General features: G+C 50.0%; 4 pseudogenes; 3 read left to right on the top strand and 1 right to left on the bottom strand.

The window, feature by feature from the left end:
- Positions 1 to 18,929: 18,929 nt before the first annotated feature.
- Positions 18,930 to 20,822, top strand: LOC149362484 (uncharacterized; annotated as a pseudogene).
- A 13,948-nt stretch (positions 20,823 to 34,770) lies between these two features.
- LOC149362483 (uncharacterized) lies at positions 34,771 to 58,298 on the top strand (annotated as a pseudogene).
- Positions 58,299 to 65,229: 6,931 nt separating this feature from the next.
- On the top strand, positions 65,230 to 66,700 carry LOC149362482 (uncharacterized; annotated as a pseudogene).
- Positions 66,701 to 66,770: 70 nt separating this feature from the next.
- LOC149362481 (uncharacterized) lies at positions 66,771 to 69,027 on the bottom strand (annotated as a pseudogene).
- Positions 69,028 to 72,089: the final 3,062 nt, after the last annotated feature.

Genomic DNA, 72,089 nt, shown 5'->3' with positions numbered 1-72,089 from the left:
AGGGCCGCTGCCCCCATAGCTTATATTGCAGAGCGCCATCCGCGATATGTGCGGGTCTTGGGTTCTGATCATACCGGCGGCATGTGCGGTCGTTTCTGCCATTTTACAACAAATTAATTTTAATGTCGAAAGTGATCACACAAGAAAGTTTTCTGCGATCAACATGACATAAGAAAAAAATAATTCCCTATGTTTTCCTTTGTTCCAGTTTCTACTGATTTCTTTCGTATGCGCAATTGTGCATTGCATGGTTAACCAACTTAAGCGGGTTTGTTTTTTGGTAGCCGCCACAGAACTTTCCGTGGTAGGTACCAGTAAGAAAGAAGAGGCACGAATACTGAGAAGTAGTCTTTGACAAAAGTAAACAGCCCAAGGGGTCTGCTTCTGAATCCTACAAAGCGGCTTCTCTTGCATACTCAATGACCCTGATCTCACGAAAGCAAGAGCAACTTCAGTCCTCAACCCTAACAACTTACGACATGTAACATGTGTTAAAGATCCTCGCTCCACAGCTTGGAAGCCAACCCTTTGGGCTGCATATTTCTGGCAAAGACTGTGCATAAATGGGCGGCAGTTAATACACTTGTAGAGCTGCGCTCTGCCGCTATTGTTGTGACGTGTACATATCTAAATGCCAGCCTCACCAAGAAGCAACAGCCAGGGATCGCTACCACGAAGTAAGACCATCTGCGGCACGTGAAATGAAAGAGCAATAATCGTGCAATTTCAGAAAGTTTACTTCTAAGGCACTCTCAAAGTATGGACACGGGACCTCATCGTATATGTCTTCCTTAGCAGCGATATCGCTTATATTGAGCGAAAGATTAGGCTTAGAGGTGCTTGCATGACCGTTTAAACACTGGCTGCGAAGATTGGCAGGGTGCTCAAATGTTCATCCTACAAATAAAATTATTGAATTTCAAATAACCTTCAAAAGGTTAAGTTTCCTCAGGAAATGGCAAAAGCACTGTAGTTTATAGCAGACATATTAGCTTTAAATGTTCAAAAAATCCGCTTACCTTGTAGAACACCTGACAGGTTCTTGTTTGGTTAACCTGGTATGTAATTTTACCCCGAAGTTTTCAGTTCGACTGGTTAAATTTCGAGACATGTACGCAGTCCTCAACAGCTCGCAACTATTTGACGTAGCGCCATGAGAAGCAATAGAGCAGGAAATCGAACTTTTGACAAATAACTCATTCATTCACTCAAAATATTCAAATGCTGAGATGCTGGGTTGTTCTTGTGAAGCGTTTAGGAGCAACGCGAATCTCAGTCTGCCGCCGCGACGGCTAAGTGGTTATGGTGCTCGGCTGCTGACCCGAAAGACGCGGGTTCGATCCCGGCTGCGGCGGTCTTTGGAGGAGAAATTCTAAAGGTCCGTGTACTGTGCGATCTCAGTGCACGTTAAAGAAACCCAGGTGGCCGAATTTCCCGGAGCCCTTCACTACGGCGTCTCTCATAGCCTGAGTCGCTTTGCGACATTAAACCCGATAATCCGAATCATAAACCAAACCGAATCTGGGTCAACTTCACCATCCTTATTGATTTGCCCACTGAAACGAGGTTCCATCCTCTTCAGTGAAACAGGTGGATTGTTACAAGCGGCTGTATTGCCCTTTAGACATTGCTTCAACTCTGGATGTTACGCATTTGAGCTCGCTGTGGAATATTAAAGGGGTGGAGACACCAAATTTGTGGTTCGCGCGTTCTTAGTTTCAAACGTTTCTTATGGCTCCAGGAAGCATGATACACACTCAAAGATTCATATATTCACAGTGAATAATTTATTATAGCATTTTTAGGTGAACGATTTTCGGTTTCGGTTTCGGAACGCCGAGTTGTACAGTGACGTCACAGAGGGGGAACATCAACTGCATGGAGGAAGAAAAACTAGGAGGGATCATGACGTCACAATCTTGAAGCCTAGTCATAAAAAATATAATGGAAAGCATCATGGGAAATAGGCCCTCACGTGACAAGGCAGTGGTAGCTCTTAGCTGCATTTCGGTTTCGGTTTCGCTCTCTCGCTGTACGAGCAACTACGCGACCATCTGCTTGCGTTCACTGACGGCTCCGTGGTGAGCGCAAACTGCTCGCTCGCCGCAGCGGCCACCATCCCCGAGCGACGCGTGCGCTGACTGCGGCGCAGTGGAGACACTTGGAGCACATGCTCCTTCGCTGTGCCGCGTCGAGAGATTCTCGCGGCCTGCAGGGCGCTGGGAATCATCCCGGACAGTCTCGAAGCGCTCTAGGCCTGTGGCCGCGCGGCACTGCGCGCACCCGTGATATTCTAGCCTCTATACCCGTGACAGAACAGTGGTGAGCCTCTGTGCGTTCATCGAACAGGCGGGCTTGACTTCCCGCTCGCTCTTCGCCAGGTAGTGCACGCGTGACACGAACGCTCCGTGGGTGCTACCTCCGACGGTATACGCGGCCGGGCGCCCCACCCCGGCCGCTAGTGCAGTATGCCGCGCGCGTGATTAGTCCGAGACAGGACGCTACGAGCGCGCGGCTATGTATACATACAGTTTACTTCTTTTTGTAAGTGATTGTGCGCAGTGGCCGGGAGACCCCGCGCAGGGGCAGACGTAAAGCCGCCGGCACTCTCTCTCGACAGCGAGAGAGAGAGAAATACTTCACTGCTGAATTTCACGTCGGAACCGCCTATGTGCGCGCGCGTATTCGGCACGACTTGTGCCTTGAGAATAGCGGAGAACGGAGGGCCCATGGGCGGGCCGAAGTCCGCCTGCCCGAGAAATAGAATCTTGCGCAGCGCGCCGGAGCGCTCGTTCAACACGTCCGTCCGCCGTGAGCGCTCTGGAAGCCGCTGCGCCCTTTTTTAGAGGCTCATTTCTTCGCCTACTCTCGAGTTCTCCGCTCATAGCATGCGCTGAAATAAACGCTCCGTATGTGTGTATAACGACGAAAGCAATTCCTCTCCATTCTCTTTATGAACCACAGTTGAACAGTGACGAGGTCGCGGCCGCACCCTTTGATGAAAAGTTTACCCGCAGTTTTCTACAGTGCACCCAAAAACTCAAGAGTGTAATCAACAGAGACGCGGAGCCTTCAGACAACCTCGAGCTCGCTACGCATTCCGCCAAAGCGCTGCGCTGCGCTACTTCGGAGCACGGACGTTCACTAAAAAGCACCGCTGGCTGGCAGTCTGGTAACTGTGGAGGAGGGCCTATTTCCCATGAGTCAGTGCGCAAAAGGGCCCTCGGCAGCGGCGTCAGAGGAGGATGGCTTGCAGAGGCTGAGCGCACTCCCTCCTAGTTTTTTTACCTCCATGATCAACTGCTTCGCTTGGTCACGTGGGCCCACAAAAGTTGTGACGCACCTACTGCTGCATCGTCTGCTTTCCCACACACGTGCTGACCAGCGCATGAAAACAAACAACTGCACGTATAGTCCCAGCAGCTCGGATTCTGACAGATCTGATTCCAATGAGTGAGGACATCGACTTTTTTTTTTGTTCGCACGCTAATATCGCCTTCGCGGGTTCGCGTGAGGATGCGAAACACTTTGCAAAATGCCAGTAAGCATCGCTGCGCCGCTCTACCCAAGCTGCGCCCACAACCGGTGTCACACTTCGCTGCCGTGCAGCAGTACCTGAACGCTGCTTGGGATGGTGTACAAATATCACAAGAAAAGACAAGATCGCCTTGTTATCAGAACTGCCAGCTATACTCGAGCAGCGACAAAGCATGCCTGCTTATGTTGGAGCTTTCGGCAACGGCACCGCTCGCGGGCGCTCCGGGCGACGAGCTCTGCTGCTGCCTGGCTGCCGTGGTCGTCGCTAGGCCTATAGCCTGTTTAGCTAGCGGCCGGCGCTTCGGAAGTCGCCTGCGCTATAATAAAAGGCCTACTTTTCACAAATAGCTGTAGTGTTAACAGAATCATCTCACAATAAAATAATAGTATGGTCAATCTCCTCGACGCCTTCGGCAGCGGAGCTAGCGGGCGCGAGGCGAGCCGGACCCCAACGTCGCGCCAGCGGCAGCTGCTAGGCGCGGTTGTGAGAAATTTGCTCATATCACAGTTGTTACCTCTACTAGCAGCTCAGTATTGGTCAGCGATCCTCAAAAATGACACTTTTTTCACATTTCTTGTCCCATGGTTTATTATTTACGTCAAGAACACTCTTTAGCTCGCTTTTATGACGTCGGCAGACGGTATCCAGGCTGACCTACCGGCCGGCAGACTCGGCGTACTACACGTCCGCACAAGAAAATACAAAACAGCCATGCTACCAGAAAGGATGCTTTCTAGATTCGAGATACGACAGCATGACTGTGCTAAAAGTGGATCTTTCGGCAGCGACACTGCCTGCGGCAACGCCGGCCGACGACCTGCGCGCTGGTCCCAGACTGCCCTAGTCGTCGCTAGGCCTAGCTGCTTTCGCACATCGACTCCGCAGCTGAGGGCGCTTCGGGACTGGCCAGCGCTCAGAAACGTGCCCCGCTCGGCACCCCTTTACTGTGAACTCGTCCCACAATAAAAGATATGTTCGATTTCCACGACGTCTTCAGCAACAGAGCTAGCAGACGGCAGGCGAACCGCACCAGGTAGCAGCAACACAAAACCGGCTGATGAAATTTGCTTGCATCGCAGTCATCACTTCTACCAGGAACTCGGTATTTGCCAACGGTCGTCAGAAACGATGCATTTTTGGTATTCATGTATCTCAGGGTTTGCTATGAACGTGAACAAACAATACTATCGCGTTCTTCAGATGCCGGCGTTCGGCACGAAGACTGGCGCGGACCGCCCGCCCAACAAACACAAAACCTCCTCAAAATCTCCCAAAAATGACCCATCGGGACATTTGGAATCTCCCCAGGAGGTGCTCATTTTTCCCGAACACATCTAAAAAACGTCCCCACAACTAGCAATGTCCAAAAAGTTGTGCGTCCCATGGAAGGCCCCAAAAGGTTAATGCTCGATTTCTCGGCTCTGGTTCAATAAAATTATTCCTCATTTTTCGTGCAGCCTGCAGGCATCCAAGCGCACATATGTGCCAAATTTCAGGTGCATACTTACGTTACAGGTGGTGTAATCCACCTTTCCACTCGTCTGAATGCGTGCTGGCTCGGCCGTTCTGTACTTATCCGTTTACGTGAAATGTCCTAGCATTTTGCACACAAAGGAAATATGAACTCAAAAAGTCACCCGATTTGGCTCATATAAGAGCAAATAGCAGCGCCATACAGAAGTAATTTCAGTTTACTAGGTGGGCTCTTAGCACGAATTGCATCCTGTCGTCCATGCCGGCGACCGCACCATACACCACCACAATCAAAATGCATTCATGTTTCAGTCAAATAAAAACAATACAGACCGAATTGAAAGTCCGTGCCGAAAAACTTACGTTCAACGGCGCAAATCTGAATGAATACAAACAGCAGACGCAAACGTATGCACCATTTAATACACAGTGTACATAACACTACGGCGCCATGCATATGATGGCCACTTTTTTCTCCAGCCCTGAGAAATCTGGAATATGAAGCGAGTAAAACAGAATACAGGCTGAAAGTTGATGCACCTTAAACGAGCATTCTAAGGGCTTCAAAAGCAGATATGCACATGCAAAAGCAAACGTATGTAAAGAGCAACTTCCGTGACAAAAGAAAAGACGAGATGGGCGTACGCTGCAGACACGCAGTTTCAGGTCACGGATTTTCTTCAAGTTGAAACCCCCCTCACGCTTAGAGACTCGGAGCAAGCTTCAGCGACGTGTTATCAAAACAGAAAAAAAAATATTAGTTCTACTAGGCGAAAATAAAAAAAATGCGAAAAGGGCCTGCAGTATGCTTAAATAAATAAATTAAATAAATAATTAAAATAAACCAACATACCTTGACGACGTTGCCTACGGAAACCCAGGGATGAAATACAAGGCTGCAACAGCTGAAACCATAAATTAAACGCAGGCTTCTGTCCTGCGCCTTCTCACAGCACAGCGAGCGCTCAAACTACACGTTACACCCTCGTAACGATCCTGGGAGTTTTATTTTTTTGTGACTAAGTGTGGGGATAAGACTGCTTGGAGCCAGGCGGGAAGGTGAACGTGCTCAGGTACGTGCGGTGGCGCGCTGCATCCATGGTGCGGCAGACCGCGCATGCGGCACAGTCCAGCGTGGGAGTCGAGATCAAGGCACGATTAATCCAGTGGGAGAGAGTCAATATAACCACGCGAACACTGCACAAACTATACCGCTGCGGCAGGATGGCTGCGCGGTGGCGAAGTTGGTAGAGCAGGCTAACCCATGGGCACTCGCAGAAAGAGAGTGGTGGGTCTCGGAAGGTCCTTCCCGCCTCAGACCGTAGTAGACGGCCACGCTGCCACCACCAACGTGCTGCAGTCGTCGGAGGCGCTGAGGAATGCAGGGTGCGTGCGAGGAGTCACTTATTACCACGAACTCCGCTGCCACGAACGCCGCCTCGAACAGCGGCATCAGTAGGGCCGTGGAGCTGCGCAAAGGACTTGCGATGCGCAGCCGCGGCATCAGTTCCAAAAGGAATGGTGTGGGCACGCCGAGGTGCGCGGGAAAACTTCCGTGAATCCGTAGCTACGAAGTCCACGACAGCCCAGTTGGCGCAGTGACGAGAGCAAGAACTGCCGCGCGCTGGGGCTTGTGCTCGAACGTCTGGGGCAGCGCGAATAAGCGTGCGCAAAATGGCGTCCGTCCAGCGAGGAAGCCGGGCGAGCGACGGGAGGCCATTACCGCACTTCTGCTAGACAGCGGCGCAGCGAGGAGTGCCGATAGTCGGAGACGCCTGGAGGGACCACCACACAATTTTGAAGTTGGGCGCAAGCTGGGAAAACGCTAGAAGACGGGAAAGATGTTGACTGCCGCTGCCGGCGGCGCGATGAAAATGCAGACCGCCGCCGCCTGCCTGCAGCACGGAGCCGACGGCCCACGTGCTAGAAACGCATGCACCGAGAGAGATGCGGGGTTAACCGCTTCCTTCGGCTGTTCTAATGAAACTGCCGTTTCATCTCTCAAAACGACGAGTGCAAGAGCAAAACCTTCTTTCCCCGCAGCTTGTGGCGCGAAGGAGAGGGAAAAGAGAGCGCGAGCAGTCGATTTTTATTTCTTGTTGAAAATCATTGGTCCCAAAACGTTATGCCCAGTTACATTTCTGGGACGAAAATGCATTAACTCGCTTTTGTTGCTGCTTAACACTCCAGAAAAAACGTTTCTAGACCTTTAGTGGGAGCACTGCCTTTTTGCTTGTGTTTCTATGTCGTGCCTCTATGGTCTGGAAACGTTTGATAAACGTTGTACTGGGACTGGGACATTCCATCCTTTTTTGGAGTTTCTGAGGAGGTTTTGTGTTTGTTGGGCGGCTCCAAGGAGTGCGCCCCATGACGCTGCCGCTCTCCGCGGTCGCATTGGCTGCCGCTTCCCGTCGTTGTTGCCGCGAGCGGCCCGCCGTTGACATCTAGCAGGCCGGACGCAGGCAACGAGCTGCAATCGGACGTTGCGACGCTGTTCGCAACGGCGCGCCGCAAACCGAGCGAGTGGCGGTTAGCAGCAAACGCGGCTCGCTGGTGCGTCGACTGCGCTCACGCGGCAGTGCCCCGCTCATCGTACGTCACTGTATTTTGGTATGACGTCACTAAAACTAATTTTTCTACACCCCTTGTGACGTCATGATTGATGGCGCTAGCGATGGCTCTAGATCGTGAGAGTGAGCATTTAGGTGATCTTTGGAACCGAATTAAAGTATTTTTTAAACGTTTGTTGCGTCCAACACCTGGCTGTGAGTGCCCTTGCATACATAGGAATCCCATAGCAGGCTTTTTATAGCTTCAAAATTTGGTGTCTCCACCCCTTTAAGGAAGGACTTCAGTTACGAAAATATGTCACTTTGTAATTAAATCCGTTGGTACGGGCAGGTGTCTGTCTAGCGGCGGATTACTAGAAATAGTCGATCCTATGCAATACATTACCCATAAGGTAACCTCCAAGCGCAAAACAACCGAAGCATTTACTCTGCGCTGGGGCCACTTTTTCAACATCAGCCTTAGCCGCTATAAATTAGTTTGCAACACAAAGAGCAGAGCTCTCATGGCGTCTTCGCTAGCAGTCATGATATCTAACCTTTCTTGAAGAAAACAAAGGCCTTAAAATCTGTGCACCGTAAAGAGGTGGTCCCAGAGTCGTTCAAATTCTCAGCCAGAAAAACCGCCTGCGAAAGTTATGGTTAGACAGATTGAACAAAGCACCAGCCTAGACGTTCAAACTACATAACATAAGGAAGTGACGATTCCCATTAATTACCATCTATGAGAAGTAGCAACCCTCTCTAAAGACGGAAAAGGTGGCCGCCGGTTTAAAAGAGCAAACACAAAATATTAGTTTGTGGTTCATGATGGTTTAACGTCCCAAAGCGACTCAGGTTATGAGGGACGCTGTAGTGAGGTCTCCAGAAATTACGACCACCTGAGCTTCTTTAACGTGTACGATGATGATGTGTAGAAGCTTTAGCCTCATTTCAAACAAAATCGTTCCTGTTGTTGTTGTTGTTGTTGTTGTTGTGACTGAGAGAAGGATGAAAAAAAAATTGCACGGGCCTGCTACTGGCTCGAGCCAAGCCACCACCGCTGCCACGTGCAGATAGAGGAGAGTTAAAAGAGCAGAGGAAAGAGAAAAATGAAAGAAAAGACGTGCGTCGCAGCAACAACTGCGTCCGCCGGAGCGGACGCTGCTCAAAAAACAGATAAGCGGCCGAAGCCGCGCTAGCCGAAGCGAGGATCCCGAAGCGATAACCACGTTGTTATATCAACTTGACGCGGAGTTCTTTCCCAACATAGGCTTCAAGTGATGTCACTTGCTCGATGCGACACCACTGTCTCGCGACGAAAGATAATAAACTTAATGGTGAGCATATTTCGGTTATTGTTTTATAGACATCAGAGGAAATGATGGAATAAATGCGATTCGGTGCTTATCATTACGGTGATTGAAATAAAGAAGAGAAAAGGCGTGCATACAAAAGCCTCATGTTGTGGCAACGCGAAACTCCGCATTACAAGCGCACAAACAGTTAAATTCGCGCAATCGCACCCGATCACCGCGGCAATGAACGCGTTTTGTCCGAAGCCAGATATCTTGAAACTACAATGGCCTTGCGGTCGCGCCAAATTAAATGTTTGTTGCTTTAACTTAAAATTAGCAGGAACTGATTCCCTAGTACCCTGCCCTCCTGGTGTCCATCAATGTATATTTACGAAATGTCAGAAAACTTCGCGCAAGAGAAAAGGCTTTCTGATATCAAGTTAAAAACAAGTTTTGCTAACCTCTTCCTTCAGCTGTCTGACCTTAAAAAGTTGTTGTCTGCAATAGCTTTTGTTGATTTCTTTCTGGCAGGCAGTTCATTGGGCAGGCCGAACATAATGAATGTCGCCTGAGTACAATTTTTGCTAAAGGTCTTAGATTGACACTAGGATGGAAAAATAGTTCCCTCATCACATGACGCTTTAAACAATTGTTTCTTACTTCTCCGTACATCTTCGTGAACTTATCAAACGTCTGTTCTGCCAGATTCCTCAGGGGATAAGAACCCCTGTCCGTACATACGAAGGAGTAGCATGAAGCTACACCTGTCACGGTTTCGCAGACCCCCGTTGACTCGCTTGAGTACGATCATCGGTGAGTAAAGATAACCGTCTGAACGCAAATTCTGCGTTAAGAAACATCAATGTTCACCCGCTGCTGTAACTGAGTGTCAGAGAAGGCCTAACAATGGAATCCCAGCCACTGCAACCATATTTTCACGAAAAGACGCATGAAAGCGCCCGCGTGCTCAGCGTTGTCCGCGGAGGTTAAGAAACCCGAGGTGATCTAAATAATTTCGGAGTCCTCCACAAGAGCTCCCACACAGCCCATGTTCTGCTTCGGGGATCCCAACCCTGCAATTTACAATTTTTGCATGGATTTTTTTTCTGCAAAGCATACTTGTAAAACGTATAGATGACAGTAATGTACTTTTTAGCTCAAATAGCTACTAAATTGCATGCTACCTTGCAGAGCTGCGAATCACCTGCAGCATGGTACACCGTACTCTCACTCATTAAAAATGCGCTTCCGATTGACCTCTGGCTGCCTTTTGCCAAGAACTTTCAATTTTGAAAATTTTTCATTGCATTCTTCCAGCTTACTCACCGCAGCCCGGCCACGGGTATCGTTCCATCGAGCGTACAAAAAGAAAACATAAGGTTTATGTGCTTCGCTCAAGATGTCGTTGAAAAGTTCGATTTCGGCTCCTGACTTTAGTCGACGGACGAATACTCGGCCTTGTTGTTTTGAATCAATCATGCTGCTTCGGTTTCTGGCCAAGTAAGTGCCGTTACCAGCTACATCTGATTGCATCGCTACGGAGTCCTTATTGAAATTTCATGCATGTTCGTTAGGCGAATTTCTCGGAATCTGCAGGGCAGTGCTGGCGAGATACATTGGCTGTGTACATTTTTTAAAGTCCAGCGAGCTTTTGTTTTTACCTTAAAAGTTTTAGTCTCTATGCTCATTTTTATATTTTCAATGAGTAAGAATAGTAAAGTGGTCGACATCGCATTGACAGCGTATGGTCGCAAGGTCATTGACGCAGGAACAGAATTTCTTAAAATGTTTTGTAAGCTTTTGGATGCTTATTAGTCTTGTTGTATCCTCCTGTGTCGCACAGTGCAATTTGTGCCAGTAAATGCTTATAAACGCACAGGATACAGAAACTGGTATTCCAAAACATGATTAAAATATCATATGGTACATTTAGAGGCCTCGGTTTGAGGCTGTTAATTGTCCAGCATAGGTAACGTACGAATTCTTTGCAGCACACAGAAAATCTGGAGACCGTTTTCCGCTCGCATGTGAGCTTAACTATGCCGAAGACCTACGACTGCTGTTATGTGCTTGATTGCCTGTGGAAGTATCCGCGAATCTATTTGCTGTTTTAACCGCCACCGTAGAACTTATCGCTAGTACCTCCACCGTACTGACATCTGCCGAAGAGGATATTAAAGATAAGACTTTTAGCCCACACAGTGGTAAAAGCAGAACTTGTAAGCGTACAGGAAGTATCTCCTGAAATTCTACGGTCAATTATATTGAACAGAGTTTCCTTTAACAAGAATAAGGATGATGTAAAATGTCTAATTGTAAATACGAGGGTCAACCATTGTGTAATTTAAAAGTTTTTCTTTAAAACAGAAACGTTTCATGCAGCGTTTAAATGCATAAGATTGTTTCCTAATTGAGTCCCTACGTTCCGACCTCATCCCTGTTCTTTTATGGCTCACACCACCAAACTGGGAGACCATGTATGCGTTCGTTGCACCGCTGTATTCATCTGTCCTCAGCCAGCGTCTTAGTCTCTCAATAACATTCTCATCGTAGCTGTAACGCTTTTCATAGTGTCCAATGTTAGTAAGCCAAAGAGACAGAAGTCAGAAGCTGCGAGATCTGCGTTGCATGACGAATAAGCAAAACGGCAGACCAATCTGCTTTACCTGTTCAAGTGTCGGCCACAATTCCCGCCACTGCCGCAGCCATTGCTTGGCACCATCTCAACTTAGCTCTACTTACGATAGTCGTGCCGACTACGGAGCACGCCAGATGGCTCCCCGTGCGGAGTTGCCGCACACCTTTGACACTCCAACTCTGCGAAGGTCCAACCGCTTGTCTTCACCTCACGTCCACCGTTCCCGTCGCCGCAACTTCAACGCCCGTCCACTCCACCTCTACCTGGCTCTCACTCGGAAAACTAATCAATACAGCTCCCGAAGGTGACACTGCATTGATGACCCTGTCCGAAATTCCTCTGCTGTCTCTCGCTCCTCGTCGCAGCCTTCTCAATATCTGCGTGCAGGGTGCAACCGTTGCCGCTCTAACTGACATTGGCGCCCAAATTTCTGTATTGTGCTCCTCCTTTCGCCTTCATATGTGACACCTGCCGTTTCCCCAGCCGTTCGTCTCGCCGAAAGAAGTGCTGCTGCCGTTGTTGGAATGTGCACTGCGCGTGATTGCATTGCCGGTTGTACTACTCCTCACTATCCTAGACCACTACCCTCCCCCTGCCCCTTGATGTGATCCTCGACACCGAATTTTTTATGACAAACGCGGCTCCAGTTGATTGCTTCACTGGCCTTCGTTCTTCGTTCGGGCTTGCCGCTCTGCTCAGAAAGCGTCGATACCAAGCCGCCCCGCTTACGTGCCACTGAATTTACTCCACTGCCAAGCGACGCTGCAGTCTATGTTCCAATGTCCCCGTCCCCCCCCCCCCCCCCCCCCTACCTGATGGTGCCTACGTCACTTACCCGATAAGCACATTGCGCTTCAGCGTAACGTCATCCTTCCCCATACAGTCCTGACCGTCACTACCATCCGCTTTTACCTTCCGATTCTGATTTTCAGTCTCTCTCCCAAGTTTTACCCTGTGGCATCGCATTCGCTCAACTGGCTCATTTGGTGAAATGCCCAGTTTCTGCTCTCACAGCTGAATCTCCCTGTGGTTTCAATGCCCTTCCCCGCTCGGCCGCTTCACGCCCGGACCCTACTTCTGCAATGATCGTGGCGGATTTGCCACCTGACCATGCCAGAGCCCTCTGCGTCCTTCAGGTTCTTACAGAGACTTCTTCGATTACCTGAATCGTCCTCTAGTCCAAATACTGTTGTGATCCATCGAATTAATACGGATGATGCCCGCCCCATACACAGAAGGTCCTATCGTGTCTCCCTTCATGAGCTTCATGTCATCCAGACGGAAATGGACAAGGTGCTGGCGAACAAAATTATCAAGCCTTCTAGCAGCCCTTGGACTTTCGCTGTGGTGTCGGTCAAAAAGGTGGCAGTTGGCTCTTCTGTGTCGACTGTCCCCATCTTAATCAGGTAACCAAGAAAGGCGTCTATCCTCTTCCGACAATTGATGACACTCTTGACTGTCTACACCGTGCCAGCTATTTGTCTTCTGGTGATCTCCGTTCAGACTGCTGGCAAATTGCTGTTGAACGGCATCGTGAGAAGACTGTCTCTGTCACCCTTGATGGCCTTTCGGCGTCTGCAACCCTCCTGCCACCTTCCAGCGCATAATGTACTCGCTCCTGCGTGGCTTCGGAGAGGCGACGCCCATGTGCTACATATGATGTTGTCGCTATCTTCACCACGTTCGAAAGCCAGCTATACAGTCTTTCTACCATCCTTGCCGTCTTCCGTCGCGCTGGTCTCCAAATGAACTACCAGAATAACAGCTTCGGCCAGCACCAAATTAATTCCCGCTCCCACTACCTCCTCCAAACCATGAAGGGCAAGAAATTTCGGTATGCAATCGAAAGAAAATTTTGCGATATTTTGCCCCTCTGCGCTGTGCAATCTGCAAATAGCTGATATAAAAGAAGATGCCGAACTGTTCGAAAGTTTCTGTTGACGCCAAGGCGGAGACAGTATTGAGACAACAGAGTGATTTCAAGTGCGTATTTACGTTTTAGCGCCAGAACGTCGCCCCGCAAAATCCTTCTTCCCAATCATAGCCTTCGCCGCTTAAATATCAGTAAATGTTCTTTTCTCACCCCTCACGTCGTCCTTAGCGAAGTGCATCATCACTGAGACGAGACAATAGGGTTTCACCATCCCTGCACTCGACGTACATGTAGGATGGCGTTGTCATCTTTTATCGTGGATTGATTAAGGAAACACAGGGAAATGCGCAAAACATTGTATGACACAAAGTGAACGAGGACGAGCGAGTGTCAGCGCGTGTCTTCGCGGCTGCCTTCTTTGCCTGACACTCAACGGAACCGCAGAAGAGAAGAAAAAACCTGTCCCAGAGCAACGCGGGAGACACGGAGGAGTAATTCTGGATAACGTCAACCCGCAGTGATCGGACACAGTGAACAAGTAGTAGAATCAAAGACTCCTGTCCACTTCAGGGAAGAATCTTGTGGAAGGGTGGTAGGGAGGGCGGCTTTAAATGTTCTGTAGTGGGTTGCAGACTCTGCATCTCCTGGCTATTTCGGGGAATGCGGCAGGGAGGGACAGGACAGACACACGAATGTGCTCTCGGGGAATGAACAAAGGCGGACAGAAAATTGGGGATAAATAGAAGATCTCAGTTTGGTAGATTTAAGCCTTTTAGCAATGCAATGGCTTTATCTGTCCTCCCAACTTCATTAAGTGCTATAACATCTCGTTTATTATCCCCTGTTACTCAAAGAGCACTGCTTGGCTAACTTCAGAACTTGAGAATACCTGTAGACATCTACACAGTCAGTGCATAATCATTATGAATACATTAATTAGGAGCTGGCAGCGACTGTAGAGAACAGGTATGCCCGTTCTGCAAAGTACGGTATGCAACTGTCTTTAGTCTACCTATTTCCGATTACACGTTTTTGTAGAAGCTTTCGGCTATTTTGCGATTATGTAAGAAATCAGGTTCATAAACCAGCACCACTCTTGCTTTCTGCCTCTTATAACGCCTAATTGAGATAACGGTCACCTTGTTGTTATTCGTGTAGAATTTCTACATATTGCCAGCTCACTAATAGAAATCCGAGGCCCACTTATCGTTTGCCCGCTAAATCGCAATAACATAGTAGACGTAAACCGTTTACCAATGCTTTGGCTTCATCTGTACTCCCAACTTCAGTAAGTGTTTTAACATCTCGTTTATACCCTCGTTACTCAAGAGAACTGCTTAGCTAACTTCAGAGACAGAGAAGATATATATACACAGCCAGTGCATTAAAATTATGATTACATTATTTGTCAGCAGGGTACGAACTGAGGAGAGCGGTTATGCTCGTTGTCTAGAGTGCGTGTGCTACAATTTTTTGTCTACTTATTTCTGGTTTCAAGTCTTCGTAGAAGGTTTGGGCTATTTTTCATTATTACAGAATTTACAATCAGGGAGTAATTACTCATTGACGTCCACCCGAGAGCAGCCATACGGCTACAAAGGAAAGCTATACAGCTTTCACAGAAACTTCGTAGTTAAAGAAAAATTCGTCCTGGTCCGGGGTTCGAACCCGGGACCACCGCTTCACCGGAGCAGTCGCTCTACCAATTGAGCTAACCGGGACGGCAAGCTTATGGTAGGGCGAGAGCGAATTGATCAATAACTCGAAGTGGGAATGAGTAATTATTCCCTGATTACAAATGTGCTCCAGCTTGGGGGATTCCCCTAAACATTTGACCAACAGAATTTACATGCATAGGACTGCACCACCTTTACTTTGTACCTCACAGAAGGCCTAATTAAAATAACTGCCACCTTCTTGTCATTGCTGTTGTTCATGTTGCTACCTATATCGTCACTGATCAGAAATCTAAGAACTACTTCTCTGCCCGCTAAATCACATTAGCAATGTAATTCTAAGCCCTTTAGCAATGCATTGGCGGTATCTGTCTCCCCAACTTCATTAAGCGCTATAACATCTCATTTAATGCCTCCTGTTACTCAAATAGCCCTGCTTGCCTAACCTCAGAAGTTGAGAACGGATATCTCAAAATCCAGAGCATAATACTTATGATTGCATTAATTTGTAGAAGGGAACAGACTACGGATAAAAAATTCAGAGGGGCACTTAGTTGACTTAAAGTGCGGTGAGGCGAAAGCCTTAAGCGCGGTGTTGCTGCTTGAGTCACTGATTTGTGGTTAAGATGTTGAGCTTCGCCTGCAAGAGTGAAACGCGACAGCGTCTTGCAACGCTGCCACGGAGTCCATAGAACGCTATCGGCCGTTCGGTTGTACGCCTTGTTCGACAGTAAATTGGTTTTTGAGGAAAGGAAATGTATTTGTTTCGGATATCTCGGTGGACACCTGAACCTCGCCGTAACGGGAAGGGAGGAAGATGGGAGTGAACGGAGGGTAAGGGCCTCTTTGCAGACACTATGTTCGGGTTCCGCCCGCACATGTCTGCACAGGATGTCCTACTCCAACTACACAGGGACATAATACGACCCACAGCCATGCAACAAAACGACAAGGCCATTCTCGCCCTCGATCTTAAGGGGGCGTTTGACAATGTTAAACATGCCACCATACTCTCTAACTTGAACACCACTAACTGCGGGGCGAAGGCCTTCGCCTATGTCAGAGACTTCCTCTCTGCGCGTCAGGCACTCCTCCGGATCGAGGGCGAGGAATACGGCCCGTACTCTATGGGTACACGAGATACACCACAGGGGGCGGTGTTATCACCGCTCCTTTTCAACATCACCGAGATGCACCTGCCCGGCCGACTGGCTCAGGTGGAGGACATAAAACACGCACTCTACGCAGACGATATTACAATCTGGACCACCGAGGGGAGCCTTGGGGATATGGAGGACCGCCTTCAGCAGGCCGCCTCCTTAGTCGATGCGTATGCTGCCGACTGTGGTCTCCAATGTGCTCCCGCCAAATCAGAGCTTCTACACGTCAGGACAAACCACAAGGACAACACGTCTCTACACATATCTCTGTCGGGCGGTCCCATCAGAGAAGTGAGAGAGCTCCGGATCCTGGGTCTTTTCATCAATAACAAACTTAAGCCGGACTCTACTATAGCAAAACACAAGAGCATAGGTGAACAGGTAGGGCGCATGATCCACCGTGTTTCCAACAAGCGGGGTGGTCTGCGGGGCAGGGACGCGCTACGGCTCACCCATGCCTTCGTGACCAGCCGGATCCTCTACGCCGTGCCGTACCTACGCACCACCAAACAACAAGACGAGCGCATTGACGCCATCATCAGGAAGGCAACAAAGCGAGCATTGGACCTCCCGGTGGCTACCTCCAACGCCAAACTGAAGGCGTTGGGAGTGGTAAACTCCTATCAGGAGTTGCGGGAGGCCCACCTCGTGAACCAATATACGCGGCTATCGCAGACGGTTCCTGGGCGCCGCCTGCTAAACCGCTTACACATCCAACACACATGCATACCAGAGGGGACGGAGAACATCCCGGTGCTGTGGCGCCACATGCTCTTGGTCGCTCCGCTCCCTCGTAACATGGACATGGCTTCACATGAAGGCAGACGACAAGCGCGGGTTCGCACGCTTGAGAGGCAGTATGGATATAAAGAGGGCGTTTACTACGTGGACATCACAGGGCCGTCGCCCACGGGATTCTTCACGGCTGCCGTAGTCCACCGGGGAATGAATGTCGATTGCCTATCTTTTCGGGCCCCAAATTCAACGCGAGCGGAGGAAGCCGCAATAGCTCTCGCTGCCGCCGATCCAAAATCGAGAACAGTTGTCACGGACTCTCGCCGGGCCTGTGAACATTATCTTGCAGGCGAAATATCCCCTCTTGCCTCCCAAATTCTAAGACGCGCTCCCGCCGATCCAACTCGCACAAAAGTGATCTGGGCTCCTGGCCACCAGGGTCTACGAGGCAATGAGGCCGCTGATGCGGCCGCCCGAGCGCTCACACACCGGGCTCCTCATCCTAGCTCTCCTGGCTCAGAAGCTCATAAACCGCTTCTGCGGTTCCGCGAAATCCTAATTCATTATTGCGACAGCCACCGTCTCTACCCAGTACCTGCCAAGGGGCTGAGTAAGGCGGAGGAGCGAACTCTGCGGCGCCTGCAGACAGGAACTCTTCTCTGTCCTGCCATAGCAAAACACTTCGATCCGAACACAGATGGGCGCTGCCCGCACTGTGGAGAAATCTGCGATATCTTTCACATGGTGTGGGCATGTACTCGGAATCCTCACCTTCCCCCTTCCCCCACCCTCACCCGAGAGGCATGGGAGACTGCCCTCCTCAACTGCTCCACACTGGAGTCTCAAAGGGCTCTAGTAAAGCGGGCGCGAGACGGGGCCTCGTCATGCGGTGTCCCGGACTAAGGATACCGACCATGTAGCAGAGTTTCTTGACCCTCAAACTCTCTTTGTAAATTAAAGTTTTTCACCACCACCACCACGAAGACACCGTATCCGCTAGACGCGCCTTTGTTCATTCCAAACCACCGAGCTGGCATGGTGGAGTGGTTAGCATGCTCGTCTCGCACTCCGGAGACCGAGGTTCGATTCCCGAACTCGACCAATTTACTACTCGGTTTTATTTCTTTATCTGGCCTGACTAGAAAGGTTAATTAGGCTATTTGGGTAGTTAAGCAGATAACTAAACTCATTCCCACTTACTTGGAGCGTCACCGTACGATCCCTTTCTGAAATTCGCGCACTCTGACGTCACGACCCTTCCGACCAATTTAAAAGCGTGACATTTCTGTCCACAACTCCTGCTTACAACGGTGAGGAGGCTTTCGCCCTAATAGCTATGCCATTCTCTATGGCTATGCCGTCAAGCTTGTTTTTCAAAATATGTGCGAAAAATCTATTCAGGAAGCGAGCAGTCTCAGCTGCCCTTGAAAACATTCCAGAAGCAACGAATTAATATGATATTTGCTTTAGGTCATTATCCTCAGCGCATCCTCCGTTTTGGTTGCAACAGTTGAAATTATTCGGAGTCTTTCTTGACGTGAGCTTTTTTTTTAACGGTATTAGACAATATATCATCACGGGACGGCGGGCCCGAGCCGAGAAAGCGACACAGGAACGCAGGAGAGCCAGGAAAACACAGCCGACCGCGGCAATTCTCTTTTATTCCCTACCTATCGCGCTGGCGCCACGTGCTCTCCCCACGCGCACGCCCCGCGCCTCTTGTTTTCTTCGTCTAGCGTAGAGCGTTCTTGGTCAGCGTAAGTCTAGCGCAGCTCGCTCTTGGTCGGAGTAGGTCGTATGCCGACACACGAAGCCCAGGGCACCGCTGGTACACGTCGGTCCTGCTTCTCCGGGAACACTCGGTCTTCCACCAGCAGCTGCTGCTCCGTTGGAACTGCGAAGGCGAGGGCTTGGACGCCAGCTGACGGCAGCGGCCGTTCGGTGCACCGAGACGCTGGGGCCCGCACGTCTGCCTCATCGGCGACAGTCGAGATGGCATCGACGGCAGGCAAGTCGGACACTCCCTACATACTCTACGGCTTCGACAACGACCTTGAGTGGCGGAAAACTTGCTTTTGGAGCCGCTTCCTTCCAGTCTCTATTGCAGTTACTGCGGACGTGTTTGCGCGATCGTGATGATGCTGCCCTGCTGCTACATTGTGTGTGCAGGCTGCTACTCCCAATGGGCCAGGAGGAGCTACGCATGCGAGATGGACGCCCTCAGCTTCCGCCAACAAAATATGGCCATCATGCCTTGTGCCGTCACAGACTTGGCTGCCCGGCACATATGGTGCTGGAACGCCGCAAGGTGCTGCAATGTCTCTGGACCGTCCTTCTTGATTCTGGAACACTTCCACAAGGACTGCTTGTACCACACCGTTAGCTGCTCCAGGTGCGGCGAAGCGATCGCTCACGGCGACGTCATCGCACATCTGTCTGTAGGCTGTAACCCCGAGAAGTCTAAGCCGCCCTCGCTGCTGCCAAACAACCCAAGTGCGCTGTTTAGGAGCGAAGACACTATCAAGCAACTCGACCCGGAAGCCCCGGCCGCTTCCCGACATCTCAGTGCAGCCTGCCAAGATCTACTGCTCAATAATGACCAACATCCAAAGATCGCGCGTGAAGACGTCGCCCCAAGTCTAACGGCATTTGCCTTGACTGGGCAATACCATCCGACGAACATCTCGCCGATCGTTCATCAGAGCGGGGACCCAGCAAGGGGACCTAAGCCACACAGTGTCTTCAGCGGGAAGCAAGCGCTTGCTGTGGACAGCTATACTCCGACGCCTGTAGCGCGTTATCTGTACGAGCACTTCCCTAGTGAAGCTCATACCAGGTTACCAGCAAGACCACGGTTTGTAGACCGGAAAATCGACCTGCTGCCGGAGAGCAAAGCACCTGGTGTTTCCTGGCATGCTGAAGTAGCAGAAAACCTGTTGTGCCTAACACCTACATTTGTGCCGAACCCGGGTCCCCCACAGGAAGGCAGCGTTAAAGGGCGAGGAGTACCACCTTGCAGTAACGGCGCATCAACCGAAACAGGGCCGCCAGGACACCAACAGTACCCGCATGTCGCTGCTATACTAACGAGTGACACTTTAAATATGTGTGAGCCGAACCGCGATCGAGGGGCAACGCGTAAAGCTGAGACATTTAGCACAGCCGAAGGAGGAACAGCTCCCATCGAAGACACTGGCAAGATAGAAGAGAGCGATTCTTCCGAAGACCAACCAACTCTGACGGAGGGCTCTGCGCTGCCACATGACAAAGGCGAGAGTCAGTTGAGCCCAGAGGGCCCTACGGGAGGCAGCGGAAAGGCTGCTGGAGCTCTTGTCACGGTGAGTGGAACAGAAATACCTTCTTCATCTAACAGCGCTAAAGGTGAAGTCCTGTCTTCCCTGTAGCACGGATACCTGAATGAGATCGGCCTACCTTGTGCGCAGGCTTGTCTCCGAGATCGACGTTGTAGGAGATGCGCTTGGTAAACTGATGCCAGAAGAGCTTATCTTCGTCCTGAAGGCCAGCGAGGAGGTTACTTCACAACTGAAAGGGGAGAAAACATCAGGTGCCTTGGCCGACCAAATGAAAAGTGGAACTACGCAAGTTCTCCAGGTGGTTCCAAAACAAGGGGCACCGATGATGCACTCTGTCAAGAATACGTCGCCGAAAAGATCGACCTCCTGATAAGCCTCGGAAAGCACGTTTTGCGACAGCGCGTACATGTCTCTACCCGTGCAGTGGTACCTCGAGGGCTGGTCGGAACTGAAGTCCAGGGGACTTGCTGTGGGCGAGGCAGCGGATCTCTTCCATGACATCAGCGCACCATTCTTTGGCTATGTGATCGTCCCAGGTCTCAGGGCCGCAGCTACGCCTCCATCGCTGTAATCATATGCAAGGTAGCTCTATATAACTGCGGTTCACATAATGTTTTATGCTCTATTTGCCCTCTGGCTCAGGAGCAAATTTTGGTATCTCCTAGATAACCTCCTAGCTCGAAGGTAACCAACCGCCCGCCCCTGGCGAGCGTGTGGAAGCATAACGAGAGTATCTTTAGCGATAGCTGCTCCTTTTGTATGCTAAAAAATCAAATTTGAGACACTTTTATTAGTCTTATTTCGGGATTGTTATTAGCTTATAGAAAAAAGAATTCGTGGTTTGCGAAGTAGATTCGAATAAGAAATGACTTCTTGAAAGCCTTCTTTTCTGAGCCCGCGCGATGAATTCCACATCGGTTCTTTGAGAATGGAAAATGTCAGTGCACAATATGCGCCAAAGTTGCAGAAGTCAAGAAATGTTAGGCAATCTGGGAATAAAAAGACAGCAGAATTGTAAGGTACCGCATGCAGTAAATAAATACATTTATCACGACGAAATGCTCGAACCTTCACGTTTGTTGCATGACAACTGTCTCAGAGTTGCGTATGCGCCCAGAGGAGATATCAACAGGATACGAGTTATTGTACATCATTTTACATCGCTTACACACCTCCCCCTCCTAAAAAAGGGAAAAAAATTTCCAACTCGGTCCTTTTGGTTATTTTGTAAAAGGTTCTTTTGCAAAAAGTGTAGTGTGAATTTCCAGTGGGTTAAAAAAAAATCGAGTGGTTTGAGAAATATCACGTCTCTTAAAATTTCATGCCATTTCTCCTCCTAGTCCTTGCTCCAACGTTTATGGCGCGATAAAATTTGTAATGAAATGCAAAGGTATAAATTCTTGGATCTTCCTATAGGCAATAACACTCTAGAAATGTCAATTTTGGCGTTATTAATCATTGGCGACGGCTGTGACATATAAAGAATTAACCCCTATAAACCAATCAACCAAAGATACAGTATATTCGATCACTTGTGCGTTAATTTTTGCAAGAAATCGTGGTGTTACTTCTGATCGTTCCTAGATAAAATCCTATCACTGACGCAAGGGCATTGAATATTCGGGCAGCCTTGATGAAAATTTAGTGAAACAGTTTACCATGCATACTATGCCACAGCTGCGTTGCAGTAAGTGGTGCAGCATGGCTGTGCAGCTGCAGCTAAGATCACAGCGACAGTGTATTCAATGCAATAGCTTTAAGTGTGGCATTTAGCGTAGAAATCGGCGTCACCATTATGTCGAGAAAATCCGCGTTGGTAGAGAGGGCCGTTACGTCACTACCACGTCATCTCGTAAAGGTATTTCAAGCACTCCTGAATAATGACACACTCCCTGATTGCTTACGTTTCTACACAAATCCTAAGGGTCCTACAGGGTTGTTACTTCACCGTACCATCCTTAGGTAGTGTTTCTGAGGCACAAAGGCAGATACATTGAAAATAGAAGCGCCGGGACCAGGACCACCGCACTTTGGGTGGTCCTGGTCTGAGAAACACTGAGAAACGCGCGTTTGACTCTGTAACTAAAATTGGAGGAGACACTTCAGCTCCGGGACAAGTGTATGATGCGGTCGCATAATGAGTTATTTTGCATAACTAAAGATGATCATCCGCTACTTTACCTTTGTACAACACTGGAAGTCCTCATACCGCTATGGTGGGCAGTTTTCCCATTTCGCATTGTTCGTTAGACAAGGTGGGATGACACAGCAAGGTCACGTGATCTAGTTGGCCGACCTGCCAATTAGTTTGGTCTCTGCGGACCACCTGACAGAGCCATGCCCGTGATTTTTCGCTCATAACGGCGACACCGAAGCGACAACGTTGACTCGGGATTTTCTGGATAACGGTGCCTTCAGCGCGTTAGCATTGCAACAGTGTCCGTGTCTGTGAAGTGATATGCAAACGAGAACCCAGGCTGCTAAAGGGACCACGAACATTATCGCGTCAGTCTCTTAAGGAAGAGCTTAAGTTTCACCCGAATTTTTGGGTGATGTTGGCGCCTAACTGCTGCACTCCTGGAGATTCTTTTTGAAATGTCATGATACGAAAAGGACCGAGAGACCCGAAAGCGATCCCGCGAGCTCAATATCGGAAGCAGGAACGCTTAAGACGGAAAAGGAATGCTGCCGCATGAGCCATTCATGTTGACAAGCGAATTCATTCGTTCGGGCCACCGATTCGGCGCTGCGATTGAGTGACTGCTGCGTCAGGCTACTGATTCCAAGGTCGCGAGTGGATCCCGGCCGCAGCGGCCGTATTTCGGCGGAGGCGGAAGACAAAACATCCTGTTCCCTGAACTATGTCGCATAACACTAGGTGTCTAAATTCATCAGGCGCTCTCCACCACGGCATCTCTTGCAGTTCTCACCAGCAGAACGTAAACGATCAAGACGTAAGAGTACTGGAGTTGCATCCGCTATGCTTCATTCAGGGAGTTATCGCAGGGAAGCATCATGCCAACAGAGAGGGTCTTCGGCGGCCCGTGCACTTTGGTTAGTCACGCATGCCTCCACTTCGAGAGCGCATGGCCGTGCGCCTGCAGTGGTTCCCAATTCGCTTCGCGGTTATTTTTCAACCGCCGCACCAAGGCGTGCCAGCGATAAATCCTTGCATGAATCTCTAAAAGGGCCCCTGATAAACAGCGATGGAAGGAGCGCGGCCTGCGCCAGTGTAGAACGCAAAGTGAGCATCAAAACTGCCAGGCGGCTCCGACGGGTTCCCGCTGCCTCCATGCGCTTCTGCCAAAAGAGCGCGCTGGAAAACAGGTTTGCCTGGTTTGCCACCTCTCGCCTCTTCGTTTTAACTTATGCTGCAGGTGTACGGATATGCCACCACTGAACTGCGTGAGCGAACGCTTGTTCGCCTAAAATGTCCTTTATGTAAGTGCCTGCCGTATGGTTCATGGTGGCGCTTAGCATGGGTTCGTGGACCGGTAGCGAACGCTACACTTCAGCGAGAGGCGACGGTCGCCAAGTGCGAATGTAACCATAGTCAAGCGAGCAGGTCAGCGTTTGTTGAAACTAGGCCAAAGAAACACAACATTTGTTCCTAACCAGCGATGGAAATCACGCCAGGAGGAGCTGTCTACAAACGTGGGCTCAGCATGGGCACAGCGCTTACATTTACTGGCGGTATCTGTTCCTGAAGCAGCCGCGTCCTTGTGGCTTCGGCGAACACGCTTGCTGCGATGCGAGCCATTACTTTCGAGCTTTTGTCATCTTCTTTGAACTCCCCTATCTCTGGTCGCAGCGCTTTTAGTACCGGAGCGCAGCGAGAAGAGTGTCTGATTTGCCGCGCACTGAAGTATTCATACTTTTCTTACCGCTTTTTCCTACTGGTACTTACGAATGCCGAAGTGAGCGTTGAATGTGGTACATTTCAAAAGAATGGTGAATCCATCCCGCAAAACAATTTTCCGCTGGATTTATTAGCCCTGTTAATTGGTTAGCATAACCGTTTGCGAATTTTTATTGGTAGTTGCGGCTCGAGGGTTATGCCTGACAGTTTAGCGAAATATCAGTCGTCGGATCAGACGATCATGATGGATACCTTTTATATGGGAAGAGGTGGCTAGGCCAAAGATCGCCATTGCACGAAGTATTTTTCCTTACACAAGTTAGCATCATGACCGCTTGCGCTTTAACATGACATTCTAAGTCCACTGGAACCGGCGAGGGTAGCGCTTGTGAACGTTCGGACGATCGACATAAATAGCGCGGAAAGTAGAAGGCAGGGCCGCTGCCGCCATAGCTTATATTACAGAGCGCCATCCGCGATATGTGCGGGTCTTGGATTCTGATGCTACCGGCGGCATGTGCTGTCGTTTCTGCCATTTTACAACAAATTAACTTTGAGGTCGAAAGTGACCACACAACAAAGTTTTCTGCGATCAACATGACACAAACACTCCCCTATGTTTTCCTTGATTCCAGTGACTACTGATTTCTTTCGTAGGCGCAATTGTGCAGTGCAAGGTTAACCAACATAACCCACTTTGTTATTTAGTATCCGCCACAGAACTTTCCGTGGTAGGTACCAGTAGGAAAGAAGCGGCACGAATGCTGAAAAGTAGTCTTTGACAAAAGTAAACAGCCCAAGGGGTCTGATTCTGGGTCATGCAGAGCGGCTTCTCTTGAATACTCAATGACCCTGATCTCACGAACGCAAGAGGAACTTCAGTCCTCAACCCTCCCAGCTTAGGACTGTACCATGTGCTAAAGAGCCCCGCTACACAGATTGGAAGCAAACCCGTTGGGCTGTATATTTTTGACGAAGACTGTGCATAAATGGGCGGCAGCTCACACATTTCTACAAGCGGCTCTCTGCCGCTATTGGTGTGACATAAGCATATCTAGATGCCAGCCTCAGCAAGAACCAACAGCCAGGGCTCGCTACCACAGAGTAAGACCATCTGCGGTAAGGGGAGTGTAAGAAGCCCTTTTTCCAAATGAAAGAGCAACAATCGTGCAATTTCAGAAAGTTTTCGTCTGAGGAACTCTCAAAGCAAAGGCACAAGATATCACTGTATATTCTTTCCTTAGCACTGATCTTGCTAATGCTGAGCGAAGGATTAGGCATAGAGGTGCTTGCATGACCGTTTAACCACTGGCTGCGAAGATCTGCAGGGGGCGCAAACGTACATCCTACAGACAAATTGATTTAATTTCAAATAACCTTCAAAAGGTTAAGTTTCCTGACGAATTGGCAAAAGCACTGTAGTTTAAAGCAGGTTTTGAGGTAACTGCCACATATAAGCTTAAAATGTTCAAAAAATCCACTTACTTTGTAGAACACCTCAGAGGTTCTTGTTTTGTTAACCTGGTATGTAATTTTGACCCGAACCTTTCAGTTTGACTGGTGAAGTTTGCAGTCCGCCACAGCTGGCAACTCTTTGCCGTAGCGCCATGATAAGCAATACAGCAGGAAATAGAACTTTTGACTAATAAGTCATTACTCCACTGAAAATATATAAATGTTTGTATTCTAGGTTGTTTTTTGAAGCGTTTAGATGCAACGCGAATCTCAGTCTGCCGCCGCGACGGCTCATTGGTTATGGCGCTCGGCTGCTGACCCGAAAGACGCGGGTTAGATCCCGGCTGCGGTGGTTGAATTTCTTTGGAGAAGAAATTCTAGAGGCGCGTGTACTCTGCGATGTCAGTGCACGTTAAAAAACCCCATGTGGTCGAAATTTCCGGAGCCCTTCACTACGGCATCTCCCACAGCCTGAGTCCCTTTGGGACGTTAAACACGATAAACCAAACCATAAACCAAACCGAATCTCGGCCTACTTCACCATCCTTATTGATTTGTCCACTTAAGCGTGATTCCATCATCTTCAGTGGAACAGGTGGATTGTTACAAGGGGTTGTAGTGCACTCTAGACATTGCTTCAACTCTGGATTTTACGCATTTGAGATCTCGCTGTGGAATATTAAGGAAGGACTTCAGTTACGGCAATAGGTCACTTTGTAATTAGATTCGTTGGTATGGGCAGGAGTCTGTCTAGCGGCGGATTACTAGAAATAGTCGATCCTATGCATTACATTACGCATAAGGTAACCTCCAAGCGGAAGACAACCAAAGCCTTTACTCTGCACTGGGGCCACTTTTTCAACGTCAGCCTTAGTCGCTATAAATTAGTTTGCAACACAAAGAGCAGAGGTCTCATGGCATCTCAACTAGAAGACATGATATCGAATCTCTCTTGAAGAAACAAAGGCCTTAAAATCTCTGCGACGCAAAGAGCTGGTTCCAGAGCCCTTCAAATTCTCAGCCAGAAAAACCGCATGCGAAAGTGACTGTTACACGTATAGAACAAAGCACCAGCCTAGACGTTCAAAATGCAAGATATAAGGAAGTGACGATTCCCATTGATTTACCATATATGAGCACTAGCAACACTCCCTACCGAAGGAAAAGGAGGCCGCGGGGTTAAATGAGCAAACACAAAAGATTAATTTATGGTTCATGATGGTTTAACGTCCCAAAGCGACTCAGGTTATGAGGGACGCTGTAGTGAGGTCTTCAGAAATTACGACCACCTGAGGTTCTTTACCGTGTACGATGATGACGTGTACAAGCCTTAGCGTCATTTTAAAGAAAATCGTGTATGCCGAATCGGTAACCTCGTTTTTATATTAAACTGACGCGGCGTTCTTCCCCAACATAGGCTTCAAGTGGTGTCACTTCCTCGAAGTGACACCACTGTCTCGCCACGAAAGATAAACTTAATGGTGAACATATAACGGCTAGTGTTTTACAGACATCAGAGGAAATGTGGAATAAATGCGAATCGGTGTTTATCATTACGGAGCTTGAAATAAAGAAAAGAAAAGGCGTGCATGAGAAAGTGTGCTGTTGTGCCAACGCGAAAGCCCGCACTACAAGCGCACAAGAAAGTTACATACGCGCACGCGCTTCCGATCATCGCGGCAATGAACCCGTTTTGTCCGCAGCCACATATCTTGAAAGTACGATGCCCTTGCGGTGGCGCCAAATTAAAGCTTTGTTGCCTTAACTTAAAGTTAGCAGGAACTGATTCCCTAGTACCCTAACCTCGCGGTGTCCATCAATCTATTTTTACAAAATATGAGTAAACTTCGCGCAACGGAAAAGGCTTTCAGATATCAAGTTAAAAACAAGTTTTGCTAACCTCTGCCTTCAGCTGTCTGACCTTAAAAAATTGTTGTCTGCAATAGTTTTGTTGTTGATTTCCTTCTGGCGGCAGTTCATTGGGCCGGGCGAACATATTGAACGTCGCCTGATTACAAATTTTGCTTAAGGTCTTAGAATGACACTAGGAAGGAAAAATAGTTCTCTCCTCACGTGACGCTTTAAACAATTGTTTCTTACTTCTCCGTACATCTTCGGGAACTTATAAGACGTCTGTTCTGCCGGATATTTCAAGGGATAAGAGCCCAAGTCCGTACATACGAAGGAGTAGCATGAAGCTATAGCTGTCACGGTTTCGTAGACCTGCGGTGACTGGCTTGAGTACGATCATCGGTGAGTAAAGATAACCGTCTCAACAACAATTCTGCATTAAGAACCGTCAACTTTCGCCAGCTGAGGTGACTCAGTAGCAGTGAAGGCCTCATAATGGAATCGCAGCCACTGCAATCATATTTTCACGGAACGAAGAAACAAAACACCTGAGTGCTCAGCCTTGCCCGCGCAGGTTAAGAAAGCCGATCTGATCTAAATAATTGCGGAGTCCTCCACAAGGGCTCACACAAAGCCCATGTTCTGCTTCGGGGATTCCATCCCGCAATTTCCAATTTTTGCATGGATTTTTTTCTGCACAGCACACTTCTAAAATGTATAGATGACTGTACTCTACTTCTTAGCTCAAATAGCTGCCAAATTAAATGCTGCCTTGCAGAGCTGCGAATCACCTCCAGCATGATTCACGGTACGCTCACTCATTAAAAATGAGCTTCCGATTGACCTCTGGCCTGCCTTTTGACTTGCACCTTCAATTCTGACAATTTTTCATTGCATTCTTCCATCTTACTCAGCACAGCCCGGCCAGGGGTATGGTTCCTTCGAGCGTACAAAAGGAAAACATAGGGTTTATGTCCTTCCCTCAAGATATCATCGAAAAGTCAGATTTCGGCTCATGATTTCAGTCGAAGGATGAATACTCGGCCTTGTTTTTTCATCAATCATGCTGCTTCTCTTTCTGGCCCTGGAAGTGCCGTTACTAGTTAGATTTCATTGCATCGGTACGCAGTCCTTTTTGAAATTTCAAGCTTGTTCGTTAGGCGAAATTCTCTGAATATGCAGCAGAGTGCTGGCGAGATACATTCGCTGTGTACATTTTTTAAAGTCGAGCCAGCTGTTGATTTTACCTTAAAAGCTTTTGTACCTATAATGCTTTTTATATTTTGAATCAAATAATAGTAAAGTGCTCATCATCGCAATTACAGCATGCAGTCGCAAGGTCATTGAGGCATGGAAAGAATTTCTTAAAATGTTTTGCAAGATTGTGGTAGCTGTTGTATCCTCCCGACTTGCACAGTGCATGTTGCGCCAGTTAATGCTTTTAAACGCATAGGATACAGAAACTAGTGTCGAAAACATGACTAAAATATCATATGGTCCAGCGAGCTTTTCATTTTACCCTAAAAGTTTTTTACCTATAATTCTTTTATTGCCAAAGCAATACTGCGCTAGGTTTTGAGCCTTCAGCGTCGTCTCGGAGGATCCGCGTTTTACCTTTAGCTTGACCTCTGACGCAGCAACCGTCGCGGTGGACACCTGAACCGTACCGTACAAGAAGAGAGGCAGTGGGAGTGAAAGATGGAAGACGAAGCGGAGCCGTAGGAAAGAAACTTAAAATTATATTTGAGGAAAGGAAATTACGCAGGAACTGTCTCGCATCTCTCGGTGGACACCCGTCATGCGTTTGCAGAGGAAGGGAGGAAGTTGGAGTGAAAGAAGGAACACAAAGAGGGGCCGTAGTGAAGAAAATGAATTAGACCCCGACCCTACAACCCCGACAGCTCGGAATATACTTCCCTTCCTGACATTACCCGCCATGCTGAGCAGTGCCGCCGGTTGGTTCGCTCCTTCACCGCCGAACGTCAAGGACTCCGCAAACATGTCCGATCAACACACGCCCGCTGCCCAATTCTCCACTGGATCACTGGTCTGGCTCTCTGTTCCGGCTGCGTCCAAATTTTCGGCCAAGCACATTGGTCCTTACCGTATCTTAGAGCGTACGTCACCTGTGAACTATATCATCGAACCGGTGACACCTTCTTTGGACCATCGCCGCCGTGGTCGCGACGTCGTTCATGTCAGCCGCTTGAAGCCTTATTACAGCCCTCTCGTCGTCTCCTCGCCTTGAGTCGCCAGGATGGCTCCCTCTTTCCGCGGGGGCAGTTGGAATGAAGAAGATGATACAGTACTACCAACGACGACGAAGCGCTAGCGCCGAGGTGAAGAAGAAGAAGAAGTCCGTAGAAGGCTCGTGCTGGAGAACTGCCGCTTGTGTGCCGGTCCCTCGCCTCGCTGGTTCCCGGACTTCTTGCGCCAGGGTCTTTATCGCTGGTGCTTCAACGTGTCAATAAACCGCTCTACAGAGGCAAGAAAATTACGCAAGAGGTTGCGCCGCTGCGCGGAGGAGAGGCCAGAGTCGCTCAATTCCAGCGCAAGGACGGACACCACGAGCATGGGCGGACACCGCGAGCATGGGCGGACACCGCGAGCATGGGCGGACACCGCGAGCATGGGCGGACGCCACGAGCATGAACGGAAGCCTCGAGCACGGACGGACAGCGTGAGCATGGACGGACACAGCGAGCATGAGCCATTAAAGGCGTTCCCTTTACAATGAATTAGAGGAAAGGAAATTACGTACACGCGCTAGTAAAGTTATAGCCTGACGTGATACCAGGAGCGAGAGGCGGGCTACCAACTCGGATCGTCAGGTAACTGCGGCCGCTTGTCACGGCGCGCCGCGCTCCTCCCGCTAGAGGCGCTAGAGACGTTATGGCGTGACGTCATACCACTAGCGAGAGACGGGCTGCCAACTCGGCTCGTCGGGTCACGGCGGCCGCTTGCCACAGCGCGCAGCGCTCTTCCCACTAGAGGCGCTGCATATGCAGTATAAAACACCTGCTTTCGCAACCTACCAGGCTTAACCAAAGCTGAGCCCCCGCCAATTTTTTTTATATTTTCAATTAGAATAGCGAAGTTCTGGAAATCGCAATTACATCATATGGTCGTAAGGTCATCGAAGTATGGACAGAATTTCTTAAAATGTTTTGCAAGCTTGTGGTAGCTTATTACTCTTCTTGTATCCTCCTTAGTTGCAGAGTGCAAGTTGCGCCAGTGAATGCTTTTAAACGCATAGGATACAGAAACCAGTGTTCCAAAACATGATTAAAATATTATGTGGTGCATTTAGAGGCCTCGGTTTTGTGCCGTTAAATGTGCAGCATATTTAAAGTACGAATTCTTTGCAGTACACACAAAATCTGGAGACCGTTTTTCACCCGCATGTGAGCTTAACTATGTTTGCCGAAGACCGGCGACTGCAATTAAGTGCTTTACCGCCTGTTGAAGTACCCGCGAATCTGATTCCTGCTTTTAACCGCCACCGTAGAACTTATCGCCAGGACTCCCACCGTTTTGACATCTGTCGAAGAGGATATTAAAGATAAGACTTTGACCCCACTCACTGGTAAAAGCAGAAGCTGTAAGCGTACAGGAAGTATCTCCTGAAATTCTGCCGTCAATTATATTGAACAGAGTTTGCGTTACCAAGTATAAGGATCCCTCATCCCTGTTCGTTTATGACTCACACCACCAACATTGGAGACCATGTATTCTTCCTTTCCTGCACTCTACTCATCTGCCCTCAGCCAGCGTCTTGCTCTGTCAGTGACGTTCTCATCGTGGCTGTAACGCTTCCCATAGTGTCCAATTTTAGTAGGCCAAAAACACAGATGTCAGAAGTTGCTAGATCTGGGCTGCATGACGGATAAGCAAAAAACACTGCAATGATTTGTGATATCTTATCGGGTGCATGGATAGAGGCTGGAGATAAGTGGGGGCTATGAATCCTTCGCCTTCTGCCTCGCAGCTGGCCCACGCTACGATTGCGTTGACCCATGCCGTCATTCGCTAGCTGTTAGCAATTCTGGCCTCAATTCTGGTCTGCCCTCTGCGTCGCCTTGTTCGCCAAATGACGCTCCACGGTTGCTGCTGCTTCACCGACTCCGACCACAGCGCCGCGTTACCGCTACAGAAACCCTGCGGATTGACGCACCTTGCACGGCACACCAATCCGCTTTACCTGTTCGCGTGGTGGCCACATTTCCCGCCACTGCCGCAGCCGTTGTTTGCACCATCTCAACTTAGCTCTACTTGCGATAGTCGTGCCGACTACGGACCACGCCAGATGTCTCCCCGTGCGGAGTTCCCGCACACCTTCGACACTGCGACTCCGCGAAGGTCCAGCCGCTCGTCTTCGCCTCATGTCCACCGCTCCCGTTGACCGCAAGTTCAACGTCCGTCCACTCCACCTCTACCTGGCTCACGCGAAAAACTAACCAGTGCAACTCCCGGGGGCAACACTGCATTGATGACCCGGTCCAAAAATCCTCTGCTGACTCTCGCTCTTCGGCGCAACCTTCTTGATATCTGCGTGCAGGGTGCACCCGTTACCACTCTGACTGACACTGGCGCCCAAATTTCTGTATTTTAAGGCGGAAGCCTTTAATGCCTCAAACTGTCATTCGTGGCCGTTTCGGCAGCCGCGTCCACGGCAGTGTCCGCAGCCTTGTCGGCAGATATGTCGGCGTTTTGACGGGTGTCCACCGAGATATGCGAGACAGTTAATGCTTAATTTCCTTTCCTCAAATAGAATGTTCAGATTCTTCGTTACGGACCCTCTTTCTCTTTCTTCTTTCATTCCCACTTCCTCCGTTCCTGTACCGTGCGGTTCGGGTGTCCACCGAGATGACAGAGAATTTCCTATCCTCAAAAAGCGTTGCGTTGAAAGCGCAAGCCATCGCGCCTTACAGGTGGTGGCGTTCCTCCCTTCCTGTACGGTGCGGTTCGAGTGTCCACTGAGATGACAGAGAATTACTGGTTAATTTTCTTACCTCAAAATGCGTTGCGTTCAAAGGGCTAGGCATCGCGCCGGACGGGTGGGGGGCGTTCCTCCCTTCCTGTACAGTGCGGTTCGGGTGTCGACCGAGATGACAGAGAATTTCCTGTCCGCAAAAAGCGTTGCGTTCAAAGGGCAAGCCATCGCGCCGAACAGGTGGTGGCGTTCCTCCCTTCCTGTACGGTGCGGTCCGGGTGTCCACCGAGATGACAGAGAATTACTGGTCCATTTCCTTTCCTCAAAATTCGTTGCGTTCAAAGGGCAAGGCATCGCGCCGAACGGGTGGTGGCGTTCCGTTGGCTGCCTGGCAGTCCTACAACACGCTGTCGCGTTCCACGCCTCAAGGCGAAGTTTAAGCGTCATTAATTAGAAGTTAATTAGTATTTAGCCATTATTCAGTAACTCGTCACAAATTTGTAATTTGTCACTACTTCGTCATCAATTATGTGTGACATCACCCAGTGGTGACGTCACCAGTGTCACATAGGCAAACTGGTGCGGAAAACGCTTTCGCCCTGTACGCACTTTCGACAGTCAAAGTACCCCTGCTTTTTTCTGCTGCTCCTTTCGCCTTCGTCTGTGACACCTGCCGTTTCCTCAGCCGTTCGTCTCGCCGACAGAAGTGCTGCTGCCTTTGTTGTAATGTGCACTGCGCGTGATTGCATTGCCGGTCGTACTACGCCTCACTATCCTAGACCATTACCGCCCCCCCCCCCCCCCTTGATGTGATCCTCGACATCGAGTTTTTAACGACGCACCCAGGCTCTAATTAATTGCTTCACTGGCCTTCGTTTTTTGCCGCTCTGCACTGAAAGCGCCGCTACCAAGCCGCCCCGTTTACGTGCCGCTCAATTTACTACACTGCCAACCGACGCTGTAGTCTATGTTCCAATGTCCCCGTTTCCCTCCGTACCTGATGGTGCCTACGTCGCTTAACCGATCAAAGGCATTGCGCTTCAGCGTAACGTCATCCTTCCCCATACAGTCCTGACATTCACTGCCATCCGCTCTTACTTTCCGATTCTGAGCTTCAGTCTCTCTCCCCAAGTTTTACCCTGTGGCTTCGCATTCGCTGAACTGGCTCATTTCGTGAAATGCCCAGTTTCTGCTCTCACAGCTGAATATCCCTGTGGTTTCCATGCCCTTCCCAGCTCGCCCGATCAACGCCCGGACACTAGTTCTGCAATGACCACTAGTGATTTGCCACCTGACCATGCCAGAGCCCTCTGCGCCCTTTCAGTTTCTTACAGGGACTTCTTAGATTACTTGAATCATCCTTTAGGCCAAATACTGTTGTGACCCATTGCATTATTACGGATGATGCCAGCCCCATACACAGAAGCTCCTATCGTGTCTCCCTTCCTTAGCGCCACGTCATCCAGACGGAGATGGACAAGGTGCTGGCGAAAAAATTATCGGACCTTCTAGCAGGCCTTGGGCATCCCCTGTGCTGTTGGTCAAAAAGGTGGCAGTTGGCGCTTCTGTGTCGACTGTCTCCATCTTAATCAGGTAAACAATTGATGAGACCCTTGACTGTCACCTTGCCAGGTATTTGTCTTCTGTTGATCCCCGTTCAGACTGCTGGCAAATTGCTGTAGCACGGGATTTTGAGAAGACTGTCTCTGTCACCTCCGATGGCCTCTATTAATCGATTTATGCGTTTCGGCGTCTGCAACCCTCCTGCCACCTTCTAACGCATGATGGACTCGCTTCTGCGTGACTTGAGATAGAAGACGAGCATATTCTCCCGAGATGACATTGTGACTCTCTTCACCACGTTGGAAAGCCACCTACGCCGTGTTTCTACTATCCTTGCCGTCTTCCGTCGCGCTGGTCTCCAAATGAACTAAAAGAAGAAACGCTTCGGACAGCACCAAATTAATGCCCTCAGCCACTTCCTCCTGCAAACCATGAAGGGCAAAAAATTTCGGTATCCATTCGAAAGAAAATTTTACGATATTTTGTTCCTCTGCGCTGTGCATTCTGCAAACACCTGGTATAAAAGAAGATGCTGAACTGTTCGAAACTTTCTGTTGACGCCAAGGCGGAGACAGTAGTTAGATAACAGAGTGATTTCAAGTGCGTACTGACGTTCTAGCTCCAAGACGTGCCGCCGTAAAAACCTTCTTCCCCATCATAGCCTTCGCCGCTCAAATATCAGTAAATGTTATTACTTATAACTCACGTCTTCCGGAGCGAAGTCCTTCATCACTGAGACGAGACAATAGGGTTCCACCATCCCTGCACTCGAGGTACATGTAGGATGGCGTTGTCATCTTTTATCGTGGATTGATTAAGGAAACACAGGGAAATGCGCAAAAAATTGTATGACACAAAATGGACGAGGTCGAGTGAGTGTCAGCGCGTGTTTTCGCAGCTACGTTCGTTATCTCACACTCAACCGAACAACAGAAGAGAAGGAAAAACCTGCCCCAGAGCAACGCGGGAAGCGCGGAGGAGTACTTCTGCATGACGTCAACACACAGTGATCGGACACAGTGAACAAGTAGTAGAATCAAAGAATCCTGTCCACTTCATGGAAGAGTCTTGTGGAAGGGTGGTAGGGAGGGTGGCTTTAAATGTTCGGTAGTGGGTTGTAGACCCAGCACCTCCTCGCTATTTCGGGGAAGGCGGCTGGGAGGGACAGGACAGAGACACGGGGAAACTCTCAGGGAATGAACAAAGGTCGACAGAAATCGGGGATGAATGGAAGATCTAATTTTGGTAGATGAGAGCGCTTTAGCAATGTGAATAGTTTTATCTATCCTCACAACGTCATTAAGTGCTATGACATCTCGTTTAATATCCCCTGTGTTGTGAACGCTCTGGCTTAACTAGGGCGAACGCTCTGCCTTCACGACGGCGAACGCTCTGCCTTCACGACGGCGAACGCTCTGCCTTCACTACGGCGAACGCTCTGCCTCACTACGGTGAACGCGAACGCCAAGCGCACGCTCCTCACGCTTTCGCTCGTCGCTTCCCCACTAACTCGGTAGATCGATGCAACAGCGCAGCAAGACATATGTCCAGCCGCAACACTTGGCGGCTCTTCAGGACTCTCATAGACCCCACACAAACATGCTCGGAAACACAGAAACACATCAATCGCGCGATACACAACTTTCAAGGAAACACGAAGCAGCTAGCGAACAACTTGCGCTCACAATACCTCAATCAGGATCAAGACCCGCGTGGGCAGGATTATTCGTATGCAGGCTGCGATAATCCGGAACTGGATCAACTTTTCCAGCTTCACGACCTTCGCGCGGCTCTTGCCAAAATGCGCAGGGGGACGGCGCCCGGGAGGGATAAGGTCACAGTCAAATTATTGGCAAACCTTCCTGATCGGGCATACGAAACCCTACTCGAATATATTAACGCCATTTGCACCGGGGACACTTCGTTGCCACCGGATTGGAAGACATCATTGGTAACCTTTATCCCAAAGGCGGGGAAACCGGTAAACACAGACAACCTCCGGCCCATCTCCCTCACTTCATGCGTAGGAAAACTGATGGAAACGATGGTCCGTGACCGCCTCTCAGAATATCTCGAGAGCAAGAACTCGTTTGCCGACACGATGTTCGGTTTCCGACCCAGTAAGTCCGCACAAGACATTCTTTTACAGCTTCATCACGAGGTTCTCGAACCCATAGAACACCCACACAACGACAAAATAGTCCTAGCACTCGATCTCAAGGGTGCGTTTGACAATGTTAAACACGGCGTCATACTAAAACACCTTAGCGAGATTAACTGTGGTCCTCGTACATTCAATTACATCAAAGATTTCTTAACAGACCGCTTGGCCTATATACGTATACAAGAGACCGAGTACGGCCCGTTTGAGATGGGAACGCGGGGCACACCACAAGGCGCTGTGTTGTCCCCGCTTCTCTTTAACATTGCTATGATGTATCTCCCGGCACAGCTGGCGGCTGTCGGCGGTGTTCAGCATGCGCTGTACGCCGATGACATCACCATCTGGGCCACTACGGGAAATATAGGAGAGATGGAGGAATGCCTGCAAGCAGCGGCGAGCATAGTTGACCACTATGCCACGTACTGCGGCCTCCAGTGCTCCCCGTCCAAGTCTGAATTTGTGCATATTCGATCTTCTCCGAAATGCAAAATCTCCGTTCAGCTTTCTCTCGCAAGCGGCCCCATCCGTGAAGCGAAGGAGCTACGAATACTCGGTCTCTTCATTAATCAACATCGTAAGGCAGACACAACTCTTGCCAAACTCCGCAAAGTCGGCGACCAGGTGGGCCGAATGGTTCGCTGCGTTTCCAACAAGCGAGGAGGGTTGCGAAGTAAGGATGCGATGCGGCTCGCGCATGCCTTCGTAACAAGTCGAGTACTGTACTCGACTCCTTACCTCCGCTTACGGAAACATGACGAAGATCACTTGGAGATTGTACTCCGCAAAATTTTCAAGAGAGCCCTCGACCTCCCGATATCCACTTCCAACGCGCGACTTCTCGCGGTGGGGGTGGTGAACACCTATCGAGAACTCCGCGAGGCGCATCTCGTTAACCAATACACGCGTCTCGCCCATACCGTGTCCGGTCGCCGCCTCTTGGACCGGTTACATATCAGACATGATCACCATACCATGGAACGGGTTCGAGTGCCAGAACTGTGGAGAAGCGCCCTCTACGTTCGACCCCTTCCGACTAAGATGAACAAGGAGGACCATAATGGCCGGCGCCAGGCGCGGGCGAATGCCCTGCACCGCCACTATGGCTCAAAGAAACACGTCTTCTACGTCGACATTGCAGGCCCCTACCGCTCCAGGGGGGACTGGTACACGGCTGCAGTCATACACGAGGGAAAACAGGTGGACGGCCTCTCGTTCAGAGCGCCCAACTCAACGCATGCGGAGGAGGTGGCGATTGCCCTTGCAGTCTCCCATCCCGACTCTAAATTCATCCTCACAGACTCTCGAGGAGCCTGTCGTAACTTTGAGTTCGGTTGGATCACTCCACTCGCTCACCAAATTTTGCACCGCAGTACTCGCGACGGCGATCCAACTCATCGCTCAATCATATGGGTCCCCGGCCACCAAGGCATGCCAGGTAACGAAGCCGCCCATGAGGCAGCCCGCGCACTCACTCACCGGGCACCAGGCGTCCCTTGGGAGGAGCTTAACCCAGATCACAGCCCTCTCCTTTCTTTTAAAGAAATTACTGAGCACTATCGTGCCGAACACCGGCGATACCCAGTTCCTATGAAAGGACTGGGTAAAGCTGGCGAACGAATTCTCCTCAGGCTCTTTACAAATACCCTGCTGTGCCCGGCGGTTCTCAAGCACTTTAATCCTTCTTTTGACGGCCGCTGCTCATTCTGTGGGGAGGTGGCCGACACCTTCCACATGGTTTGGGCATGCAGAAAAAATCCTTCTCTCCCCCCAATCACCCCTTCCCCTACCCGAGAGGACTGGGAGGTGGCCCTACTCAGCTGCCAGGAACTATCGGCCCAGCAGGCCCTGGTTCGGCGGACTTGTGTAGCGGTCTCGACCAACGGGATCCCGGAATGAGGGACTCCGACTAGTATTGTAAGGGGTGAGACCCACTAGGGGCCTCTCCCCGAGCACCTCTCTGTACATTACCAAATAAATGCTTTTCTCCTCCTCCTCCTCCCGTTACCCTCACCGGTCACCTATATAAGCTGGCTGATCGGGATGAATAAACGCTGGAGTTTCTGTCCTCGCTTCGGCAAGCGCGTCTTCGGCCGCTTATCTGTTTTTTCAGCAGCGTCCGCTCCGGCGGACGCAGTTGGCGCTGCGACGCGCGTCTTTTCTTTCCTTTTTCTTTTTCCTCTGATCATTGTGCTCGACAGTGCTCGAAGTGCTCGACATCACATTTACAGCATGTGGTCGCAAGGTCGATGACGCATGGACAAAATTTCTTAAAATGCTTTGCAAGCTTGTGGTAGCTTATTAGTCTTGTATCCTGCTGAGTTGCACAGTACAAGTAGCGCCAGTGAATGCTTTTAAACGCATAGTATACAGAAACTAGTGCTCAAAAACATCATTAAAATATCGTATGGTGCATTTAGAGGCCTCAGTTTTGTGCTGCTAAATATCCAGCATAGTAAACGTAAGAATTCTTTCCAGCAAACAGAAAATCTGAAGACCGTTTTTCACTCGCATGTGAGTTTAACTGAGTTTGCCGATGACCTGCGACTGCTATTAAGTGCCTTATCGCCTGTCGAAGTACCCCCGAGTCTGGTTTCTGTTTTAACCGCCACCGCAGAACTTATCGCCAGTACTTCCACGTTTTAACATCTGCCGAAGAGGATATTAAAGATAAGACTTTTACCCCACTCAATGTTAAAGCAGAAGTTGCAAGCGTACAGGAAGTACCTCCAGAAATTCTACTGTAAATTATATTGAACAGAGTTAGCGTTACCAAGTATAAGGATTATGCAAAATGTCTAAATGTAAATACGAGGGTACACAATTGTGTAATTGAAAAGTATTTCTGTAAAACAGAGAAATAGCTATGCCGTCAAGCTTATTTTTCAAAAAATGCGCGAGAAGTCTATTTAGGAAGCCAGCAGTCTCAGCTGTCCTTGAAAACATTCCAGGATCAATGAATTTTTTGAAGGACCGCTGAAACTGCTCTCTTCCTAAATAGACTTCTCGCACATCTTTTGAAAAAATAACCTTGGCGGCATAGGTATTTCTCTCTTTTACAGAAACACTTTTCAATCACACAATTGCGTACCCTCGTATTTACATTTACACATTTTAGGATGAATGAATTGCCGCCGCGGTGGCTCAGTGGTTATAGCGCTCGGCTGCTGACCCGAAAGACCCGGGTTTGATCCCGGCCGCGGCGGTTGAGTTTCTTTGGAGGAGAAAATCTAGAGGCCCGTGTACTGTGCGTTGTCAGTGCATGTTAAAGAACCCCAGGTGGTCGAAATTTCCGGAGCTCTCCACTACGGCGTCTCTCATGTCCTTAGTCGTTTTGGGGTGTTAAACCCCATAACCCAAACCAAACCAAACCAAGATCAGTGAATTAATATATTTGCTTCCGGTCATTAACCTCAGCGCTTCCTCCGTTTTGATTGCAACAGTTGAAATTATTCGGAATATTTCTTGACCTGAGCTTTTTTGACGGTATTAGACAGTAGTATATTGTTACGGGGTGGTGGTGGTGGTGAAAACATTTATTAAATCATAGGGAGAGGTGTTGGGGGTCGTGAGTTGAAGGGTCACGCCCTTACAACCACTAGGTGGGATGCCTAGACAGGTACCCCATTGGCGTTTGTCGCAGCCCGGGCGCGCTGCGTTAAGGCCCTTTGGGCCTCGAGGGTGCAGCAACCGGACAGGGTCGCCTCCCAGTCCTCTCGGGTGGGGTTTGGGATAGGGGGTAGGGATGGGTTCTGCTGGCAGGCCCACACCATGTGGTGAGTGTCAGACACCTCCCCACAGTGTGAGCACCGCCCGTCGAATTGAGGATCGAAATGTTGCAGAGTTGCCGGGCACAACATCGTGTTGGTGAGCAGGCGCAGGAGTACCCGCTCGTTGACCTTCCCCAGCCCTTTGCACAGGGTGGGAAGAGTTTGGTTCGTGGATTTGTAATATTCGCATATTTCTTTAAAAGTATAAATCGGATTGAAATCAGTGTCCTGGTCGGCGTCGGGTCCCGTGGGAAATGCCCGGAAAGAGAGCGCGCGGGCGGCGGCGTCGGCTGCCTCATTTCCGTGGACGCCTTGGTGACCTGGAGCCCAAACGAGAGATCGGTGCGCGGGATCCGAGTCTCGGCTACAATTTTGGTAAATGCGATAAGCTAGGGGAGTAACCCACCCTTGCGTGACGTTACGGCAAGCCCCTCGCGAGTCGGTGACTATGTATTTGGAGGAGGTGTGAGAGGCTGCCAAAGCGATGGCAACCTCTTCTGCGTGAATTGCTGACTGGGCCTTGAAAGTAAGGGCGTCTACTGTTTTACCCTCGTGGACAACCGCGGCCGTGTACCATCCCCTGGGGTCCGGGCCGGACGCGTCCACGTAGAAGACTCCTGGTTTGCTCCGAAAATGGCGGTCCAAGGCTTCCGCCCGCGCCAGGCGCCTGCCATTATGATCCTCTTTGGACATATTGGTGGGAAGAGGCCGCACGTGGAGGGCGCGTCTCCAGTGTACGGGAAGTCGGCATCTCTCCTCTGTGAATTGACTGTGCTGGATGTGAAGTCGGGTTAAAAGGCGGCGACCCGACCCTGTCTTTGTGAGACGAGTCTATTGGTTGTTGAGGTGGGCCTCCCGAAGCTCCCTAAAAGTGTTAACCATCCCCAGTGCCAAAAGGCGGCTGGTAGAGGTAGAGACCGGGAGGTCCAGCGCTCGTTTCATGATTTTGCGGAGGATGACCTCGAGGGCATCCTCCTCCTGTTTCCGCAGGTGGAGATAGGGAGTCGAATGCAAGATTCGACTGGTCACGAATGCGTTCGCCAGCCGCAAGGCGTCTTTGCATCGTAACCCACCGCGCTTGTTGGAAACCCGGCGGACCATGCGGCCCACCTGGTCCCCCACCTGTTACGGGACGGCGGGCTCGAGCAGTGGAAGCCTCACACTACTCTCGTCACCGCCGCCACAGTAGTAGCTCACTCTCCGACAGCGGCAGAAGAAACCGCCATCGCGCTGGCCATCGCTGACCCACGTACGCGCACAGTCCTAAGCGACTCCAAAAGAGCGATGCAAAATTACTCGGCAGGTTTTATCTGCCACCCCGCTGCACGCATCCTTCGCGGCTGCACTCTCGACCATAAGATCAACCTGGTCTGGGTACCCGCCCACGCGGGAAACTGTGGAAACGAAGGGTTCGACCGACTAGCCCGAGGACTAACCAACCGGGCGGCCGGCCCCACGGACCCAGACGCTCTTGCCGAGGCTCCCCAGACCTTTGCCGAAATTACCAACCTCTACAGAGAGATGAGACGCCAGTTCCCGCCTCCACACCCCGGCTTGAATCGAGCGCAAGCCAGCTTGCTCCGCAGGTTGCAGACGCACTCCATCCTTAGCCATTCTAGACTTTCACTCATCACAGACGGGGAATATGACCCCGCCTGCCAAAATTGTTACCAGGGAGAAATCGCCACCCAGGCACACATCCTCTGGGGATGCGCGGGAAATCCGCCGCCTCGAACCTTACTGCCAGCTCCCTCCGAAGAAGGATGGAACCAACTCCTCAAAAGGCCAGACAAGAGCATCCAACTGGCACTCATTTCGTGGGCCCAGGAAGTCGCCCCCACCTGGGGGCCACAACAAGCCCACCTGCCCTAAATCCCTCCAATCTATGGCAAAAAATTCAGGGGGCACTTTGACTGTCTAAAGTGGGTAGAGGCGGAAGCGTTTTCCGCACCACCTTCGCTGTTTGTGTGGCACCGGTGGCGTCACATATAATTGAGTACTAATTACTAAGTGATGACAAATCAGTAATTAATGGTTAATTACTGATTAATGCCTGAATACTAATTAACTGCTAATTAATGACGCTTAAGCTTCGCCTTTAGGAGTGGAACGCGACAGCGCGTTGTAGCGCTGCCAGGGAGTCCACGGAACACCACCCGTTCAGCGCGATGCCTTGCCCTTTGAACGCAACGCTTTTTTGAGGAAAGGAAATGGCGCAGTAATTCTCTGTCATCTCGGTGGACGCCTGAACCGCACCGTAGAGGAAGGGAGGAAGTGGGAGTGAAAGAAGATAGATAAAGAGGAGCCGTAATGAAGAAAATGAAAATTGTATTTGAGGAAAGGAAATTACGCAGTAACTGTCTCACAAAATTCAGGGGGAGCACTTTTTTGACGTAAAGTGTGGTCACTGATGCCCCTAAGATTGGAACGCGACAGCGTCTTGCAACGCTGCCAAGGAGTCCATAGAACGCCATCGCCCATTCGGTTCTACGCCTCGCTCGTCAGTAAATTTATTTTTGAGGAAAGGAAATGTATCTGTCTCTCATTTGTCGGTGGACACCTAAACCTCGCGGGAAGAGAATGGAGGAGGATGAGAGTGAGTGAAGACACCGTATTCACTAGACGCGCCTTTGTTCATTCCAAACCATCGAGCTGGCATGGCGGAGTGGATAGCATGCTCGTCTCTCACGCCGAAGACCGGGGTTCGATTCCTGAGCTCGTCCAATTTCTTAATCGGTTTTATTTATTTATATGGCCTGACTAGTAAAGCTAATTAGGCTAATTGGGTAATTAAGCGATTAACTAAGCTCAGCCCCACTTACTTGGAGCATCACTATACGATCCCTTCAATTGGTTGCATGGTTACTAGCCAAAGTACAATTGGCCCCGCTTGAAATTCGCGCACTGTGACGTCACGACCGTTTCCACCAATTGAAAAGCGTGACATTTTCTGTCGACAACTGCTGCTTACAACGATGAGACATTAAAGGCTTCCGCCTTAATAAAGTTGTTTCTCTCTCTCTCTCTCACCCAGGAAAACACAACCGACAGCGTGAATTCTCTTTCGTTCTCTACCTCTCGCGCTAGCGCCGCGCGCTGTCCACTCGAGCTCGCCCCGCGCCTCTTCTTTTATTCGTCTCACGTAGCGTGCTCGTGGTCACCTTAAATCTAGCGCAGCGCACTCTTGGTCACCATAGGTCGTATGCCGAGACAGGTAGCCAAGCGCACCGCTGGTGCACGTCGGTCCTGCTTCCCCTGGAATACTCGGTCTTCCAGCGCCAGCTGCGGCTCCGTTGGAACTGCGAAGGCGAGGGCTTGGACGCCTGCTGACGGCGGCGGCCGTTCGGTGCACCGATACGCTGGGGCCCGCACGTCGACCTCATCGGCGATGGACGAGATGGTATCGGCGGCAGGAAGTCGGACACTACCTACCTACTCTACGGCTTCGACAACGACCTCGACTGATGGAAAACTTGGTTTTTGGAGCCGCATCCTCCCAGTCGCTATTGGACTTATTGTGGATGTTTTTGCGCGACCATGATGATGCTGCCCTGCTGCCACATTGTGGGTTCAGGCTGCTAATCCCAATGGGTCAAGAGGAGCTACGCATCCGCGCTGGACGCCCTCAGCTTCTGCCAACAAGATGGTGCCACCATGCCCTTTACCGTGCCAGACTTCGCTGCCCGGCACATAAGGTGCTGGAACGCCGATAGCTGCTGCGCAGTCTCAGGACCGTGTTCTTGATTCTGGAACATTTCCCCAAGGACTGCTTGTACCACACCGTGAGCTGTTCTAGGTGAGCTGCTCCAAGCGATCGCTCACGGCGACGTCATCGCACATCTGGCTGTAGGCTGTAACCCCGAGAAGTCGAAGCCGCCCTCGCTGCTGCAGAACAACACAAGTGCGCTGCCTGTGGGCGAAGACATTAATACGATATATAGGATATTGATAGATATATAAGAAGCCAGTGCATTAAAATTAATATTACAATAATTGTCAGCAGCGAACCGCGGAGAGTGGCTATGCTCGTTGTCTACAGTGCAGTGTGCTACACTTTTTTATCTCGTTATTTCTGGTTTCACGTCTTCGTAGAAGATTTCGGCTATTGATCATTATTACAAAATTTAGGTGCACAGGACTGCACCACCTTTAGTTTGTACGTCACATAAGGACTAATTAAGATAACTGCCAGCTTCTTGTCATTGCTGTTGCGTTTGTTCATGTTGCTAGCTATATCGTCACTGATCATAAACCAAAGAACTACTCTCTCTGCTCGCTAAGTAACGTTAGCATTGCAATTGTAAGCCCTTTAGCAATGCATTGGTGGTATGTCTTTTCCGAAATTCTTTAAGCGCTATAACATCTCATTTAATGCCTCCTGTTACTCAAACAGCACCGCTGGCCTAACCTCAGAAGTTGAGAATAGATATCTACAGGTCCAGTGCACAATACTTATGAGTATATTAATTATCAGAAGGGTACACACTACGGACAAATAGCTATGCCGTCAAGCATGTCTTTCAAAGAATGTGCTAGAGGTCTATTTAGGAAGCGATTAGTATCAGCTGTCCTTGAAAACATTCAAGAAGCAATGAATTGATAGATTAAGGCGGAAGCCTTTAATGCCTCATCGTTGTAAGCAGTAGTTGTCGAAAGAAATGTCACGCTTTTCAATTGGTCGAAACGGTCTTGACGTCACAGTGCGCGAATTTCAAACGGGGCCAATTGTACTTTGGCTAGTAACCATGCAACCAATTAAAGGGATCGCATAGTGATGCTCCAACTATGTGGGAATGAGTTCAGTTATAGGCTTAACTCCCAAATTAGCGTAATTAACCTTTCTAGTTAAGCCAGATAATTGAATAAAACCGAGTAGGAAATTGGTCGAGTTCGGGAATCGAGCCCCGGTCTCCGGAGTGCAAGAGCATGCTAACCACTCCGCCGTGCCCGCTCGATGGTTTGGAATGAACAAAGGCGCGTCTAGTGAATAAGGTATCTTCGTTCACTCCCATCTTCCTCCCCGCTACGGCGAGGTTCAGGTGTCCACCGGGATATGCGAGATAGATAATTTCTTTTCCTCAAAAACCAATTTACGGACGAGCAAGACGTACAGCCTAACGGGCGATGGCGTTCTGTGGATTCCCAGGCAGCGTTGCAAGACGCTGTCGCGTTTCAATCTTAGAGGCGAAGCCTAACTCTTAACAACGCATCAGTGACACAAGCAGCAACACCGCGCTTAAGGTTTTCGCCTCACCGCACTTTAGGTCAACAAAGTGCCCCCCTGATTTTTATGCGAAGCATATTACTCTCACAACCGAGCTCTTCCTTGCTGCGCCGCGGACGGCCGCGTAGCTACCACTTGACCTTCATCGGCGCACCACGTGATATGACGTCACAACAGCTGTGAAAGCTGGGGCCTCGTGAGCTCGCTTGCGGAAGCGCAGCCTCCGCCGGCGGCCTAACTCCCGCTCCTACCCCTCGGAGATACTGACGTCACGCAAAAGGCGACGCACTCGTTGAGCCAGTTGAGCAGCGAGATGTCGGCCAGGGAGAGGGCGGCTCGCCAGACCGCAAAACTATGCTTCGCATCCTAGGCTTAACCATAAGCTAAGCCAGGCCATTTTTTGCTATCCTTTATTAACCTCAGTGCTTCCTCTGTTTTAATTGCAACAGTTGAAATCATTCGTAGTTTTTCTTGGCCTGAGCTTTTTTTAACGCTATTGGACAGTATATTGTTACGGGACGGCAGGCCTGCGCAGAAAAACCCACACAGGAACGCAGGAGACCCCGGAAACTCAACCGACCGCGGCAATTTTCTTTCGTTCTCTACCTCTCGCGCTAGCGCCGCGCACTCTCCACTCGCGCTCGCCCCGCGTCTCTTCTTTTATTCGTCTATCCATAGTCCTTCAATGCTTTTGTCTAGCGTAGCGCGCTCGTGGTCCCCGTAAGTCTACCGCAGCGCGCTCATGGTCGGCGTAGGTCGTATGCCGAGAAACGCAGCCCAGGACATCGCTGGTACACGTCGGTCCTGCTTCCCCTGGAACACTCGGTCCTCTAGCAGCAGCTGCTGCTCTGTTGAAACTGCGAAGGCGAGGGCTTCGACGCCAGCTGACGGCGGCGCCCGTTCGGTGCACCGAGACGCTGGGGCCCGCACGTCTACCTCATCGGCAACGGACGAGATGGCATCGGCGGCACGGAAGTCGGACTCTACCTACATACGTACTCGACGGCTTCGACAACGACCTCGACTGGCGGATTGGATTGGATTGGAAAACGTTTATTGTCAGCACTGAGCCATAGTGGGCATTATACTAGGTGGCTTCGAGCCCATGGCTCTTGGCGACCTCGTGAGCCCACTCAGTGGCCCGGACTTGCGTCAACGGGTCTGATCTGGCCAGTATAGCCTCCCACCGCTCTAGAGAAGGGACTGGTAGTAGGTCCGCCGGTGGCGGCGCCTTTTTGAAGCTCCATAAAATGTGGTCATATCCGGCTATCTCGCCGCATTGTTTGTAAGTAGCGTTGTATTGTTTTGGATACATGCGTGCTAGTCTCGACGGGCTAAAGCGGAAGATTTGCTTTTTGGAGCCGCTTCTTCCCAGTCGCTATTGCACTTACTGCGGACGTCTTTGCGCAACCATGATGATGCTGCCCTGCTGCCACATTGTGTGTGCAGGCTGCTACTCCCAGTGCGCCACGAGGAGCTACTCATGCGCGCTGGACGCCCTCAGCTTCTGCCCACGAGATGTGGCCATCATGCCCTTTATTGTCCCAGACTCGGCTCCCGGCACATAAGGTGCTGGAACGCCGAAAAGTGCTGCGCAGTCTCCGGACCGTCCTCCTTGATTCTGGAACACTTCCGCAAGGACTCCTTGTACCACACCGTTAGCTGTTCCAGGTGCGGCCAAGCGATCACTCAGGGCGACGTCATCGCACATCTGACCGTAGGCTGTAACCCCGAGAAGTCGAAGCTGCCCTCGCTGCTGCAGCACAACCCAAGTGCGCTGCTTGGGGGCGAACACAGTATCAAGAAACTCGAACCGGAAGCCCCGGCCGCTTTCCGACATCTGAGCGCAGCCTGCCAAGATGTACTGCTCACTAATGACCAAAATCCAAAAATCGAGCGTGAAGACGCCACCCCAAGACTAACGACATTTGCCTTGACTGGGGAATACCATCCGATGAAGATATCGCCGATCGTTCATCAGAACGGGGACGCAGCAAGGGGACCTAAGCTACACAGTGTCCTCAGCGGGAAGCAAGCGCTTGCTGTTGACAGCTGCACTCCGATTCCTGTAGCGCGTTATCTGTACGAACAGTTCCCCAGTGCAGCCCATACCAAGTTATCAGAAAGACCAAGGTTTGTGGACCGGGAAATCGATCTGCTGACGGGGAGCAGAGCACTTAGTGTTTCCTCGGATGCTGAAGTAGCAGAAAACCTGTTATGCCTATCACCTACGCTTGTGCCGAACCCGGGTCCCCAAAAGGAATGCAGCGTTAAAGGGCGAGGAGTACCGCCGAGCAATAACGGCGCATCACCCGAAAAAGCGCCTCCAGGACTCGGCAGCAGCGACGGAAAACCGACTGTTTCGCTGATTCTTGCGTGTTTTACGCTGCAGAATGAAGACAGCTGTACCCATCGCCGCTATCACCTGGGCGTTTCAGCGACCATCGAGGACATATCGGATGCATCTGACGTCACTACCGACGTCACCAGCGGAAACCTAGAAAAGAAGGCTCCCACCCCGGATCTGGCACTCGGCAGCAGCGACGGCAAACCGACTGTTTCGCTGATTCTTGCGTGTTTTACGCTGCAGAAAGAAGACAGCTGTACCCATCGCCGCTATCACCTGGGCGTTTCACCGACCATCGAGGACATATCGGACGCATCTGACGTCACTACCGACGTCACCAGCGGAAACCTAGAAAAGAAGGCTCCCACCCCGGATCTGGCACTCGGCAGCAGCGACGGCAAACCGACTGTTTCGCTGATTCTTGCGTGTTTTACGCTGCAGGTTGGTGTATCAATTTGACTTTGTCGAACGGGAGAACTGTGTAGCTTTTGCTGTTGCGGCTGCCGCAGTTTTTGTTCTTTGTGTGTACCAAGTGAATCCTGTAGTGATGCCTAAAGGCTCGGCGAATGATGACAGGGATGCCAGAAGTGAACTACGTGAGCTTCGTGCTGAAATGAAAAGTTTGAAAGATTCCATGACTTTTATCAATGCAGAATTTGAGGAAATCAAAAAGAAACTAGCTGAACAACAAGATGAAAACAAAGATCTTAAGAAAGAGAATGAAAGACTGCGGAAAAGGGTCAAGGCAAATGAACATGCCATTGAACAGCTTCAGCGAAGAATGGTTCAAACAGAGCAGTACTCTCGAAGATGTAATGTCGAAATAAAAGGCCTGGTGCAGAAAGAGAATGAAAATGTTACTGAACTGGTAACAAAGGTAGGCAGTGCTATAGGCGAGACTATCACTGCTGATGACATAGCAGTTTGTCATCGCGTGCCAACTCGTGAGGAAGGCAAAAGCAACATAGTTGTGCAATTCAAATGCCGCGAAAAAAGAGATGCTCTTCTGGAAAAGGCTCGAACCAAATACATAACGAATGAACAAGTCGGCTTCGTAGATAGAGAAAGTGTGTTCGTTAACGAACATCTTTGCCCTACGCTGAAGCGACTTTTTTCCTTGGCGATAAAAAAGAAACGTGAGTTTGACTGGAAGTTTGTATGGGCCAGAAACGGAAAAGTTCTTGCGCGGAAAGCTGAGGGAAGTGACGTGGTGCGAATCGAACACGATAAAGACTTGTCAAAGATTGACTAAGGTGGTGTGTTGCTAGTTCTTTGCTTTCATCGTCATCATGTTATATCGAGAGTTTTGCTCACCTTCTGATATAACACTGCAGGCGCCAACCCAGGCATTAATATTGGCTGTCCATATCAATGCACGTTCGTTGGCATCAAAGCTAGAACAATTCACTGTGTTTCTCGACGAATTCCTGTTCCGAATGCATGTCATCATGATCACGGAAACATGGTATCACGATGAAAGCCAGACGCTAACATTAGCAGGCTATAAACACTACTACCAAAACAGAACTGAGGGACGGGGCGGCGGCGTAGCGATACATATCAGGGATGATATATGCTGTGAAGTGGAGCACCGTTTCACGTGTACTACTGCTGATCTGGAGGCGTTATGTGTTTGTAGTGGGAGTAGTAGTAGTAGTAGAAGACGTTTATTCGGCCAAAATTTACACGCCGAGAATATCGACCGCCTGGGCGACCAGAAGTCGCTGTTCTTCCTTCCCTTCAGCGCCAAGCCAGTCGAGCCAGGTGGTGATGGATAAAGATGGTGGGGGGTAGGAACCCGACTGCTGAGCAGCCGGGCAATAGAAGAGTCAATGGGCAAGGTCCGCATAGATACAGGGGCAGTTGGGACAGGAAGGGTCCGATCGATAGCGATAGAGAAAGAGGCGAACCGGGTGATGATTGCATTCATTTGAACGTGCCGAAGAAGGCGAGCCTCCGGCACTGTGAGTGATGGATGAGGGGGAGGGTAAAGGCGTTTGTCGAGGCGGAGCTCGAGGTAGACCTCTTTTATGGTGCGGCGAAGGGTTAGTCTCCCACCGTCCTCCGAGGGCTTGGGCCAGGGGATCAACGGTGCCCGGAAAAGTGTGTCACGGGCGAGCTGATGAGCCAGCTCATTGCCGTCAATCCCTGAATGCCCAGGGACCCAGCGGAGGAAAACGATGGAAGGCTGCAAAGCGGAGACCGCTCGTTCGACCTCCTGTTGAAGAGAAGGGGTTAGGGTGCGTTTCTGTATGTGGTGTATAGCGGCTTGTGAATCTGAATAGACTGTGTACTCTTGAAGAGAGGGAAGGAGGGCAAATGACTGGAGGGCATGCGCAATGGCGAGGACCTCGAGGGACAATGCATCCGGAGGGCGTAGAAACGGCCCGCTGGTGTGAGTTTCAGGAGCGGGGAGGTGGGGGTGGTACAGGGCGTAGCCGCAGGAACCTCGAGGAGCCACGAAGGAGGCATCCGTGTAAGCTACACCCTGGGTATCAAAGAGAGGGGAATGGTGCTGTGCGGCTGCATGACGACGGCCGGCATGCAGAACGGGGGACATGTTGGACGGAAGGGGGAGGATCCGAAGATTGGGAGCCGGGGTGGGAATAGGAGAGGTAAACGGGGAGCAGGGAATGAGCGAGATACCCGCTTGAGTCAGTAACCACTGACCCTGACGGGTAAGGGAAAGCCGGGCAATCTGCGAGTCATGATGGAGAGAGCAGAGAACGGAGAGGATGAAAGAGGCCTGTTGCAAAGATCTTTGCAGTAGAGGTAATGATAGGGAGGTTGAGAGCTGCCTTGTAGAGGCCCACAAGGGCAGTCTCAAGAGCGTTAAGTTGAGTCTGATTGAAGGAAACGTAGGGTGCAAAGTACAAGACCTTGTTGAGGGCCAGCGCGTGGGCAACTCGGCACGCATGAGCCTCGTGGAGACCTGAGCGCCGAGTGACCACGCGCCGCAGGAGGTGAGTTGCGGAGTGGCAGGTGGTGACAGCACGGTGGAGGGCTTGCACGTTCTTGGCTGCATGCAAAGGAAAGCCAAGAACTTTGCACTGCGTGACGACAGGAATGGGAGAGTCAGAAAGGTGGAGAGAGACGAATTGGTTGTGTGAGCGCTGGTATGAGGAATGGTTGAGGAGAAGGAGCTCAGATTTTTCAGGAGCGGGAGAGAGGCCAGCAGTGGTGAGAAAGGAGTCGATGAGATCTAGGCCACGTTGCAGGGTGTCTTGTACGTGACCGGGAGAGCCAGACGAACACCAGAGAGTGATGTCATCGGCGTAAAATATATGATGCAGGTCGGGAATTTCATTTAGCTGGGAGGCGAGAGGGGCCATAGCAAGATTGAAAAGGGTAGGAGAGAGAACAGCACCTTGAGGAGTGCCTCGGGTGAGGTTGTGGGGGTCGGACAGATAGGTGTCGACTCGAAAGCGAGCGACGCGTTTAGAGAGGAATGAACGGATATAACAGTACATGCGGGAGCCACAGTCTAGGGAGGCGAGTTGGGAAAGGATGTGGTCGTGGCAAACACCGTCGAAGGCATTGCGAACATCGACGGTCACAAGTGCGTGAATTTGAGTGGGGGTAGGTGACAGAAACGTGTGCTGGAGAACCAGAAACATGTCCTGTGCACAGACGTGGCGTCGGAAGCCGATGAGAGAATGAGGGAAGAACTCCCTCGTCTCGAGAAAATTAGAGAGGCGAGTCAGGGCCATTCGCTCAAGGGTCTTACCAACACATGATGTCAGGGAGATTGGGCGGAGGTTAGAGAGAGAGGGAGGCTTGCCCGGCTTTGGAATCATAGAAATGAGGGAGGAGGTCCAGGAGCTGGGCAGGCAGCCGCTGTCCCATGCATCATTGTAGGTTTTAAGGAGGAATTCTTTGGCGCAGTCAGGAAGGTTGCGAAGTGTGGTGTATGTAATGGCATCCTCACCGCGAGCCGAGCGTGTAGCATTAGCAGCCAGAGCCGATTCGAGCTCCCGGAGAGTGAAGGATTGGTCCAGATCGGGGTTAGGTCCACCGCAGTACACCGGGTAGGAGGGTGCCAGAGGGGGCGGGAGATAGAGAGAGGCGAGCTGATCAAAAACATCGGAGGGAGTTCCTTGAGTGAGGGCTTTAGCTAGAGTGGGAGCAAGGGCAGGCTTAGTGCCAAGGAAGGATTTGAAGAGAGACCATGTGGATCGCGAGTGCAATGCCGAGTCAAGACGGTCACAAACAGCACTCCAACGAGAGTGCTCGAGTGAGGCGCAGTGGGCGACGATCTCGGCCCGCAGAGCAGTGATCCGGGAAGAAAGTTGGGTATTGTGGGGTTGGCAGCGGAAGGAGCGTTGAAGACGTTTACGGCGACGCCATAAACGGAGTAGGTGAGGATCTGGGTCTGGGACTGGGTGACAAGAGCGAACACGACGGCTACTGGACGTGAGCGCTGCAGTGATGCGCGACGTCCAGTCGTCGTAGGATTGAAAGGAGTCAGAGGCGAGATTAGCGCGGAAGGCGTGCCAGTCAGTATGAGTGACCGGATGACATCGAGGGATGTGGGAAAGAGGTGGAAATGTGGACAAGATAGTGGTCACTGAGAAGAGTTTCGGCTGTCACTTGCCAGTGAAATGAAAGTGAACCCCGAGAGAAAGTGAGATCGGGTGTCGTGGGGCGCTGTGAGGCAGTGCCCGCTCGAGTAGGGGAGCCAGGAGTATTGAGAAGGGTGAGGTGGCGTTCCTGGGCCAGACAGTGGAGGAGGCGGCCGGGTTTGAGGGTAGCCCCAGAGTGTTTGAGGGGCATTAAAGTCACCACCAAAGAGGAGATGGGAGTTAGAAGGAAGAGAGTGAAGGAACTTGCCCAGGGCGGAAAATAAAGAGGAGGTAACAGGGGGGTTGTAGAAAGACAAAAGGGCGAGTGAGACGCGGGAAGAAGGGTGGTAATAGACCACACCAACTAAATATTTAAGAAGGACGGAGGGGATATCAAGTGGCTCCAAGAGCACGTCGCTACGTACATAAATAGACGCAAGTGGTGTGGCCGTAGCGGCATCATAGGCGCGGTAGCCTGGGACAGTGCGGGCCGTCCGGGTCTCCTGGAGAAGGAGAAAATGGGGCAGGGAGGGGCGGGCGAGTAGATACTGGTGGAGGGGGGTCTTATTATGGCACAGATTTCGGCAGTTCCACTGCACAATCTCGACGTCCTCGCCAAAAGCCATTATGATAGTGTAGAGGTAGAACTTCGTGAGGGTACGCGTTCCTTCTTTTTGGCCGGGGGCAGTGACTCATGCAGGGATTGGAGCGTAGAAGTGAAGGATTCTAATTGTTTGGATTGTGCTTGGAGGGTGGTAAGAATCTGCAGAACCGATGTCTCTAGCTGAACCAAGCGAGTGCGGTGTGCCTGTGTGGTGGTTTCGAGAAGATCAGCCAAAGGGGCGACCTGGGCGGTGGAGGAGGGAGTGGTGAGTGTGGCAAGATGCTCATTTAGCTTGGTAAGCTGGGAGGTAAGAGAGGAGGTGGTTGTCTGGAGGGTTTGGGTCAAGGCGTGGATCTGTTGTTGTAGGTCGTGGGAAATGCGCTGTTGCTCTCGCTGCTGGCGTTCCAGCATAGCGAGCCGGAGGTCGAAGGAGCGGCTCTCGTCAGTAAGGGATGGAGAGGGTGGTGCAGGGGAAGAGACGCTGGAAAGGGACGCTGGAACCGAGGAGCCTTTAACTTTGGCGGCGTAGGAGCCTGGTGGTGACGTGACCGGAGCTGAGGGAGGTTCATGATTAGAGGAGGAGGACGGGGTGGGTTGCGTGGCCCGGCGCAAAGCTAGGCGTCGTAGGTACGCAGCTTTGGCACACTCGCGTTGTTTACCGAGGAGAAAGGGGCAAGTGGGGTCGAGGGAGGGGTGGGTATTTACCTGGCAATGAACGCACCAGGGCTGGGCACATACATGAGCGGAAGGGTCGGCGGGTAGAGGAGCAGCACAGCGACGGCACTTTGACGGAACGCTGTGCTGCGGACACTGGTGGGCGCGGTGTCCAAGAGCGAGACAACGGGTGCAGGTGGGAGGCTTAGGCTTATGGGGACGGCACCGGAAGGCAACGTGTTTGAAATACACAAAGTGGGGGATTACGGTTCCAGCGAAAGTTATGAGCACCGACTGAGTGGTGCCCATCATACGAGCAGCAAGAATATCGGTTTTGAATGATTCGATATCATGCATGAGGTCATCAGGGGTGAAGTGGCCACCGACGTTATGGATGACGCCGAGGCATGAGATGGGAGGATTAGGGGCATATGTTTTAATGGTGATAGGCTTACCGTGAAGCTGAAGATGCGTGATAGAAAGCAGGAGGTGGGCGGTGAGAGGGGAGTGAGTTTTTAAAAAGACGAGGCTTTGGCTGGCTTGGCCTGAAGGGTAATCTCCGCAGTGCTCTCGGAGGACAGTTGTGCATCGGAGACGACTGCGGCGAGGACGTCGTAGAGCGGTATCTTGGGGTTGAGGGTGCCAGGGGGAAGCTGGATGCCAACTGTGATGAGCTCGGTGCGGGGCCGGGTGGCGGAGGCAGGCTTACGGCAGGCACCGATGGTGGTCCAGCCGACCTCAGGGGCCGGAATGAGATGGCCGTCGACCGGGGACGCCGTAAGGTCCATGTCTGCTGTGTCGTCAGCCTGAACCGCAATCTGCGACGCAGGTACCAAGGTGCTGGACTTGCTGTCAGCGGGAAGTGTGGTTCGAGTAGGTGCGGCGGCACTGTCTGCGGCGACGAACGCAGTCGACTGCGATGCATCTGTGGGCCCGAAGCTCTTGGCTTCCCTTAATGCGTGGAGTTGGCCAGTAGTGGACGCCGCGGCGGTGACGAACGCTGCCGGCTGCGTTGCGGCTGTCGATTCGGAGCGCCCAGCGTCGGTGAACGCGACGCGGGAATGGGCGCGGTGGTGTGGCCGGTGTTGAACGCAGCCGGTTGAGACATGGCTGTAAGCGTGGTTGGAGTAGGCCCCGCGGCGGCCGCGTCGGAAGAAGTTGACACCGGTGAGGTATGGGTGGGTCTTGGCTTCAGGGGCTTGTTGAGACGCTGCATGCCAGAGGTGCAGGCGCGGCGCGTTAGGGTTAGTGAGGCGCCGCGCCGTAGCAGATTTTTGGAGGCGCTTGGAGCGCCAGCTCGACAGCGGGCCGTGATGCGAATGGTGTCCTCGTGGTGCGGATGTCTTCCTGACGCGATGGAGTGTAAATCCAGGGGCGGGCAAGGCCCTGGGACAGGCCAGGGGCAGGTGAAAAACGGAGCACGATAGTCAGCCAGCTAACCAGGGCGGCGCCACCTAGCGGATCCTGTAGTGGGAAAGATATGTTTTCGGTAGTATATCGCCCTTCTTCCGGGAACAAAAACCCTTTTTTGACTTTCATCGAAGAAATCTTGGAGTACGCTTCCTGTCATCAATACCGTTTGCTTCTGGGAGGCGATTTCAATATTAACTTAGCTGGAAATGACACGCATTCCGTTCAGTTCAATAACACACTTCTGGCTTCTGGCTTTTATTCCGTTATCAATACACCAACGCGGGTAACCGAAACAGGCGAGTCAGTCCTTGATCTTTTCATTGTCAACTCAGATATTTCCGTACATACTGCTGGAACCATATGCTATGACTTAAGCGACCACTGTCCAATATTTATTGCGTACTGCAGCTATAGACCACGACAAAAGACAAGCAAGGACGTACCTCTGTATAGGAATATATCGAATGGTAATATGGAATCCTTTCGGGCCCGCCTATCAAAAAACGACTGGTGTCCAATTTATAACGAGAGTAATGCATCTGAAGCTTACAACAAATTCCTGCTTACGTTCTGCTGTCTCTATAACGAATGCTTTCCATACAAGAAAGCAAGAAAAAAGAACAAAATAAGGAAGCCATGGATAACACCCGATCATTTGAAGGCGATTAAGGAGAAACAAAAACTCTTCCAAGATTTCTTGCGTACGAGAGAAATGACAGCACTAACAGACTTCAAGAAATACCGAAATAAGTTAACCGCAGAGTTAAGAAGAGCAAAGATCGCTTACTATAATAACCTCATACCTGATGCTTCAAGAACCGGTCCTCGGGAAGTGTGGAAGGTGGTCAATGAAATTCTCCAAAGGAAACGTCGGAAGTGCAGCCCCCCTGAAATGTCAATAGATGGCAAATGTATTTCGGGTGTAGCTTTAGCTGAGCATTTCAATGCGCATTTTGTAGACATGATAAAGCCAACCTGTGACGAAACAGGGTCAACGCCCACTGACGAACAAAATGCCACCATATTCTTGGAACCAACGGATGAAATCGAAATTTGTAGCGCATTCCTGAACCAGAGAAACACCAACTCAGTCGATGTCGAAGATCTTCAGATAAAGCCTGTCAAGTTCGTAATTGACGTTATTGCGCCCCACTTGACATATATTTTTAACCTCGTCCTCACAACTGGCTGTTTCCCAAGTCGCATGAAAAAAGCAAAGGTATCGGTCATCTTTAAATGCGGCAAAGAAAACGACGCGGCTAACTACAGGCCGGTATCTATATTACCCGTGTTTTCAAAGGGCCTAGAAAAAATAATATTGGTGCGCATAGAAAACTTTTTCTCCAGACATAACATATTACAAGAGTACCAACATGGTTTCCGTCGAGGCAAATCAACCGAAACAGCGCTACTAACAATGAAAGAGCTCATCATCAAAAATATTGAATGCAAGACGCTTACGCTTGGTATTTTTATAGATTACAGCAAGGCCTTTGACTTTCTAAACCACAAAATTCTGTTGAAAAAACTTAGTGCTTACGGTGTCCGCGGTGTATCTTTGGTGTTGTTTAACTCTTACCTGAGTGATCGAATGCAGTGTGTTAGTATTGGGGGCCATACCTCATCGTTTAAGAGCATTTCATCTGGTGTGCCACAAGGCAGTCTTTTGGGACCATTTCTTTTCAATGTATATGTCAATGACATTGTTCAACCCAATTAAGATGCTTGTTATGTTCTTTACGCTGACGATATATACCAGCGTGTTTGTTTCTGGTCATGACATACAAGAGGTGATTGCTAAAGCAGAAACTGAGATGACAAAGATAATCAACTGGTCCAATGCCAATGGTCTCAAGATTAACGCAAAAAAATCGAAAGCCATAATTTTTAAACCGAGTGGCAAACAGGCTATAATGCACCATCATTTAACACTCGGTACAGCTACTATTGAAGTTGTCAGCCAACATAGGATTTTAGGAGTGACATTCTCGTCTGATATGAAATGGACACACCACATCGATTTCTTGCGCAAATCACTATCATCGTCTGCGGGAGCACTTGCCAGATACCGACATTATGTCCCGGAAAAAATAAAGGTTCACATTTACCACGCATTATTCACGTCACATTTAAACTATTGCTCGCTTGTTTGGGGAACAACAACGATTAGTAACATTAACGCAATTTTCCTTCTACAGAAAAAAGCTCTTCGTAATATTGCTAATGTATCGTACTACCATCCGACAGAAGAATTGTTTGTGAGGTATAAAATAATAAAAGCAAAACATTATCTAGAATTTCGCTTACTGCACACTTTCTTTTATGCAAATAATGCCCTTCAAACGTTTTTAAAGAACACCGCAAGTTTACGTAAAAAAAAAAGCGATGGTCGTACTCGCAGTTGTGACAAATGGTTTGTACCACACCGCCGTACCGATTATCTCTGTCAGTCCCTACAGTACCTGCTTCCATTTCTTCTGAACGATTATGAAAAGAAGGATGTATATTTCGACACCTACAGTAAAAAACTAATGCGACAGTATTTTATAACCCACTAAACATCCTGTGTACAATAATCATGCTAACTTTGTGTTGTATGTCAATTCCGCTTTGTTTTCTGACGTTCAGGAAGAATTGAGGCCGTACGCCGATCACCTGAAATTCTCATTAACAACGATTGTTTTGTTAATAATTGTACTGTATAGTTGTTCTAATGATTGTAGGAAGATGTGTACTTACACTGTAATTTAGTTTGTAACCACTGCTGCCTTGTATGGGCCCCCAGGCACCTTTCAAGCTGTCGTAGAACAGCTTTTACGCCTGGGGGCCTTCAACCTCGAGTTGAAAATAAACGAATTGAATTGAATTGAATTCAATTGAATGAGTGCCCGCATGTCCCCGCTAAAATGAGGAGCTGCACTTTGAGTATGCCTGAGCCGAACAGCGGTCGAGGGGCAACGCATAAAACTGAGAGCTCAGCACAGCCGAAGGAGGAACAGCTCCCATTCAAGACACTGGCAAGACAGAAGAGACCTATTCTTCCGAGCACTAGCCAACTGTGATGGAGGGCTCTGCGCTGCTACATGACAAAGACGAGAATGAGTTGAGCCCAGAGGGCCCTACGGGAGGCAGCGGACAGGAAGCTGAAGGTCTTGTCACTGTGAATGGAACCGAGTACCTTCTGCATCTAACAGCGCTAAAGGCGAAGTCCTGCCTTCCCTGCTGCACGGATACCTCAATGAGATCGGTCGCCTTCTGCGCATGGTTTTCTCCGGGATCCACGTTGTAAGAGATGCGCTTGGTAAACTGATGGCAGAAGAGCTTGTCTTCGACCTGAAGGCCTGGGAGGAAGTTACTTCACAGAAAACATCAGGTGCCTTGGCGGTCGAAATCAAAAGTGGAACTACGCAAGTTCTCCAGACGGTTCAGAAACAGGGTTCACCGATCATGCACTCTCTCAAGAATAAAATCGCATAAATTCGAAAGATCTGGCCTCTGCTGTTCTGCATTGAAGAGTTAGGGCCGTTTCACATGCATGCGATTCTCGCCTGCGACGCTGCGAATTCTGTCGGTCTGCGACTGGGGAGGGCCGTCGGTCTAGCCGCAGACGGCATGCGACCAAGTTCCGTCCGGTTGGAATCCAGTCGCAGCGTCGGTATAGTGTACTAGAATTAGGAGTAGTGGGTCGAGGGAAGGCGGCGGGCTGAAGCTGTTTGCGCCGACGCCGACAGATGGCGCTGCCGCTCCCTTCACCTGGCAAGCGCGGGCTCGCTCGCAGCAGCTCGGCGAGTAGCTAGCTGGTGATCAGGCAGGTATGCTCCTCAAGTTATTCGGGCTCTACGAGGTTTAATCTTACATCAGACATTTATGGAAGAAAGGCAGATAGTCCTCTCTTGTAAAGTCATAAACTTTCCGTGTGACGTATGGCTGGCGTGCGTTCACTGTAGCTCACATAGGCATGTGAAAAGTCTGATTGCATTGGAAATATATACAAAATGGCTTTATTTGCAATAATTCGCAAATATTTCCGAGAAAATGCAAAGCTGCACTGGTGGAATTGAGGGAGCCGTGGACGAAAGCAACACCATCGTAGTTCCAAAACTTGTGCAGTGCCCAGAGCTCAGATGGTTTAGGGACTCTTAGCTGAAACGCATAATTCTCGCGAGGCTGACATAACTCCGCTGCTTCGTCATTCTGGGACGTAATAATCGGTGATGTATCCCCTTGTGTGCACTGTCTCTTGGCCGACAGGTCGCTGGGCACTTGCGAAGACGTTCTTTTCCTTGCTGGCCTCTCGCGCGAGGGCTTTTTGGACAGATACGCGGGAAGGTTGGACAAATTTTCGGTTCTGCATCTGGCGAAAGAAATGGCTTGCCACGTGGTATGCGCACCTCCTTGCCGCTGATGATATGCACATAGTCTCTTAATATGTACTTCTCTTCAAAATTCAGCTCACACACGGCATCCGTCATTTCTAGGGGCTTGTCCGCACGATGCAAGTTGCGCTGCCATGTGCGGCGCCTTGCTTTGTCTTCAGGAACCCCGAATAATGATAACTTCGGAGCATCTTTCACTCCACTGCAGCCGGTCCTACATCCAGGAGCAAAACAATAGTTCCTCCGCCGAGGTCTCCTCATCTCGTAATATCATGTGCTGCACAGCGCAGCAGAGGTGAAATCAAGACGCACATGAATTAACGTACGGAGGAAAAACGCTTGCCCACGACGATCTTGTTGAAACCAGCGCGCGTACCCTACGTATATGCGTGCACGTTCTAGGATTGCCGCGCAAAGTGTTCCGTTTCTCGTACCGTCAGTGGATGGCCCCCGCCTGTTTCCTGGAGAAAGTCACGGGGTACACTGAATTGTCTTCTGACAATGGAATTTGGGGGATTACACCTATGTTAAACAGCATAACAGAGCATGACACACTGAAAATGCACTCCAAGGCAGAGCGCGCTCCCCGTGTAACAAGCCGGCGCCTATCGCAGCGAGCTCCGGAGTATGAGGGGGCTGCCAAGTGAAAGGCGCAGCAGCACCGCCGCGCGGCGGCCCGAGATTTCGGCGCCGCCTGCTTCACGCGCTCCGCTGGCGCGGAGCTTCACTCGCCCCACTACTCCTAATTCTAGTACACTATAGCGTCGGTGTGTTCGCTCTGCGACTGACCAATGGGCAGCGCCGAGACGGCACGTGACGTGACGTCACGCGGGAGCAGCTGCCGCGGCCACGACCGGCCTCCAGGCGCGCGAGCGAGAGCGCACGTGCGTCGAGACCGGCCGCGGCAACAGCTCGCACGTGACGTGACGTCACGCGCCGTCTCGGCGTGGGGTCACGTGGGAGCTGTTCCCGCGGCCTAAGCAAAACTCTTTATTCTAAGCAAGACACACGAAATATTGTCTTGCATCTAAAAACACGCTGGTCATAACATCGTCAACACATTCCGTGCAGCGTTTCTGTCGCGTTTAATCGTGGGTTGCCTATGCGAACGTCGAGCAACCTTGCGTGTTTCTCCGACCGAATTCGCTGGGTACGCGTTGCATGTGAAAGCACTGTGCGAAAATCGCACTGCGGCGTCACCGACTAGGCCGACTATTTTCGTTCTAGTCGCAGCATGGGAAACGGCCCTTAGGCAGAGAAGTGAACTTATTTCCCAAAACAAACCCGCAGTTGCAAAAAGCGCGGATATACATCACTTACCAAAAAATTTCACAGAAGTAAGTTCTCTATTGCACTTTTTCTTCAAAAAAAAAGTTCGAAATTATTTTCTGCTACAACCCAAAAATTACGTCAAGGTAGTCAAGAATGATCTGAGAATTACGCAGCAATTTTAAGAGATCGGAGGGTTTACACCGGAGGCAGACAAAAAAATGGCTGCCGGTTTAGCTTTGCTTAGAGCGAAATAATATGCGAAGGAACATTTTTTTTGCAGGTGGACACCATCGCCACGTACCTGAAAGCGCGACTAAAGGTTCTCTGTCGCAAGGATCAAGTTATGCGCGTTTTTTAACGCGACAGGGTTACGGGCCTCGTTCCGCAGAAATGCCGGTGTCGTCGTAGGCGGCATTGGCCGTGAGCGAGAAATCCCTGAAGCATTAATTTATTTATTTTATTTATTTATCATCATACCCACAGCGCCATTGGCTGGCATTACAGTGGGGGGGTAGAAGAAAAAGTACACAAATGCCACCGCGTGCAGGTGGTTACAAAAAAAAAGATAACAATGAGATAGAAAGAACACGGAATTATTATACACAAAAAATGTCACAACATGGAAGAAAATGAATCATTTGATAATATGGACACTACTTCCTCAGGCAGCTTGTTCCATTCCGAAACCGTTTTGGGGAAAAAAGACATTTTAAAAAGGTCAGTCCGGCACCTGTATTCTTTAACTTTAAGTGAATGGTCTCTACGTAAAAACACGTAATCAGGGTTGGCTATATATTTGGTTCTGTCTATTCCAGTTCTAGAATGAAATATATTATGAAATAATTTTAAACGCAGTACTTTCCTACGTTTTTGAAGTGAGTCCCAACCCAAAGATTTTTTCGCGCTCGTTACACTAAAATATCGCCCATAGTTATTGAAAACAAAACGAACGGCCAAATTCTGAACTCTTTCTAGCTTTTGAACGTCAAGCAAGGTTTTCGGATCCCAGACTGTGCAAGCATACTCAAGTATGCTTCTAACGTTTGTATTATACAGTAGTTCTTTAGTCTTTAAAGGGAAAAGTTTAGCGTTACGTCGCAGGAAACCTAAAACACGACAGGCTTTGGCAGTAACGAAATGCACGTGACGATGCCAAGACATTGAACTTGTTAAATATACACCAAGATATTTAAATTCCAACACTGAAAGCAGTCTGCTATTATTTATGTTATAAGTGAAAATATGGGGAACCTTCTTTTTAGTGAAACACATATGTACAGATTTTTGTAAGTTAATATGCATTCTCCAGTTCTCACACCACTGGGCCACTTTACACAAATCCTGTTGTAATGCATCGCAGTCACTTTGATCGTTAATAATTCTATACAATACACAATCGTCCGCAAAAAGACGCATGTATGATAAATAGCACCGAGTAGAAAATTGGCCCAGTTGGGGAACCGAACCAGGGCCTCCGGAATGCGAGACGAGCATGGTCCGCGGGGCACATGGGTTGCTTAGGGGACGGCCTGAGGAATCTCAATTAGATAGCACACGAGGGGGCGCGAGGACTCATCGACCGCGTCCCTCCAGTTTCTACCGCTACCCCACATATCGAGCACAGGGATCAATTATTCAAATAAAACGAGCTCACTAACCAGTTTTACCTAGGGAGATGAAAGTTTCCCCTCCCGGAAAAGAAATTAACCCGCAGCCAGTCGGTCACGTTACGCTTGCTCCAAACGAACTCATACCCCAACCTCTGGCGCGTGAAGCACATTGACCCAGACTACGACGGACAATATATGTCAACAGTACAGTGAACGTGTTGACTTGAACCATATGCTGTCTGGTTGTGCATCGAGTTACGCCTACGTCAAGGACAAGGAACATTGGGACAAAGTGCTTCACTACACGACCAGCTTCGGGCTGTCCGGGAGGTCCGCGCGGTGGGGAAGATCTTCGGGGTCTTTGCGCAGACGCGGAAGCTGGCGTCTAAAACTGGTGCCTAGCCAAGTGTCCTCCAGGACCCCTACTGTGGGAGATAGTTTTACCACCACCACGCTAATCTCTGCACCACGCCAGCTTGATGGTGTGGAATGAACAAAGGCGCGGCTAGTGAATATGGTGCTCTCCTCGAAGAGTGTTTTGGAGACATGTACAGCCTTTGTCAAAAGTTTGGAGCCCAGGGGGTTTACTTCTGAAGCACACTGTCTGCCACAAAATTCGGCGTATTTTAGAAACAAACAAAGAAAAACCGCCGCGCGCACGGCGTCTCGCGGCGCGAGCCCAACGGGAGAGAGGGAAAGACCCCGCCGAGCGCGTGCCTCTCTCTCCACCGCCACGGCGTTCGCCGAAGGAATGAGTCATCCACGCCGAAGATTCTCGAACATGCGAGTCGGTTCTACTGCTGACCGGAGGAAAAGGGCGTAGCCTTGCGTGCACTAAGACACGTCCCCCTCCTCTGCACTCGGACGTCGGCTACGCCGCCACGACGGCGCCACGCTAGAACACGCTGGAACCTTCGCGAAACGACTCCTGACTTTAACCAATGAGGACGCGCGGCCGGCGAGAGAAAGGAAGGGAAACTACACGGGAGATACTGCGTGTATGTGCGCGCCTACTTTGGCGCGTACAACAAACAGACGGGAGAGCGAGCCTATAAAAGAAGGCGTCGACCGCTGTCAATTAGTCCGGACCGCCGTTTAAGCTTCGGAGAAGCGCGCCCGTTCGACTCCCGGGGAAAACACCACTCGGCCAGCCACGGACCAACGAGGCAACGTTCGCCAGTCTGCGGGACGGCATCGTCGTGGAACTCTGGTCGTCGGACTGCCGCAGTGCCCGGTGAACAAATTGTGTTTTGTTTGTTTACCTCTCTCGCTTGTTTTAGTGCACTTTAGGTGTAATATTTCCTTTGAATTGTATTCTCTCTCGAGTTTAACTTTGCACGAGTTGCATTGTTTTGATAATCACTTTGTATATGTTTGTACTAGTGATTGTGAAATCCTCTGTATCGTCTCTTTGCTGTATAAACCTTGTTTTGTTTGTGAACCTTTGGCTCCGACCCATTCTCTGGCTTGCGACCAGCGAAAGCTGGGCACCGAACGCCCAAAAACCTCTTGTCACTTGGTAGCTGGTCTCCGCTGAGTTTGCCACGCTGAGCCGAGGGCATCTCCTTCGAGTCCGAGACCGCTACCCCCTCACGCTCTAAGGGTGTCTGGGAGCTTCCCACGTAAAAGTGCGCGAAGTCTGGGTGACACTGCCTGGTTCGTAATGCATCTCCAGCGCTCCAAATTTGCTGAAGGTAAGAAGATTTCTGGTCCTGCCTCCTCCAATGGGTAGGACTACCACGAATGTTACAGGAGTCCCACTGCGAGTCTTAGAAACAAACCCCCTGGGCTCTAAACTTTTGACAAAGACTGTACTCTGATGTATATTAGTAATTCTGAGCATGCAAATTACAGAAGTCGCAGTTACACGAGTAGCAAAGTACTTTCCCGCTAGTTATCCTCGTTGCTTGACGCGCACGTAGCACCATCAGGTGGTGCCCACTAAAACCTCCTCCTCGCAATGTGTACCACTGCCCCAATAGGCTCTGTACAGTCAAGTTTGCTCACGACCCTTGCGCCACCTAGCGCAGCTGCAGTGAGTCTCCGGGCCGGCTGAACGGAAGCGCCGCGCTCAGCTGCACGCTTTCAGTCGCGTTGCAACGATGGCAAGCAGTAGTAGTGGCGATGGCCTCGACAAAAAAAAATGCGAAAAGAAAAAGCAGTTGTCGCTATTGCTGCGTGAAGGATTGCCATAGCCACGAAGGACAGTTTGGCATTAAGCTGTACAGATTTCCAGTTAGGCCGTACGAAAGAGATCGACGAAAGAAGTGGATCACGGCAGTGCGGAGAATCAAGTAAGTTCTTTGTCGCATTTAACATTTAGCGTCTTTTCAACGTAGTACGTTTAACAGTTTCATATCTCGAGTGCTACTTGCTAACTATGGACGCCTCGCCGCGCTTCGGGCGGTGAAGTTTGCGGATATTTTGTTTGAACCTCGTGCGTATGTACCTACGCATACGTGCCATTCTCATCACGGATATATCGCCGCACTCAACTTTCTATGCCGTTTGTCCGCGCTGCATTTCTTCGACTGTACTTCTTGAGTCGCGCCTACGTAAGTACAAACTTCCTCACATGTGCATTTTTCTTGCCTAGGAACACTCGAACGGCGCACCCGGTCGGGTGCGGAAGAAGTTATCGTGCATGCACATTCGCTAGGATTGCGGTTGGCTCATGTGTCTAAAAGCTATCTTGGGTCCGGCAAGTGATGAAAAGTGTGGCAAACACATGATAGAGCGTGCCGGTAGAACTTTAATGTGGTGTTTACGTGGTGTGCGCAGACCACTTTTCCGTAGCGTAAACAACTTGCGTTCTGTAAAATTGCAGGCCAGTTGGGGAAGCATTATGCATGTGTTGTCTGCCTCTGTCCTGTGTCGGTTGAGGATTTTGTAGTGTAAGCTATGCTCTGTCGTCTTTTTCAGCCAGGCCGACGGTTCCGAGTGGGTGCCGAATGAGAGGACGAGAATATGCTCTAAGCATTTCGTCAACGGAGAGAAGAGTACGATCTCATCGCATCCAGGGTACTACCCAACCATATTCCCGGATGCGTACAGGGTCAGCCACGTCGATGCGACGAAGCAGCTTGCACGATATGAAAGGTATGAAATGTCTTTTTTGCGTTGTGAACCACCTATAAAAATGCAATATTTGAACCACTGTGATCAATTCTAAGTTCAATTAGGGAGCAAAATTCAACGCAGTTGGCAATTTTGCATTATGTAACGTTCAGAAGGACCACAAGGAGAATATAAATTTCCAAATGTTTCACATGCTTCAGGTTGCATAAGAGAAGGAAAGCTAGGGCATCGTCAGCCTCAGCAGTGCCTAAGCAGGCATCTCCCACTGTTTGCGAAAAAGGCACGGCATCAAGCACTGATGAAGACACCTCTGAAACGGATCCCCTGAATCAAGAGCCATCCAACTTGGAGGTGCTTTGCATGGCTGTTGACGCAGCGCAAAACGACAAGGTAAGCAATCGAGATGGGCATTGAACAATGACTTTGCCATTCTTTATTTTGATGCAAAGCAGTCTCTGTGTACTTGTTACATACAGAGTTTAAGTGTGAAATTTCAGCAGTTTATTGCCTGCTCTCGTTACTGTGAATTAAAGTGTTTAACCTCTAGTTTATGTTTTGCATCTGATGGCAGTGCGGGTGACTAAACTGTCCAGTATTATGACTAATACCTATTTTTGCTTTTCTATGCAGTCTTGCCAAACCGACGACATTGGAAGATGTTCCGGCACATTTTCAGTGTTCCTATGTTCGGCGCGAGGCAATGAGGCGTGCACTCAAGTTAACCACAAAATTGTTTGTGACACGGAAGTACAGTGCAAGCCTGAAGTTGTTTCCCGCCAGTCTGGTAGAGACAGCAGGACAGCTTGCTTCACGGGATACGACAGTGTCCAAGCATGTGCAGTTGCCATGAAGGATCTGTGTGGCGTGTCTTCCGACGTATTTGCCCTCCTGCTGAGCATATGATGCCCCATTCTGCTGAGCGAACTTGTGATGTGCCAATAACCGATAGGCTTGTGCTGTGTTTGATGAAGCTTAAGCTTGGGATCACTTACTCATCTCTTGCAGTGCTTTTCTGCGTATCCAGGAACACAGTCTCCCGTCATTTTAAAAGTGTGCTTAAAACACTTAGCATTGCCACGCAGAAGTGGATATATCGCCCTCCTGATCATGTCATTAGGCAGACAATGCCAAATTGCTTTAAAGTTCACTACCAGGACTGCTCGATGATAATTGATTGTACAGAAGTCCGTACGGAACAGCCGTACACTGTACAGCAACAGCGTGTGCTCTATTCACACTACAAAGGAGGATATACTCTGAAATTCCTAGTTGGAATCCCACCATGTGGTGCAGTCTGCTTCTGCTCAAAGGCGTACGGAGGCAGGTGTTCGGATTCCTTTATTACTGTAGATTCTGGGTTTCTAGACCTAGTGCAACCAGGCGATGTTGTGATGGCCGATAATGGCTTTCCAGGTATAAAGGCAGGCCTTGAAGAGGTACGGGCCATATTAGCGATGCCCCCATTTTTACAGGGTCAGGACCAATTTGCTGAAAGTGAGGTGCATGAGACGTACCAAATTGCACAGGTGCGAATTCATGTGGAGAGAATTATCCAGCGCATAAAGATGTTCAACATCCTCAACACACGCATACCCACAGAGCTGATTGCAGTGATGAGCGATGCATTTCATGTCTGTTGCGTCTTGGCAAATCTCCAGCCGCCTATTATAAGCTCCGAACAGTGAGGTTTGAAGTGCTGCACCGTCTACAATCAGCAGACCCATACTATGTTCTCATTTCCACACATCTCTTCATTCAAAAGAAAAGTTATCAGACTCTTGTGGACTTTACAAGGGCGGGGAGCAGCCAGGTGAAGTAAAAGTCTTCCAAGGCTCGCACGGCTGAACAAAGGAAGTTGTTGTCCTTCTCCACAATGACGGTGATGCTTTGTCTTCGTGAAAAAAAAAACATTCATCAAGATTACACACATACATAAGAAGTTGCACCTGTGTGTGTAATATCTGTGGCTTGCAAGGAGCGTCAGTATGCCATTCCTGGACTTAATGTACGGCACAAATGTGAGCTCCTGCTCCACATCAATGATATCACTGTCCCGTCGTGAAAATGGGCATTTGATCTCTACAAGGCAAACGCCCTTTGCCGTTTCAAAAAGCCCGTCAGGGCTTCCACAAAGCCATGGCTGGGCTGTATGGACGACAAGTCCAGTCTGGAAAAAGAAAGAGTACTTTTTGGAAGCGTAAGTCCCACCAGTATACAGTTGACACAAATAATGCAAATGAAGACTTAAAAGTGCAATGGTCGTGCGCAGATATGTAAGCACTGAGGCTACCAAATGTGCAATCACAAATTTTTAAGTCAAGCAGGTTGTACACATGTAACTTACCTCTAACACATCTGCACATACTTTCTCTTCAAAGCTCTTGGGTGCCACTGGCTCCATTTTCGTGCCTGAAAAGTAACTCTCAGTCAGCCCAATGTGCGATGGTGTGATGTTGGAAGACGTACCATATGATGTGGCCTCAGACCAAAATCCTCGACGATTTAGAATAGTCTTCAAGAGGTCTTGAGGAGACTTCCTTGTTCTCAGTATGCTGTGCGCTTGCGAACAAGTTATTCTCAGTCTTCTTTCTCTGTGCCACCTGTTAGAAATTTCAACAGGATAATTAGGAGATACGTTACATTGCAACTCTCCAAGGTGACGTACGAACAAGGAGGTGAAGCACCTACCTGTGATTATTAGCCTGCCCCTTTGTCAGGGCACACAGGTGCAGGGCACTTGTGCATTTGATGTTTTTGGTGTAGTACACTGCCACTTGTGCTGTCATTTCTTGCTCGAACTCTTTTTTTAATGGATATTTTTGGGAATTCTCCGGCTACCATTAAAGAGTGCAGAGCCTCTTTTGGTTTGTGCAAAACACTCCCGAGTTGTTTGATTTCTTTTTCAAGTATCACTTTTCCTATGATACCTTGCAAGACTGTTTTGCATGCACTTTCAGGACTTTCATTTTGTGCTTTCAGAATTCGGGACATTGGACACTGAATGTCAGGGAAGTGCTTTATCGGAAAGCTTGGGTGCAACGGTTTGGGAGGCTCTCCGCCACCAACATGTGGATGCTTGTTAGCTGTAAGAAAATATGCAGGTGAACTAATTGAAATAAGGCTGGGGCATGCTTTCTGAAAACAGACTGAAAATCACAAACATAGTAACAAGAAATAAGTTTCTTAACTAATGCCAAAATGCCTGGCAATATATTAATAAAAATAGGTACATTTAACTTCCATTACTTCAGCAATGAAATGCAGTGCTTACCACCAAAAAGTTCTTCAATAGATGCTTTATCGGCCACACGGGACTTTTTGGCGGGCCTTCCCCACTTCTGCCTCTCAGATGTGCAGGAGATTTCTTCGTGGGTGTTGATGTGCAGCGCGACCGCCGCGCAGTGTTTGCAGGACCCTGCAGCGCCGTACCTGCAACCGCAATGTCCGGCTTGCAGTTCGCGGTCATCCTTGTTTATCTGCGGCGAACACAATGTAAATGTAACAGTTGACACAAACTATGACTCTCAAATTGGTCACCAATAACACGAGAACGTTCGGATGCGATGCACGCAAATTATGATTAATTACGTTCCCACCGCGCAATGCCTTTCAATATCCTCCTAAGAGACGTGAAAAACTCCACTATTTAAGGCAATTATATTCCTGAGAAGAGATGTAGCTTATTTATTCGTGCACGTGATAATGTTGCTAAAACAAGCCTCACAGAGATTTGGAAAGCGGTTCGCGTATCTATATGCTACGAACGATACAAAACGTGCACCGCCGACAGCGGGGTCCGTATTACAGCAGTGGCTACTACTACGTTAAAAATGCCACAACTTTACTTACGTGCAAAGAAACGTCGTAAACTTGCTTCCCTTGCTGAGAGCGGCACTTCTCCCGCACGTTCACGCCGTCAACTTCCGACACAAGGGAAACATGTCCAGCCTCGTATAATTTCTTCCCGCTTGTCAGAGAGGCTGGATGAAAATATTTCTCTGTACCCTTAATGGGCCTAAAGCCAGCTAAAACCACCTGCGACATTGCACAGGATCGTGAAGATCGTGCATGCAACGCACGTACGGGGACGCTGGCTGAGCACATGAAGGGGTAAAGAGTAAGTGGGTTGCTCGCGTCCTCCCGCCCCCGCCGGCTCAGTAACGCGTATTGTGCCACGGCGGCGCTGCGCGCGGCGCTGCTCCGTGGCGCCCTCTGACCAGTGTACGGAGCCTATAGATAGCGCGCGACGGCAGCGCTTCCCACTCGTTTCGTCCGGATGCAGTGGGGCCGTGCGGGGAAGTTGGAATCACGCGGTAAGCGGCGAAGAACCGGGCGCACATCCAAGGCGCGATCACCACGAAGCTTGCGGCTTGCTACCCGTCCGTTCGGCACAGAAGCTATGCTGGCGTTATTCGCATCGGGTTTGTTGAGAGGCCTCCTAGGGACTCCGAGCGATATGTCCAACGGAAGGGCGTCGTGCCCAACGGGCTATGGCGTTCCGCGCGCTCCCTGGCAGGCTACACGCGGTCTCGCGTTCTACTTTAAAAGGCCAAGCTTGAGCGTCCTTCAACTTTTTTTTCTTCCTCAATGCCAATGTACGCCGCGTATCTGCAGTATTGTTGTCAACTAAAACGCGTATTCCTCTAGAGCTGCGTTTCTGCAACAACCTTCTCCACCGTAATGCATGCAGCGCTGCCACTACTGTCACAAAGCTGAAACCGCGAATATTTGTTTGATAGTACTTGTTTGTTTGATAGACCATATGCAATGCACAGCGCGAGAGTGTATTGCTGTGTGTTGCAATATGCTGCGGCTATAGCATAGTGTTTTCAGCCACTATTTGTTTTCAAATTAATTTGCTCGAATATTGTTTGCCCAAGGTTATCCGAAGTGTCATCTTCACACAAACCGGTGAGCCGTTTTACCCCGTGAAGTAGTGCGCTCGCACTAAAACACCGAAACTGGGAGCAACATACTCGACGATTGGGGCAGGGAGGAATTTTGTACTAGTGGCGTATGCTGTTCCTTGTCGCTTCGTAATAGTAATAGCCGGGAATATCTAAAGGAAACAGCGACACATACCTGTAGCAGTATAAAATAGAGAAAGCAGTCGGATATGTGAGATTCTCTTGGACCGTCATCATTACGGCGCACGTAGAAGTCAGCAAGGGTGAACTTAAGAAATTAAACGTGCGCTTTAAGGAATATATTAAGATAATAAGCAGTTATCTGAGGTAACGGCAGATTTGCGGAGCAAGTAAGGACATTTCACATAGTAAAGCTGATTTTGAGAGAACGGTTCTTGTGGGCGCCTTAGCAACTTTTTCACGATCCTTTCTCCAGCATCTGTTTCTCCCGAAAAACTATTATACGGAGAAATAACACCATGGGCTTCACTAAGCCGTGAACCTGAGTCCGTGCACCCCTTGCACGCGCCTCGCGCTTCCTTTGCTCTACGGCTGTGGCGTGCATGCGCCTCGCACAGCTGTCGCCATCATTAGGTGCGGCACAGGTTCAACGGTGGCCCTGTGAAGCGTCCCTCTACAACCTCGGTACCCGACGATCGAGCGCCGCAGCCCCCATTTCCCGTTAGGCACTGACTTACCCGCTTGCCATGGGCACAGGTGAAACAATATGAACCGTATACGGCGCCAGCAGTGAAAAGATTCTTTCCCAACGTGCTCTATCGCCGTAAGGACATACAGACAGAGCTGGTCCGGCCATAAAATCCGCCGTTTTCACATGACGTAGCGTCCTCTGATGAGTGCAGGGTATTAGTTTGCTACTGGTTTTAAAGAAACCGACGAGGAGGACAGCACGGACTATCTGGTTCCATGATGAGCCACCTGCGTCTGCAAAGCGGCAAAGGTGTGTGTGCTTGACGCCATTTGTAGCATGCGCCTGCCGCTAACCTGAAGGGAGCATGTCTAATAGGACCTCGCGGTTTTATTTTCAAATAGTGTTGCTGGAGGACAACAGGCTCGCATGCGCATTACGGCCTTGTGAAAAAGTCAGATTTTGCAGTTTTGATGCTCGCATTACCGTCGGTGCGGGCGAAGCCGTGTTCCTCTCGTCACAGCGCGCATGGGACGCTTTTAATGCTTCATTCAGGGATTTATCGCAGGAAAGCATCATGCCAATAGAGTGGGTCTTCGGCGGCCCGCGCTCTTTGCTTAGTCACGGATGCCTCCACTGCGAGAGGGCATGGTCGTGCGCCTGTAGTGGTTCCCGCTTCGCTTCGCGGGTATTCTTCAACAGCCGCACCAAGGTATGCCACCTGGCAGCAGCGACGTGCCCCGTGCGCACTGTGTTAACAGTTGTACGCTCTTGTCACAGGCACAAACCGCTTGGCTGCACTCAGCGCCCGCACCGGACCAAGCCAGCGCTCCGCGCCGGACTTCAGATTGTTACGCCGGATTTTCCGCAAGGTGTACCAGGAGGCGTGACCGTCAGCTGCGCAGAACTACTGCGCTGCCCTACGCCAGTGCCAGGAGCTACAAAAGGAGCCACATCAGCGCAGCTAGCCTCACCTGGCAGTAGCGACGTGCCCCGTGCGCACTGTGTTAACGGTTGTACGCTCTTGTCACAGGTTAGTGTTATCGCCGTATCGATTCCTTGACTTATCTTCTGTATTGTGTGTCGTCGCTGCTGCCTGATTTGGACTTGTGCCTGTGTGTTGTCTCAAGCTGCAGTGCTTTATTATCATCTTGTTGCAACCGAAAGGCTGGTTGCTTTCAAATGTCTAAAGAGTTAAATAAGCTGAAGGAAGAAATGAGGGCTGAATTATTTAAACTTAAAGACGAAGTAAAACTTGAACTGAAGGCCTTTCGAGAGGCTATGGAATAAGATTTGCGAAACGAAATTCGTGAGCTAAAAACCGAGCAAAAAAACTTGACCGAGAGCCTTGAGTTCGCGCATGGAACAATAGGGGACATCAAAAAACAACTGGATGAGGAGGTTTCCGAAAACTTGCAACTATCAACTGATAATGAGGCGCTGTGTGCCAGATGCGCATCTCTCGAAAGTAAATTGCAAAATGCAGAAAGCAGGCTTACTCATGCTGAACAATATTCAAGGAAGTGTAACATTGAAATACAAGGAATAGC

The sequence above is a fragment of the Amblyomma mixtum genome, chromosome 2 (genome assembly GCF_055824585.1).
Source record: "Amblyomma mixtum isolate Tamu chromosome 2, ASM5582458v1, whole genome shotgun sequence".
NCBI classification, from domain to species: Eukaryota; Metazoa; Arthropoda; class Arachnida; order Ixodida; family Ixodidae; genus Amblyomma; species Amblyomma mixtum.
The sequence above is the reverse complement of the archived record's forward strand: the minus strand, read 5'-3'. Positions and strand labels throughout refer to the sequence as shown.